The sequence below is a fragment of the Periophthalmus magnuspinnatus genome, chromosome 6 (genome assembly GCF_009829125.3).
Source record: "Periophthalmus magnuspinnatus isolate fPerMag1 chromosome 6, fPerMag1.2.pri, whole genome shotgun sequence".
Taxonomy (NCBI): domain Eukaryota; kingdom Metazoa; phylum Chordata; class Actinopteri; order Gobiiformes; family Gobiidae; genus Periophthalmus; species Periophthalmus magnuspinnatus.
The window spans coordinates 16,921,300-16,979,946 of NC_047131.1; the positions used below are offsets into that span (position 1 = coordinate 16,921,300).

At 38.4% G+C, this 58,647-nt stretch overlaps 3 protein-coding genes and 1 long non-coding RNA gene across 4 annotated transcripts in view; 3 read left to right on the forward strand and 1 right to left on the reverse strand.

The window, feature by feature from the left end:
• tdrd12 (tudor domain containing 12) overlaps positions 1–3,496 on the forward strand; it is a 22,461-nt gene extending 18,965 nt beyond the window's left edge. The window contains exons 33-35 of the mRNA XM_055222585.1: positions 2,305–2,458; positions 3,289–3,349; positions 3,423–3,496. Of these exons, the coding sequence (XP_055078560.1) occupies positions 2,305–2,458; positions 3,289–3,349; positions 3,423–3,496 (289 nt within the window). The remainder of the gene's footprint in view (positions 1–2,304; positions 2,459–3,288; positions 3,350–3,422) is intronic.
• A 7,600-nt stretch (positions 3,497–11,096) lies between these two features.
• On the forward strand, positions 11,097–42,404 carry ankrd27 (ankyrin repeat domain 27 (VPS9 domain)). Its single transcript, XM_033968077.2, has 28 exons — positions 11,097–11,375; positions 18,417–18,539; positions 19,744–19,854; positions 20,407–20,715; positions 21,295–21,354; positions 22,083–22,136; positions 22,936–23,001; positions 23,659–23,735; positions 24,242–24,363; positions 25,499–25,577; positions 26,027–26,159; positions 26,256–26,345; positions 26,801–26,922; positions 27,973–28,055; positions 29,680–29,795; positions 32,078–32,170; positions 32,852–33,049; positions 33,836–33,895; positions 34,387–34,503; positions 34,648–34,692; positions 34,925–35,041; positions 35,985–36,179; positions 36,959–37,078; positions 37,344–37,517; positions 37,801–37,894; positions 37,996–38,074; positions 38,158–38,221; positions 38,852–42,404. Exons 2-28 carry the CDS (start codon positions 18,438–18,440, stop codon positions 39,395–39,397), a joined length of 3,426 nt encoding a protein of 1,141 aa, XP_033823968.1. The 5' UTR covers positions 11,097–11,375; positions 18,417–18,437; the 3' UTR covers positions 39,398–42,404.
• A 569-nt stretch (positions 42,405–42,973) lies between these two features.
• Positions 42,974–45,885, forward strand: tmed6 (transmembrane p24 trafficking protein 6). Its single transcript, XM_033967503.2, has 4 exons — positions 42,974–43,190; positions 43,448–43,574; positions 44,641–44,816; positions 45,399–45,885. Exons 1-4 carry the CDS (start codon positions 42,978–42,980, stop codon positions 45,630–45,632), a joined length of 750 nt encoding a protein of 249 aa, XP_033823394.1. The 5' UTR covers positions 42,974–42,977; the 3' UTR covers positions 45,633–45,885.
• Positions 44,867–46,396, reverse strand: LOC129456312 (uncharacterized). Its single transcript, XR_008648712.1, has 3 exons — positions 46,325–46,396; positions 45,551–45,628; positions 44,867–45,010 (listed from the first exon to the last, which is right to left on the reverse strand). It is a non-coding gene; the product is annotated as an uncharacterized LOC129456312 (long non-coding RNA).
• Between the last annotated feature and the right edge of the window lie 12,251 nt (positions 46,397–58,647).

The following is a 58,647-nucleotide window of genomic DNA, read 5'->3' on the forward strand; positions in this document are numbered from 1 at the left end:
TGGTTACATGTTCAGCACTAGCAGCTTGTTCCTCAGTTGTTCTTAAGTTTGTGGTGAGCACATACACAGACTCTGCTGGTCTCTCTGTGTTTTGTGTGTGGAGAGAACTTTTAGCGTGGTATTTTAAAGGCACACTATGCAACTTGTATGTAACACCTGTTTGTCGTCATTGAGATACTACTTAAAATGTTACACAGTATGGAATTAAACTTGTCTATCTCCATATAGAAAAGCAGGTGGGCTCAAGAATGCTTTTTAAGGCAGTAAAGACCCGTTTAAGTTTAATGCCATACTGAGGATGAACATTCCAAGCAAAGCAATAACGTCTCCACGGAGAAAAGCAGGTGATCGACCTACCATCAGAATATGTACATAGTGCTTCTTTAAATCCAGTTAATTTTGAGTTTAATTAATTATTTTGTACAGTTCTTGTTCTGCAATAAGATGTTTTTTAAATATTTTTTGAGCCTTTAACCATGTTAACGTTTCTTCCATCAAACACAACCAGTTATTTTGCTTCACTCACACTTAATTCTCAGAAATCCCTTAACTGTGATTAATTGTGCGTTTTTCTTAGCATTTCTGCAAACACTTGGGATATATTAACTTGAGAGCCCATTGCTAAATGATTGTTTAAAAGCTTTGTTCACAGTACCTATTGCCTTCTGCAGAGGGAGCTCTAACACAAATATACTTAGGCCCAATCCCAATTCTATCCCTTTGGGCTTGCCCTTCTCCTTCATTTTTGCGCATTCACTATATGCGAAGGGGTATCCCAATTCTCTTTAGCAATGGGGGGTAGGGGTAAGGCGAAGGACTGTACAGCCCTTCAAACTGCAAACTCAGATGCACCCTTCAAACCAAGGGGTAGGAGGAGTTTGAAGAAACAAGGAAATGTCCTGGTGAAATAATAAACTTAAAAACGTAACCAATAAATACTTTAATGATATTTTTATCATAAGATTGTTCTTTTGTGTTTTTGTCCACTCGCATATCCAGCTGCATTCGCCACAGCGCATGTCCCAGTCCAACTGCTCTGTCTCCTTCGCTGTGGAGTTTACAAACTTTGGTAGAGGAATAATCCCAGGACATTTAAGAGTTGTGTTTTATTTCACATTCATGGATATCACCATTGTTATGAGATGATGTGCACAATTGTGTGGCAATTATATCTCACACAATCCTCCCATCCCTATTTAAAAGCTAACACATTGTGCATATGTTTACTTTAAAGACACATAAAAAATACATTAAAAAATTAAAGGCTCTAGCTGATCCAGTCCAACTCAAGTGGGATATCAATTTCAAAACAAAAACTGATAACAAACAGGAATCCAAATATTTGGTGTTTTTTGTAATACAATAGATTATGATGTTGGCAGCTGAACAACAAGGCACCTATCTGCAGAACATCGTCAATGGTTTTGCTATTAAAGACACTAATAAATTGTTCTGACATTGTCATAGTATTATCTATATATCTCTGAGAAGAAAATGTCCACAATACATTTTTTTTAAACATTAGACTTTATTGTTCCTATAGAGAATTTTGCCCTCTGCATTTGACCCATCTTTTAAGGCCATTGGGGGAATTGGTAAAATAGTTAGCTATTGCCTATTGTGCATGTTTTGGGTTGTTGGGAGAAACCAGAATGCCTGGAGGAAACCCACTTGGACATGGGGGGAACATGCAAACTCCACAAAGGCAGGCTTGATAATTGAACCAAGGAAGATTGCTAGCCACTCCACCATCGTGCCAGCAATGGCAATGTACACTGTACGATTACATAGACAGTTATCCAGCACATTTTTGGACAAGTAATATATTTAATCAAAATTTTTAGCCATTCAGACCCATTGAGCTTGAAGCTGACTTAACACCTCTTGGAGTGTTTCTTCTCACTTTCACATTGTGTTTTGAATACGGTACATATTTTTGTTACTTTTTTTACACAACACTGTCCTCTATTGTTACATACAGGGATAAATGCAATAACAAAGCTTATATGCCATTAAAGATTTTTTACAATGTTTTTAGTCATTAGGAGAAAATAGAGAGTGTAAACAGGCAGGGACACAGTCAGATTCAACAAACGAAGTTCAGGTGGTTGCTTTTACGTGGTAACTATGCTTCTTACTATAAATTTTTTCTCAAAACTAACAAACTATGAATGACCAAGCTAAGCATTTGCATGACATTTATCTTATTAGCAAAGTTCTCACATGGAATAAGTGTAGAAACCAAAACAAATTTGTAGATTTACCAGTTTGAAGACTATTTAACTTGTGTTGTTGAATTTGCAGAGGGAACGTTGATGACAAATGGTATGAAGCCAACCTGGATCTTTACAAAAACATTGCTGCTGACCGCTGCTCCTGGAAACTCAAGGCCAATGAACCAGTCCTCACACTCATCAAGCAGACTCCCATCTACTGGGAGAAATTGGTGACAGAAAAGGTACTTGCTTTATGTTAAAGTTAGGTGTGAGACCAGCACTTTTTCAAGTCTGGTAGGAAGTAGAGCTGAAAATGTTAGGGGCTGTCTTTTGATGCAGGATTGAGAATGACTACATCAGAGGGACATCTCAGGTAAAGTTTGGAAGAGAAATTTAGAAAGGGTAGTTTGGACATGTGCAGAGGAGTGATAAAGCTTGAAGCATAGAAGACGAAACATGAGACTAATGGATGTTGTGTTAAAGAGGGCATTTTTAGTTTGATTACTTCTAAGGGGAAGGGGGCAAGGATTCAAGCTGGCAACATTGTACCGCATTTACGGTCCTGCGTATTATAAATTGCACCAGCGGGAAAAAAATGCATAATATTGAAGAAAGAAAAAAAGTCCTATTTTTGGGGAAAATTTACTTTACAAAATCCAAGACCAAGAATAGACATTTTATCTTTAAAGGCAAGTTATAATAATAACAATAAAATAGAGAACGACAGGCTGAATAGCAATACAGCATGCTAATGTAAGATATTTATTTCTTTGGCTACATAAAGCATAGACAGCGAACTGAATACGTGTCTGGTATGTTAACATAAGATATTTAACAGTTAATCAGATGACTAAAGCATAAAAAACAAGCTAACATGGCTATCATACTGGTACACAAGCCTAGAGTGCCCTTGCGCAGTTGTCAAATAACAGTGTGACAATAACGAAGATGTGAAATTATATATTATAATAATTTCACATATAAGTCGCACCCCTGGCCAAATTATGAAAAAAGTGCAACTTGTAGTCCGGAAAATACAGTAATCCTATTTATTTTAAATTTCTCTCAATAGAATATATTTGTGAGTTACGACTTGGATCATTTTGAGGAAGATGAGGACCGAATATGTAATGGTAAGTGGACAAGAGTTCGCTATTGTAGATAGAAATGTGTGTTACATTATTGACATTGTGGTGTTGTGTTCAGGCTTGTCTTTTGTGGCGAACATTGGGGAGGACCACTGTTACGTGAATTCAGAGACTGATTCGGACAGTGACTAATTTTTTTTTTCCCCCAAGCCCTTCATATCAGTTCAGAAATAATTGCCTTATGAAGATATACTTTTCTAGAAAAAATATTGCTTCCTCTCAATTCTAGTAGTGCTTTAAAAAAATATGCATTTTGCATGTGTATTTAATTTTGTTTATTTAATCTTTCATCTGTGGGTGGGAGTAGTGATATCTGTTTTGCTCATCACCTGGCCTTTGTTTGTGTTCTTTCTGGCGTTTGGACTTTTGTGATGTGAGAGTTGGCACTTTGCCAGACAGCAGAAACGTAGATAGCATCTAGAGACTCAACACAATTTGGTCAGCCAATATAATTACAGCAGAGCACCGCTCTGAGTGTGTCACACCGCAACAAAACCAGTCCGACACTGCAGTTACATCTGGACCGGGTGCAGTCTGAGTGAGGTATCATACGTCCAGACTGCCCCACTTCTCTCCTCACACTCCCTTCCGAGGCAGAAGTGTTCTGTTAAAATAGCAATAACATGTATTCTGTCAAAAAATATTTACATTTTGGTGTTTAGCCCATTGGCTGCTGGCTGAAACTCAAATGATTTCAACTGTGCCATTCCATATTCATAATACAGAGCTGACCTTATTAGCACTCTTATCAGTCTGACCTTTACCAGGTTATTATCACCCAGTTGTGCTGTGATTAGTGGCTCACTTAGACATGCACATGAACGTGATCGAAGTGCAAGTCAGCTGCATATTTTACATGGGATTTCAGTCTGGTCACTCACCCCATTGTGCCTCAAGCTAGATTCAGACAATCAGATTAGTTTTTTCAATGACACATGTGAAGCAAAGGAGGTCATTTAGTGTTTAGTAGTGTGCGGTCACTTTTATGGGTAGCCAAGCAGACTGGGTGTACACCAATATTTAGTCTAAGACAATGTAATAATGCCACTTTTAAACAGAACTAATAGCAAATTAGTATATTCGTTTTTATTGAGATTAAATGCATAATATGCCATTTGGAGTAAAATTTGAGAAGCTTAGACCTACATAGTTTATTAATATTTGTATATACAGTGGTCCCTTGTTTATTGTGGGGGTTACGTTCTAAAAATAACCCACAATAGGCGAAATCCGCAAAGTAGTCAGCTTTATTTGTTGTTTGATGTTTTAAGGCTGTAAAACCCCTCACCACAAACTTTACACACTTTTCTCAGACAGACATTAACATTTTCTCACATTTCTGTCTTGTTTGATGAATTAATAGTGACTCATGCTTATTTCACAGTTCCTCTGACCGTGCCTCTTCGTCCTGGTGCTGCTCCACTGTGGTGTTGATCGAACATTTATGTAAATTTGGCTGAACGCATTCTGTACTGTACAGGAGACAAGGCATGGAGGAGATTGTAATAGTCTACAGTCTTTTAGCCAATCAGGACACAGAACACAATGTGCATTCATACACTGTAAAAAAACATGCAAAATTGGACTTAAAAAATCTGCGAGACTGCGAAAGGTGAACCACAATATAGCGAGGGACCACTGTATTGGGCTGTATTTGACACCCCATTTGTACAAACATGGGTATTTGTTTCTTCACAGATTTGTCCTCTTCCTACACCTCATTTATACCACTGAGCTGTCAGTACTTTTATTACCTATGGAATTATCATTATCTAGAACCCATGAGTGACATATGACCACTCTACAGATGTGTACTTACTACACAAAAGCTATCTTCATGAAGAGATACTGACAACAAAGCACTGGTCAGACAGGTGCACTGGTGTGTGTTAGAATAGAGTGTTTACACTCACATCACACATGCAAATCAAAGCCACGGCTTTCCTGAAGAAACGTCCTGTATTTCCCTGAAGCACAGTAGGTCCAGAATAGCCACATGTTCTGTCCACACATGTATTCCAGTTATTCTATAGACGCTGTCGCTCCTTCATAAATGCAAAATCACAGACCAGACGTCTCCTAGCTGCCCCAGCTGCTGTCACTCAACTGCTTTGTTCGGATCCTCCATTTCATACAAACTAGCACTGTATGTCCTTGTAATCCCTCAGTCGTTCAGGTCTAATCCATAGTAAAAGCCAAAGTTAAATCTGTCAACTGGACAAAACGTTGTAGGAGTGAAGATGTTTCGCTGCTCGTCCAAGCCACTTATTCAGTTCTGGTCAGATTGCTGGTGGACACTGCCCTATATTTATCTGAAGAGATGAGCTAACTATACTGAAACTGGAAACAGCTTTTGTTTACAGTTTCTGTTCTCCTTGGCCTTTTTTTCCCCTGTGAACTTGAGGCCTACATACAAACTGGCCTTCTTAGATTGTATAACCAAAATAGGCCCTACTTATTAGTCAAGCTCTAATCTTTGTGAAGTATTGGGGAAGTGTGTATTCTGGATTCCATGCAAATATCTGCCACAATCAGTTACTGATTTGTAACTTTCAACTGTCAATTAGTTCTAAATGCAAAAAAAACAAAGCAAAAACCAGCATGATTTACATAGTTTTGCAAATGAACATAAGCAGGAACATAGTTATTTTACTCATCATTTTAAATCTCAGAACATGTTGCATTCTCATTGAATGCATAATCTGAGGCCTGATTTTTTGACAGTGTGTTTAAGATGAGCAGGGCAGTGCAGGTGGCCTTGCCTTAGAACAGCCCTAAGACACAGCTACGTAGGCATCAATAATATTGCAAGATAAAGGTGGCTGCAGGCGTCTTGGGAGGCGGGTGAAAATAAGCACGGCTGACTGATAGCTGATTGGACCTGATATGTTTTGATCAGAAACGTGATTCTCTGTTGTGCAACAACATCCCTCCCTCTTCTTCATTTCATCTCTTTTATGTCAACACAAATGTGCAAGATCAAACAGAAAAGGCCCTAGGTGTTGTACAATACAGACAAAATGATTCATATTTGACGAGTTAAAAGTAATTTTCACCACAGATTAATCCTAAGCATATAAATATATTGTGAGCTCTTTTATTACTCTGGTGCAGGTGTCAGTTTGTGGTGTGTGGGGTTAAAGGAGAATGCGTTCACAGAGCTTGATGTTTTATTCAGCGCACACACTTCAAATGAACGCGAGATCTGTCTTGTCACTGGGTCTCTGCATAATCTAAGGCCACCTGGCTGTTTTTGGGCTCGTGGTGTGCTCAAGCTGGTTTCTCCTCTCGCTGACACTAGGTGTTTTTAAGATGCTGAAATTCTCTGCTAGATCGTCCGTGAGAGCAGGCGGCTACAGCCAGGGAGTGGAGAAAAAGGCTCAAATCAGCTGACACTGAGTCAAGAACAACCAGACCGCCTCAGATCACACAGAGTACTAGTGACAGGACATTTCCTTTTTTCATTTGAAGTGTTGCACTGAATAAAACTACTGTACATAAAACTTTGTGAATGCAATCTCCTGTTTTCTCCACACATCACAGCCATTTCTTGTGATGTGCTTTCAGCAAGTGCTGTTCCAGATTGATAAATGTGTAGAACTCAATTTAGAGTGCCAAACATATCAACTGGCGTTTCCAGGTTAGTTAAACCTAGCCTGACTGCAAACAGTTTGTGTGGATGGGGTCACTTCAGAAATCGATATGTTCATGTTCACCTTCAGATTTGGCAACTTTATCTAGAGATAGCTGCCTTTCTATCTGGACAGGAGAAAATTCTAATGCATATGGTAAGGTAAAGCAGATAATGGATATTTTAGATTATGTTCTGGACCAGAAGAGGAAGCAATATTTTTTTAATTAAATAAACATTTTAATTTGTTCAGTTTGATCATTTTGTTCAATCAAGGCTATTTGTTTCGTGTAAAGTGTATAAATGTGATAAACGGTTAAAGCAGTGGTTGTGTTTAAAAGTTATGACAAATGCATTTACTGAGTTTGTTGTACTATTCTGAATATCAGAGGGACTAGCCTGGCTAAACAAAAGGCCAATAGATGAGAAAGGATTACTTGGGCCGGTATGAAGTGAATTCATGTGTCTCCATCCGCTTGAAACAAGTTGACATGGAAATAAGTTTGGCAATCAGCTGATGGCCTCTCACATGGCTCAAGGTGCGTACAGTGTGTGTGAACAAGACTGACCCAAAAGTGAAGTTGGCAAAACTAAATCTCGCGTAATGGGGTTGCTCCACAGACCGCACTAATGTGTGAAAATGACCCAAGTCAAACTTCTCCAAATAAATATGGCATGCACCACCAAACTTCATACTGGCAGTGAAAAGTGGCAGTAACTGACATACTTGATCAGAGTTTTAGAGATTTTGGATTACTGTTGCTCACTGAAATGTACAAATTATTGAGGGCAGAAGAAAGCCAGAAACTTTTACTGGGTGTGCAAACCTCCATATTTTTTTATTACATTTTTTGGCATTTGAACAGGCAAGCAAATAAATCCTGAATTTATAAAGCTGATAATGAAACTCTATTGATTTTGGGGAGTTAATCACTGCTGCACAATGAATGATGTTAATTTGACCTGAGAGAACAAAAATGATCCCAAATGCTTTTCACAAAACACTGCTTATTATCTGTTTAGGAATGTTGATATATATATATATTTTTTTTATTAATAAAATCACAAACTAAATTTAAAAATTAGCTCTGACAATCCTCACCCAGAGGAATTGCCATCCAAGTTTTAAGTTAAGTCATTGAAGACTTTTTTTCTCCTATTTGGGGAATATTTTGGCAAGATGCAAATCTGGGAGTCATTTGAATAAGATGTACTGGTAGTCTGGTTACTCAGCAATACAACTTGAAGATGGGGGAAGACAAAAAAAAAATCACTCAACTCAATGACAGAAGAGTTGAGTAAAGTGAATAAGCAAAAAGACCTGTTGAAGTCAGATGATGAAGTGCAACAACTGACACAATGAAGGAAAAGGATAAGAAGACTGATGAATTACCAAAACGAGTGGATGACTGAACAATACACAAGGGTGGATGACTTGGTGATAACTAGACTGGTGACGAGACACCACACCTATGCCAGGACTTCAGCAGGTGACAAGGAGGGCAAAGATACAAGCTTAAGAAATACAGAGCTGGCGTAAATATTCTTATACTATGATGTTACTGCAATATCAAGCATGTGTCAAACACAGTGCTGTGAAAAAGTATTTGCTTCCGTCCTAATTACTAACTTTTTTGCTTGTGTGTAACACTTAAATCTTGAGATCATCAAATAAATTTAAATATTAAACGATAACCCATGTAAATGTAAAATGCAGTTTTTCTGTGATGATTTTATTTGTTGAAATTAAAGGGTTAAAAAATTTAATTCATATTTTCTAGCAATACTTAAAGCAGTAGTTGGAAAGAATGAGTCCAAAAGAAGTAAAATATAATAAAACAAAAGTTTTATGGATACTGTGCACATGTTATGCGCTTAATGATACAAATATAAACATTTCACTGTACACAGAAGAAAACAATGCAATGCCAATTTTTGACCTACCGCAGGCTACAAGAAAACAGCACAAAATGATATTCTTTGCGTTTATCATGCTAGAAAAATAACTAATTTTTGTGGTTTTGTCAGCACAAAACAGCGTTTAAAGGGTTGAAATCATAATTTTATAAATGTTTTACACCAAAATTTAGAGCCAAAATATTTGAAAAGGATGAGACTAGAAGTAAAATATAATAATTAACAATACATTTTCCTGGTTGTTCAAGAACTGCACATTTTATGCTATTAACCGTACACGTGATTTATTTTATTTTATTTTATTTATTTTTTTTCAAGCAATGCCAGTGGGTTAAATTAAATAGATATAAATATTTTGTTGGGTTGTCATGTGATGGTTGGGATGGGCATAGTTGGGTCAGCCCAATCCTATTTTTTTTATTTATTTATTTATTTATTTTTTGTTATTTTTATGTGAACAACCAAAAATTCATTCCATTCATTCACACCTTCATTTTTGTATAGTTATTACATAAAATGAGCGAACTGTCCTACTGTCTACTGTACAGCTTCATTTTAGTTACAGTACAAGATATTCTCTTTTTTTATTTATTTCAACATGAAATAATTTTATAATAAAATGTATTCTCCAAAACATCTCCAGGACCCTTTCGGTGAAATAAAAACTATTTCTGAGATTCAACCTGCAGCGTCTGGGTCCAAACACAGAGATCAGGAGAGCACGGTTGCCAGTCAATAGTATCACTTTATCCACATTTTGCATTATTTATTTATTTATTTTTAAGTCCATAGCCTGTCCCAATTCACGGCTGCAGCCTTCAAAGGGCCCTTTGAAGGACTCGGCCGAGGAAGGGTGCTCCTCCGTGTGTCCTCCGTGGACCGCAAAGGCCGTGAAATGGGACAAGTCTAGCCCACGGAGCCACTCCCGTCACCCAGCAACCGAGACACGATGCTAATGCTAATGCTAACCACATGCACCACACATTACGCACGCTGTAGTGATCAAACTGTCGGACCATGAGCCGAAGATGATATAGTAAATCTCATCCAAATCTTATGACTAAAAACACAAGCATTAAAACTAGTGTAACTTCTATAAATATGACCAATTTGTCAATGTTGTTGTAATAAAATATCCTAAATGACCTTAAAGTTTCAACTAAATTAGAATTCTGAAAGTAAGTATTTTGATATTGACAAGGCATTACATAAATGATAAAGGTGTATCTGGTCAGGTTATAAAGAAAGATTTCTCTTTGAGTAAAGATGGTTTATTATGTATGGAAGCCCGTTTCCGCCATGAAAAAAAAAATAAAAGCCCCACAGAAAGTCGAAATTACGAGTTTTAAACTCGTAATTATTAGTTTAAAACTCGTAATTATGAGTTTAAAACTCGTAATTATGAGTTTAAAACTCGTAATTATGAGTTTAAAACTCGTAATTACGAGTTTAAAACTCGTAATTTCGACTTTCTGTGGGGCTTTTATTTTTTTTTCATGGCGGAAACGGGCTTCCATAATTATGCAATCAGAACGAACTTCTGGAAATACTTTGTTAGTAATTTGAATAGTCAAACATTATACCCTTTTCACACATCAAGTTAGTACAAAAAAACCTGTTGTATGTCAGTATACTCTCAGATTGTGTTCCTTTTTACTGAATCATGTGTCCAAAACAAACTCATTATCTTTGTAAAATGAACAGGTGGATTAGTACTGGTTGAATATTTTTCAGTACATGTAACTGAATTAGTGATTGTCAAAAAAAATAAAATAAAATAAACAAAAACGGTCACATTTCACAGTGAATCCAAAGTCAATATAGGCAGGAACATCATTAAAATACATCATGGACAAGTTGTATTTCGGTCTATAAACATTTTGCTTCTTGTCACTTCAAATGTGAAGAACAAATCTATTTTCTGTAACTGAAACATTATGGTCGACTTCCTCAATGATAAAACCGTTTAGGTGTTCCTCATCTAAGACTAAAAGAAACTATCTTTACTCTACATTTAAACGATTTTTTTATATACCTCTGCAAGAAGTTAGACCTAAACTTTACGCACTGTTTTCTCATTAATATACATTTAAAATCTGGGCATACAGCTATTGTCCTGATGGTGGCGTTATCGGTCTTTTTCTCATATTGCATATTCGGGTCAAGACGGAGTTTAACCCGTAACCCAGATTTCCTCAGTGTTGCAGTCAGCAGGTCGTGCACAGAGAGTAGCCTCTTACATTATCATCTCTGCCGATAAGACAAGCTACAAGGACAAACATTTCAAACACCTCTTTTTGAGCACATTTTTGGCTAGTATCTGGCAACCCCCTGGTACTACGGAGACTGAGCACCGCCGCTCCTCCACCAGCTGATGACCGTCAACAGCTCATGACAGGCGGCTGCAGGGTTTGGGAGTGCAATGCCAAAGCGTGGATGAACGGAGATACGAGCTGAAAACAGGTAAACATCTATTTTTGCTCCCGGCTTGCTTTAAATAGCTGTACTTCCCACACGCTGTTAGCTAATGCAGTGGATCGCTTTGATGGCAACGTAATGCTAAATGCTAACAATGCTAAGATTCACTTGTTATGGGCTTGCCTGCTTTAAATCTTCCTGATCTCGTCTTTAATCTCGTATTAAAATATTCAACGTGGCTTATAATTTGTCAGTAAAATAAGCAGTCAGTCAAACATACAGCCATACTTGCAAACAGCGCTAAACTGTGGAGTAATAATACCATATGGTTTGATGAAGATAAGTTATAGTACCTCTCAAAATCATGTTGCTATATGGTGTTTATAGTATAGTACTTAGTGTAGCTCCATATTCTAAGCAGTTTTCTTGTCAAACAAAAATTACACCCTTAAACATTTAAAAGCACCATCAGAATTATATTAACAGTAGTAGTGCTAACCAATATATAGTCACACAAGTTCAAGATCTGTTCTCAGTTCATACCGTGTAAGATTTTTATTGTATTAGTGTAGGCCATTACAAACTATTTCAGATTGAAGTAATTGGTTTGTGGTAGATTCTATTTCTTCTATCGCCCAAATTATTTGCCTGTAATGACTGGTGATTTTGTGAAAGATTAATAATACTGTCCTAGATGTGGGTCAGAACAGAAAGCCAAATAATCAATACATTGTCTGACCCCTTGTTTTGATAACACTGAGGTCATGAATAAGTAACAATGTGGTTTTTGACTGAAAGAATACATACATGGAGGTAGGACTATATTTGCAAGGGTTTTCATTTGTGTGCATTTGACTTTTTCCCCATTATCTCTATTGAACATTTCTTGCTGTATACAAAAAACAAACAAAACAAAAAAAACAACGAACAATAGCACAGCATAGCATGTTACATCAGCAAATGAATAGCATAATAATTCTATGAGATGAATCATATTAAATGCAGCCGTTCCAACAAGATTGAAACAACAACCCACACTTACTGGCAGTATTACACCACTGCCCTTTTAATTTTCAGACAGTCTAGAGCATTTTCCCATTTTTATTTTTTTTAAAGATTGGATTTACCAATGAGACAGTATCTTTTGTGTAGTATATTGTACTGCATTTCTTTATGGTGATTACATAATGGCAATATCAGAATTTCCTCTCATGTTTCACTGCCAATTGTTGTTTTAAGCAGTGCATTCCATAATAATTGTAAACATTTAAGTCTGTTCTTCAGTGTTTGAAGCTCAGAGTAAAATCTTGCAATGAAATGCCCACATTTTTGTCAGCCCAGAAGAGTTTGTTCAAGATGTTTACGAAATGCCTATGCTGAAGATATTTATAAAAATCTCTAGCAGGAATATTATATTTGGCTTGTATTTCTTCAAATAACTTGAACTTTCCCATAGGTCATGTATCCTCCCAATCCCAGCCGTAATCACGCAGTTGCTGTTTCTTGTCTTTTTTTAACCACTTCAGCAGAGAAATCCTGATAACAGGTGATCTGCCTCTCACCCGCTTCCACTCTTCCTTTCCTCATTGCAGCGTAAAAGATCCTTCCCTTGTCTGTGTAGTTGTATAGCCTCACAAGAACAACTCTTGGCCGTCTTTGCCTCGTCCAGTCGGCGGTTCTGTGTGGTGGGCTCTCTCAGTCTTGATCTGTTTCTCTTGTATTTCCAAAATTTCAGGAATCCACTGCTCAAAAAAAGTCACCTGGTCCCTGCCCTCAGTTCCTTCTCCAATAATCCTTATATTTTGACGACGACTTTGATTCTCTGTCAAGTTGTCAAGTTGTTCCAGTGCTCATTTAAGATTTCTCCATAACGTCCAGTCTCGGTGCAGTAGCCACAGATGCATCCTCCAGATTGGACACACGTTTTTCTACATCATCCAACCTTTGGGTCACTGTGTCAAATTTGCCAGAAAGTTTGTTGACTGGCTTAAGTATATTAGCGAGTTTTTTCCCAAGCATTCAATGTTCTTGATCACTTGTTTGCGCTATCGCACCTTCTCTTAAAGACTCGATATTTTCCACCTCGCACGGAGTAGCCACCGGTACAGCCTCCTTATCGACGTCATTCTCAGTGCCATCTTGGGTAGCATGAGCAATGCTAGTGTTAGCATTATCCTTGCATCCCCCTGTTTTCATTTCCTTCTTTTTATTCAACACAGGATTTACAAAAAAGTTGTCCAGGGACATGTTGGAGCTATTAACTTCTACTATGGCAATTTACATGGCAAATTATTGGTCTCAGAAAAAGTTTGCACCAGTCCAGTGAGCAGACTATTCACTTCTAGGGTTGTCAAAGTATCAAAAGTCAGATACAAATTGATACTAAAACTAGTATCAAAACTAGATAGACCACATAGACTAGTATACGCCCATGGACGACTATGGCACCCACTGAGGGATTACACAGATAAAAGGCCATGTGGGAATATAAAAGAATGTACAACCATTTAATGTTGAAAATCACATTCTATTGTCTGAGGGGAGAGTGTTTTTTTTTGTTTTTTTTTTAATCAGAGTGGTATCAGAATCAGTTTTGAGTATCGAGTCCATTCCTTAGTATCGAAATCAAGTTTGAAATTTTGGCATTGTGACAACACTAGTTGCTCCTAGATGTGTTAAAAGTGAATCTTGATCACTATAACAAAAGCTAATCAAAATTACATTACTTAATTGATAATAATGGAACAATTATATATTTTTCAGGCATAATTTGACCTACGTTTAACATGTGTGAAATGACTGTGATCTTTCTGTCTGTCGATCTCTGTTGTAATATTAGTCATAGTTGTAGTTGTTCAAACAGAGATGGTTTAAGTGGTTTGTCATGTGTGTGTGGCCCGAGGATAAACTGCATCAGTGTGACAGCCACGTTCATGCTCTGAATCCTCTTAGTTATAAATTTCACTTAGAAAATGTGCATTGACTGAGCAAAATTAGCAGTCAGGATTGTTGTCTTCTTTCACAACCAAATGTAAGGGCTGCAAAATTGCCTTTTCATCGAGTTTTTATCCATTTTTGTGGCCTGTGATTTGTTTTATTTTACATTATATTAACCATAGACTGCACACATATTTTCACAGGACTTTTGAGAGTACTTTAAAGAAAAATAAGTATTATAAATGTATTTTTCATCATCATTTTGATCAATCACAATTTAATTTAATTGTACTTTTTGTATTAATGATAGTAGGGATGGTATATTGATTTTTCGAGGATGGTTTTCTTTTTTTGAGCCAATACTGATAATTGTGTTATTGTTGTGGCTGTTATCTGAAAATTGCCGATGCTGATATTATGGTTTTGAAACCCATTGGAAACACCAAACAATAAAGTTCACAAATTAACTTTTCACTTTTGAAATAGTTGATGTAAGCCACTCTTTTAGAGCCAGTGTCATTTCTTGTGGTCTTTTGTTTGATGAGTGCTGGTGGACCATAAAATCACATAATACAATCTGTACACACATAAATATTTATGTCAAAGAAAATGAGCAGCTGAGATTAGTTCATGAATGCATATTAGAGTGTTGTTCCATTGTAAAAACCTCTGGAAATCTGAAGTGTGATTGGCCCAAAGGACATTCCTCTGAGCTGTCGATCTTTGGGTCATAGGACAGAGAGCCCACATGACTGTTTCAGCTGAGAGTGAGAGAAGAGAGGGGAAGAGAGACATAGAAGGAGGGGAGGAGAGAGCAAGAGAGATTGAGTGTGTCATGCTTCAGTCTGAGAGTTGAGCTAAAGGAGCAGTACAGGGAACATGAAGCTCAATGAAGAGGTTGGTACTTTTTACACAGATTTTTTAAATAATACGAACTCTTATGTGTAGTTGTATGTTGCAGGGTTGCAGGTTTTTAATCAAGAATTTAAAGCTTGATTGATTATAGCAGACAGGACATGGGGTGGGTTTGCTATAGTTTTTACCTACAAAAATGCAGTTCACCAGCACTTCTTTGAATACATATTTGTTTTTACATGGAATCCAGTGAGTTTGGGATCTTGTGAATGCACTTTAGGTCAGGTTATGGAGATATTAAAAAGTTTTGAGCAGTTGTCAACTTAGAATTTACAGAATTATTATAAAATGTAAATATCCACCAATGAATACATTTTATTTTTAAGTGAAAAGTAATCATTAATTAAATACTATAATTTATTGGCCTTTCTATAGATTGTAAAACATTGATTAACAGATATTTCAGACAATAAATAGGTATTGGGCACAAATGTGTAGTCAATATGGGTATATGGGCTTATAAAAAGGCACTATCGAACTATCTCTACATGTAGATCAGTTTGGTCTAAAAAATGTCAGCCTATCATGGATATTTAAAGCCGATAGTTGATACAGTAAAAAGGCAAATATCGTGTCTATCTCTAGTTTTAACTGTAGGATTTTTTTCACAGTTTACATTTTAAACAAGCCTCGGAATGGTAACATTTGAGAGAAGATATACATATGAGCTCCCAAACTAATAAAGGATGAACATGTATGTAAAGGTCTAAACTACAATGTTAGCAGGGTTTTGACAGACCTATCCAGGATATTCTGTTGTTTACAAAATGATGTCACTTAAATGCAAAGAAACTTTTTCAAACTGTCTTTTTGAATCTTAGTTTGGACATATGCAGAGGAGGGTTAGTGAGCATTGGCTTGATAGATATTCTGTCGACTAAAAAAGTGTGGAAGAAGACCCAAGATTAGATTTCTGTCTGTAGCACATGGATGATTTTTACCCATTTCATTAAAAAAAAGTTTAAAAAAAAGTAATCTTAAGTGTTTTGGACTTTATATCACTATTTACTACACCATTTATTCACTTCCACAAGGTAACCAGTTCAATATGTAAGCGTAGTGTAGGTGCAAGGTGAAACCAACTATCAACCTTTCTGTTAATGGGTGATTGTCTCTACCAAATGACTTCTGCCAGCCCCAGTGTGACTAAACGCTAAAAGAATGAATTCATGGCTCTCACATGTTTGGAAAAAGTCTAATCCAATTTAAAGTGTTTTTATCATGGATTAGCTGTTGTTGTTTTCGGTGTTGGTTGAATTCAGAAAAAGGAAAAATCTGAAATCAGAATAATCAGACATTTTTCATCTCTCACTTGAGGTAGATACATAAAACATTTAATTCATTTCATCAAGGGTTTTACGTGGATAGTGATGTACTAAGATAACCATTCATACCTGTTGCACTGTTACAGATATTTTAGAGTTATTGTCTGTCAAAGGACAGCATTTCATATCTGCTATTTTGCTGTTGATGAAGACCAAAACAGATGGTCTGTAATCCTACATTTCAGGGAATAATTCCTCATGTAAACCTCAGCAATTAAAGTAAAGTGCTTCATTGTGTACAGATTGTATACTATTATAATAAGGTGCATTTACCCAGAAATATCATGAAAAATAAGCATTCTCCTTACTGTGAGCAACAGGGCTGTAGGCCTTTAGTTGTTAAGCTGAAAAATGTGTATTAGTCAACTATTTTATTTAGATGATCAGGATTTATAGGGGCAGTGGCAGAAAGGAGAAGTTAGAGAGTGAGCTAACGGAAATAATTAGATTTCTTTTGTATTTTATCTAAAATGGCAGATTAAAGTCATGTTTCAACTTTGATCTGTCTTTATATAATTACATTGTCGTTGTGCTTTTTTCTGCATAATTAGTTGTTTTGCATGAACTCCCCCTGCAGGTATAGTCTTGTGAGTGTAGTTTGGGTCAGATACATAGATATGTAATAGTTTTGAGAGGTTTTGCCACACCCCTTTTTTAGTCGACTTAGTCGATCGGCAGGACATGGCTTTAGCCACCTGTAGCCCTAATAGCCATACATGTACAATGATATAATTAAGTCCACTTTGTAACTTTTCTAATGGACATTCCATATTCTTACCGTGAGCAGGACGCCTCTCCACAGATTTAACGTATAAAACATAAATTTAGTGCTGCATTGTGGCAGCCTGTAAAAATATTGGCTCAAGTAGGGCCATTGCAATATATAAATAAATATACATGCGTATTGTAAAACTTTAGATTTTCAATACTTTTGACGACCCTGGCGCTGATATATATTGTCCATCCATATAAAAGACTTCATCAAAGATCCTCCTAAACTCACAAGCATGAAATACAAATCAGACTGAGTTTAACTTAAACTTTACCTAGACACAAAGGTCTGTATCAGGCTTCTCCCATAGTGTTTTGCTGTGTGATTACTGGTTGTATGGAAATCATTGAAATATCTGTAAGACTATTTTTCAGTCCATGTCATTGTTGAAAGTATGTGGCCATGTGTTGATTCAAACCAATCATGAACGGATGTGGACCGTCTCCAGATCCATTAACGTGGAGGGCAGCATTATGAGGAATCATGAGATCTTTGCTTTGAAAAGAAGTCCAACAACAATTAGATTCACATGATTTTGAGTGGATAAATGTTTGAATTGTTTTATGAAATAACTATGATCTTCTAGTCCTTTTGATTCACTGGGGAAATTACCAGACAAAAGTTAACACTCCAACTATTTTTCACATTTTCTTATTTTTAGAAGAACTATATCCACTAACCTCTACAAACATGTTCAGAAAAGCAAGTGATTCTTGTATTAGTTTTAGCAGTTCATATTACATAAATTCAAATGTGCCCTGGATATGATTAAAATAGAAACTATGAACTGCATAGACATGCTTTCTTTTCGGGAGTATTAAACTATTGCATTCGTCGATCATTATTTTACATTTTGTTGATTGTAAAACGCAGTATTGATCTAAAACAACTTAGAAATAGAAACAGGTCCATTGACTTCATGTTCAAAAATACATTTCACAGTAGCAAACAGATTTTCATTTATGGTATATGAACATTCTGAACCCTTTTTTTTCTCTCAAGCCACAAATACAGAACCATGTATGATTACTCAAACATTAATGAGTCAATCAAAATATAACTTTGCACAAAATTGTAATGCTAAAAGTAAATTTCACATAATATGCATGTTGTCCTCCTCTGTCCTGTATCATCCAGGATCCAGACCTCCAGCTCCTTATGGCTGTTTATGATGAGAATATCCTGAAGAATCCCTTTTATTTGTCCTTGGAGAAGCAGAGGGCCGACCTTTGCAGTCGTGTGGCCCAGCTACATGGCATTGTGAGTAAGGTTGACATTGGTTAGTTTTGACAAAGCGTGCAAGCTACAAGATACAGCAACATTTGAGATTAAAATAAATGTCTTAACTTTTTGTTAAGTATTGAAAAAAAATTAAATCAGATGAGAGGAATGAACTCAGACTGCTTAATCAATTACAACACTATCATGCATTTGAGAGCAGACTACTGCAAAATAAGTTACAAGTCAGACTTCTGCACTAAGCCATTGTTTATGAAGTGTATGTAGGCTGCTTCCACAAGGCTTGTAAGCAGCCTACATTCACTGATCAGCCATAACAATATGACAGCCTAATATGTAGCACATACACAGTAAAATGCACTTCGTATTCTAACAAGGGCAGGGTACTGTCTTTGTTTTTGCCACCAGTACTTAGTGATGGCTGGTTTGTGATAAGGCTACTTTGTTTTGATATCTGCTGCATAAGTCATTATCAAGATTCCAAATATTTACAATATTCATAAATTCCATATAATAATAAAGACTGAACAGCCACACACCACAAGAACAGCTTTTGGTCCTTACCCAGAGCTCATGACCATAGGTGAGGGTAGGACCGTAGATTGACCGGTAAATCGAGAGCTTCGCCTTTCGACTTCTTCACCACAACGGTCCATACTCGCTCCAGACTCCATACTCCCGGAGCACCCCCCAAAGAACATCACGAGGGACACGGTTGAATGCCTTCTCCAGATCTGCAAAGCACATGTGGACTGGTTGAGGAAACTCCCATGAACCCTCGAGCACCTGATGGGAGGGTGTAGAGCTGGTCCAATGTTCAGTCAATCAGTACCATTTGACACAAATATAGTAACTTTTATTTTTGTGGTCTGTGTTTGAATTTAGCTCCAAACCACAAGCTTTTGCTGACCAAGGATTGGCTGTAGACCTCTCCATTAAAAAGAGTACATAACTGACAGTTAGAAATGACTGAATCGCAATTGAACTTCAATTAACTGCACAGCCCTAATTAATTCATTTCCTCCACTAAGGTATAAATAAATAAACAGTGAAAGACAACTCTAGTTAATAATAATAATAATAATAATAATAATAAACTCCTTAGCATCCTAATTCTTCATGACTTCCATGAGGCCTCAGCACACCTATTCTACTAATCTGCGTAAAGATTCTAGTATGGATGTAGACCTTTTGTCAATGTGTAATGTTGTGCCTCCTCTTGTAGGTGTTGGTTCCTTGTTGTGGAAGTTTGACGGGCAGCAGTTTCTCAGACTCCCAGTTTGAGAGCTACATTCTTCAGCCGACAGAGGATGGATACCACACTGTTGATGGAAAGGTTTGGATTTCAAAAACAATATTTAACTGTGGCTTGTTTCTTAGATTACCCATATTTGGTTCACTCTACTTGAGGCATCTATCCTGTCACTGTGTTCTCACATTTGAGAGCCACATTGCAATAACTTCTCTTGACATGTAATCTTATTATAAGCTTTTGAAAATATGAAAATTTGATTCAAACTAATGTATTTAGTAGAGGAATAGCCTGTATCTATGGTAACTGAATAACATATTGACAAAATGTGACAGATTAGGCTTGGACCTGGGAATTTGTTGTGGCTTGGTTGTTGTGTTACAGCATTGCATTGATTTATAATGGCTTTCACTTATACTAAACTAAAGGTCTGGTAACATCTATTATGTTTGTTATTTATATAGTACCTTTAAAAAACAGAGTTTACAAAGTGTTTCACAAAAAAGAAAATACACAATACGCACCCAACAGATAAAATACTTTTTTGTTTTTTGATCACATCATTATTGTAATTGATTGGTAGTTTAAGTCTATTTATAGCATGTTCAAAATATCAAAATCTCTTGTCTTTTGTAGGAGGTGCTTATTCAGAACCGGCAGGTGGTGTTGGGCTCTGGTTTCCCCTCTCCAGCTTCCATCCCTATTCTGTTTGAGGAGACCTTTTATAACGATCAGGAGCAGAGCTACAGCATCCTGTGCATCTCTCGCCCTGTCGAGGAGGAGCCTAACCCCTCTGACCCCTGCCCCCCACCCCCTTACTGCCTGAAGAGTGTGGAGGAGGTCCGGGACTTCCTGGGACGCCATGCGCTCAGACTGGACAAGTTCATCCAGAGCTTCTGCCAATCATTCAAAGAGCAGGAGAGGAAGGGACTGCGCCATCACATAGTACGACATCAGTGCTCTTTTGCAATATGTTGTAAAATTATTGTTCCTATGATTTTCTCTAGAGATTTTCTTTTTTTTCCAGAAATATTAAAAAGCCTAATTTGTGCTCGCTTTTGGTTTAGTGATATAAGACGTACGCTGGCCTTGTCTACGCTGTTGATTCACCTTCTGGCATGATAGTTTACCTAATGTCTGTACTCTCTCCCCCATTTCAGACTACAGCTGTCCTGTCCCATATTGGTTTTGGCCATAAAATATTTTTATAGGAATGCAATTGTTTTAGTCTCTGTTTAATGTCATTTTGACACAGTTGATCAGTAATGTCTTTAACAAGTGTTTGACAAACCAATAACAGACATTTATCGGTAGCTACTGTTCGAAACTTGATTTCGATACTAAGGAAGAGACTTGATACTTGATACATATCTCAAATGTGAAAGAATTTTCCTCTTGCATATCTTTGTAACGTTCAGAAGGAAATCTATAACTTCTCAATAAATGTACTATTGTGGTAATTACTGCTTTTTCATGTACACCGTGAGTCTAATGAGTACATATTTTCATGTCTGCTTCTAACAGGACTCTGTGAATGGCCTCTACACTAAATGTCTTCAGTGTCTGCTGAGGGACTCTCGTCTGGTGAGTTAACCCTATTTGATCCTGATTTAATATCCAGTCACTTTTTCAGGGCATATTTCCTCTCCTAGTTGATAGGATATATTGGTGTTCCCAAATATTTAAATGAGTGCAACAACGCCGCTTAAACAGATCAATACTTGGATAAAGGCCACATTAAGCAGTTTTTTTCAGTGAAGTGAAAGTCTCAAATTTTCTTAAACTAAAGAATTAAAACAAAAACAAGGTTTGATAAGCTTTAATTTGGATATTTTTCCACTATTGGAAAAACACTGCCACACCTATTGTTGTTTTCTGTAAAATACTTTTTCCGGAAAATACACACCCAACTGTGCATTGTTTAATTAAAAATATACTAGAACTAGAATAACACGTTAAACCAAATACAATCATCTAAGTAAGATATTTTTTAAAACTAAAAATATAAACTGTATGTAGGGGAAAAAGGGATTTGTTATGTTTAATTTCTTGTTTTGTTAAATTACCTTATCAATATGTGTTCCTTTTACTTTGCAATGGCCATTAGTTCATCTCAAATACTGTATCTTAATCCGTTACATTCCCAAGAGTCCAACAGTTTACAGCAACACTGGCCTTCCCGCACGCATGTCTTTCTCTTCTCTGGTTGACTTTGCAGCAATTTACAGGAGGACTATATGACAGCAGTGGTTGCATCAGGTCCTGCACAGTGACTAATGCATTTGTCTCACTCTGATCTGGTTATTCCACAGAAGCTCTTGGCCAAACAGGAGGTTCAGATGACTCTTTTGAAGCAGGCCGTGGAGGTAGCACACATTTTACATTATTCAAAGCATGTTACCTCCTGCAATATTTACTACTACAAAACTGAGTTTCTCAAAATATTCAGAACAATTATTTATGATGGCGTAGTAGGTTAAGGGGAGATACTGAAAAAAAGGCAAAACAAATCTTTTAGTTTTTTGGTCAGTTTACTCTCTCATCACACTTTCATGTGGAAACAACAAAACTGCCCAATCTGAGTCTAAATATATAAAGATATTTTATTATTTAATTTAATCAACTTATCAAATGCCATGTTCTCAAAATACATTTAAAGATAATTGTACTTACATACACCAAACTTTCCAACCTTGTACTTTTTACTTTTGCTGTATCTTACACAAAGTTTTGTTCGTATCTAATTAAGTTATAACTCAAAAAGGCCAACTTTCAGTGTATACGTCTCAAATATGTGCAGTTTTAGCAGTTTTTACACCTAAAATGTGTTGTTATACAATAATAATCAGTAAACTACAGAAGAGGTTTCAAATTGATATCGGTCCTTTTCCTATTCGCCTACACTGACCCCACTAACGAAAACACTAGCTGTTCAATTCCTACCCTTTTGTATACTTTCATTTGAAGAAAATTCAACCACATTGACCCACTTCTATTGTGCCACAAAGCCGGGAATACAGCCACTCGTCAGATGATTTTTAAAACATGAATCAGAAAACATTACTAAGAAATGACTAATAAGTGGCCTATTTTCTCTCTGCAGGTTAGCTTTTGCCAAACTATAGTTTTATGTGTGTTTGACCAGGTTTTGTTTTTCTGCTACAGATTTATGTTCATCATGGTATCCATGATCTTATCTTTAACTTTGTGGGAACGTTGGAGGCCAGCCAGGTGAGGCTTATTCTCCTGTGACCTGAACTTTTAAGAACGTTACATAAAAGCAGTAACCTACTTTATATGAGAAAAACAGATAATTCATTGATTGGTCCAACACTAGTTTTAAGTAGGAGTGGACAGAACCTAATCTCTAAGAAAATGGATAGAGGTTTCTAGGCACCACTTTACTTTAACTATACCTTAATTAGCCTTAGTAACGCATAAACAAAGACTTCATTCATAATGAACAAATAGTTAATCATGAAGTATTCCAGCTAAGTAACTACTCAGTTTAGAGGTTGGGGTTAGGTGTTAGGGTATTATTTACATAGTAACCAAGCCTGAATTATCATAAAAAACATTTTTAAAAACTGTGTTCATTGTGAAGTCTTTGATCATGCTTTATTAAGGCTATTTAAAGTGTAGTTATAATTAAGTGTTACCAGAATCTGTAGCCTTATCGCCCTCCTTTTGTTTAAAGCCAGTATGTACAATGTACAAACAGTTATACTCCATGGCAATAAATAATTCTGACATAAATCACAAGTAAATTTTGGTAAACAACCCCTGAGATTTTCCCCAAAGCTTCAGTGAAATATTGATTTTGGCATAGGTCCCAGTGTATAGTAAAGCTGTAGTTAAGTGAACTCATTCTAATCCATCTGTACACAGGACGCTGCCTTCAACAAAATCGCCCGGAGTCTGGGGGAGCTGCAACAGAAGGACCTGGGGGTCAAACCCGACTTCAGGTTAGCTCAGGCGGTTTAAATCAGTGGTTCACAAATTGTGGTATGCGAGGGCCTATCATTATTTTTACAATTTGAGACAATTATATTCACTTTGTTTTAGTTAGTATATATTAGTCATTAATTGGACAAAAGTAGTTCTAATTTTTTTTTAACCTTGTTTAGCCCCATTTAAGACCTGTTTATAGACTTGGTAGTACAGTACTCAGAAAGACATTAAAATATATGGTACTTTGAACATTTTGAGAACCACTGGCAGTTATATTGCCAAAAAGCTAAGCACAGTAAAGCCAAAATATTCATATTCTTGACAGTAAATAGATTTTAGTCTTTGGTTGTAGGGTATAATGCAGATGTCCCTACAGGAACAATAAAGTCTACAAATACAAAACAATCACATTACTATTCCATTAATATTTTTTTTCTTTCCATGTTCCTAAATTGCTTTTTGCTGCTTATTTGCTGTGGGACTTAAGCTCATTTTGATTTTTTGTTGCAACGGTTTGCAGTATAAACTTATCCCGGGCCAAGAGGGAGCTGAGTCGGTTAAACCAGCAGACGTCACCCCTCCTCAAACTCATGTGTTTAAGAATAGTGGCTCTGACGGCAACTCAAACGACCAAGCGCACAGGTGAGCACTCAAACACATCATTATCTGTCACACACACTATATTCCATCATGTCCTTTTTCACTGCATCCATCTCCTCTTTGGTCTAGACTTTGACTTAAAGAAAAACCCAAGTTATATGTATTATGACCTTTTGACTGTAATTGTTTCCCTTCTCATTTTCCCACTCAAACATGCATGACTCACTCTAAATACAACTTTGAGTAATCTTTGTACTCAAGATGTCATTGCTCTGATCAACCCCCGTTTTCCCAGCTACCGGTTCACGGCCACTGCCGTTCTCCAATTCTTATTTTCTTAATCGCATTGACCTCTGCAATTTTCTAACACAGAAATCAGTGGGCTTACTTCTTTTATTAAGTCATTTTAGATTTGTAAAACATAATATAATGATCCGCGTGTGTCAGAATAATAACTATATAGCAGACAAGGCACAGTATGTCTTCTTTAAATTTACTAAAAGCCACTTCAATCCCAAAGTATTGCCTAATTTCAACACACTTCAACATTAACTTTTTGAAATGAAATCTAATAAAAACATAATCCTTTATAATTGAATTGACATAAGATTGATCACATGTCCAGCTAATATCAGGTGATACAATGAATAAAATCAATTAATACATTCCTATTTTATTTCTCTTCTTACCAAAAAACAATAATTTACCTACTTCGATCTCTAAACTACTTCTATATGACCAGGAGTGAACTCTGGCTGATCTTGACCCTTAATCACATCTGACACGTACAACCCCTGCTCTGTTGGCCCTTAATGCGTTTGTCCAGTTTGCTTTTGGAAATGGGACTTTATTGGTGGACAACAACCCCTCTATCTGAGCGCAGAGTGGTATGATCTGCCCTAACTTAATGTTTGCAAAGGAAGCAATTTAGTCGTTAGTGTCCCAGAGCGAGAGGGGAACACCAGCTACAAGAAATCTGTTGTACTGAGCCCTGCATTGTCTTAAAACAGCATGCCTCCATAGCCCACATTTTAGCAAGGCTTGTTAGCACTGGACTAAATAAAACAATACAATTTTATAATATTTAGGACATATCATCAACAGTTTGAATGTTTAAATATTTAAATTGTAAAAAGTAAAATTATAAATATGTTCATTTTAATTTTTATGTTTGCAGTGAGTATAGAGGCGGTGAGTGCAGACGACCTTCTGTCCGTCATCCTCTATCTCCTCGTCAAGACAGAAATCCCAAACTGGTGAGATTGACTTTGCCTGGAGATGTTTGTGCAGTGTTTGCTGAAAGTATGAATAAGCGTGAGGGAAATCTCTTATTACACTATAAAATGAATATACTGGAAATGCTCAACTGGATCACAGCAAATTTGATATCTAAAAAACTGTTGCTCATCAAGGTCCCAGAAGGCAAATAATTATTAAATGACAAAAATTGTAAATGTCTTTTAAAAATGTAATTTGCTTATTAATTATTAATTAACAAAATAATTTGTCATGAAGCATGTTAGAATATGCATTTTTAAGATTTTTTCTTATTTTTATTTTGAATCTTTATTTAATATTTCTGGCAGTAAGTAGACTTGACTCATTTTGCCCCGTTGTTGTACTTGCTGGTGGTAATATATTGATCACTTTTTATTTCATATCAATATATTAAATACTAATAATATATTTTGCCCTTTATCTCCAGGATGGCTAACCTGAGCTACATACGGAACTTCTGCTTCAGCCACTCAACCAAAGACGAGCTGAGCTACTGTCTGAGCACCTTTGAGGCCGCGGTGGAATACATCAATCTGGGGAAGCTGCAGGATGCGCGATCGGTACGTCCCTTTTGCTGACTTGAATGCCATAATGTTGAATGCCATTTTAGGGTAAGAGAGTTAAAGGAGTGTGTGTGTGTGTGTGTGTCTCCTCAGGGCTGTGAGCTGAATGACAAGGCTCTGTTTAAGGAGAGGATGAGTCTGCTGGCTCAGACTGCTGCCTCCCCCATACACTGCCTGTTTGAGGTGAGATTGGCCTTTGGTTAATTCTTTTTCTTTGAGAGTTTCTTTGACCCATTTTATGGAACTGGACACAGTGAGCAGCGTAAAATAGATAAAATACAGGTATAGAGCGTTTAGACATGCAGCAAACTTCAGGTAACTTATTTCATAAAACAAATGTGACAAAATTAAGGTTTCCGTATAGGGGCAACCACCACTACCGCATAATCAAACTCACACAAGCAAGATTATGGAACCGTCTTGCTCCAGGACAGAATAACAGTTTGAATGGATAAGGATATGATTTGAACCATCAGATTTCTGGTAATGGATTGACTATTTGACTTCCTCAGCCAATGTATTAGTATAAATGTATTAGGGGGAGAATTCCTCTCAAACTGACACAAGTAAAAGCAAGGATGTCTCATTGTTTTGATCTGGTTTTCAAATTAGATTATCTGTTTCTTCTACATTTTCAGCACATAGCAAATGGAAACGAGGCAGAGATTGAGCGTCTTTTGAGTGAAGGAGAATCAGATGAGGACATTCGGATGTGTCACCCGCTCTGCTCTTGTGACCTCTGCGACCTGCAGCTCTCCGGGTCAGCAGTTACTTATGCACTATTTTAAAGTTGTCATAAGCATTGCATCAGAAATGTCTGAGTGTTAAAATATCTAATGTTAAGTTATCTTTGCAAAGCAGCTGTGCTGTAGTACCATTTCTATATTTCTTTAGAAGCTAACAAAAAAACAAGTTTTTTTCACCTTATTTGTAGATGCACTATAGATTTCCTGCTAAGCCTCCTGTTATTTTACTTTTGGCCAGATTGGCCATATTTTATCACATTCATTGGGAAAGGAATGAAAATAGGACTGTTTTTGCTTTTCAAATATAAAAAAATATGAATAAGGAATGCAAAAGATTTAGTTTTTACATAGAAGCAGTGCTATTAATTCAACAGTTAATATAACTGATGCGTTATTACAGCTTAATCCTGGAGAATTTGAGTCTCACCACAAATGTACAGAATTGTTCAATTGGGGAATTTTTGTTAAATGACCAAACTGAAGATACACCAAGATTACGACTAAATTTACACTGCTGTGGATCTGGCTGAATCACTTCCTTAAACATGCATCTCATTGGAACTGAACTCTTTATTTTTACTTTTTTCACTTTCATTCATACTGAAACATTTCCTCTTTCTCTATTCTTTCTGTTACATTAGAATATTCATGATAAAACAGAAGTGTACTTTTCTTTCACACAGTTTAATACAATATACATGTGTGATCAAATGCTTCATAACACGTGTGATTATTCTAGTATTTTATTTTTGTCATTACTAGTCCCTTTGCATATGAAATATTTGTGCCAAAATCCGGTTTGAGATTTGACATAGTGACATTTTAAATTGTAATGACACCAAATTTGAACTGTAATTAGTTTTAATCTGTTTCTTTTCATTCAATGTTTTTACAGTTCTTTAATTTTTTCAATTCAATTCATTTATTTTTGTAACGCCCAAAATCACAACAACAGTTGTCTTGAAAGGCGTTCATGTTTTGGTTAATGAAATATTACTAAATGTTGTCCATATGTGATGATTGTGAAGTAGTAAGCTGTATTTTTTTGTGACTTGTGGTTACAGGAAGCTAAACGACCCCACCATTATCACACCTTTCTCCAGAGACGACCGTGGTTATACTCCTCTGCACGTCACTGCTATATGTGGTTAGCAACATTTCATTATTTTTTATTATAACAGTAACACAAAGAAATACTGAAACAGGATGTGAAATTTCAATATATATGGTTATAATTAACAAGTTTTTGAGGATCAGATGTTTTGTACACTTGTAGTTTAATTTAGTTGATATTACGATTTCTGTCTTACATCAAGGTACTATTCACTCATTCACACAGGTGTACATGCTTTTTAAGGGACACCAATGTAGTTTAGTGTATTGCTCAAGAACATAATCACAGTATGCACTGGTGGAAGTGAGGATAAATCCATTGCTGCCCATTTTGGATGCAATCTGCTAAAGTAGCTACAGTGGTCAAAAAAGTATTTAGTCAGACACCAATTGTGGAAGTTCTCCCACTTAAAAAGATATGATATAATTAGGTTCACTTCAACTATGAGAGACAGAATGAAAAAAAAAATCCAGAAAATCACATTTCCTGAGTTTATTTGCAAATTATGTTGGAAAATAAGTAATTGGTCAATAACAAAAGTTTATCTCAATACTTTGTTATATACCCTTTGTTGGCAATAACAGAAGTAAAATGTTTTCCGGAAGTCTCCACAAGCTTTTCACACACTGTTGCTGGTAGTTTGGCCCATTCCTCCTGCTGATCTCCTCTAGAGCAGTGATGTTTTGGGGCTGTTGCTGGGCAACACGGACTTTCAACTCCCTCCAAAGATTTTCTATTGGGTTGAGATTTGGAGACTGGCTAGGCCACTCTAGGATCGTGAAATGCTTCTAACGAAGCCACTCCTTCTTTGGAATCATTGTCATGATGAAAGACCCAGACACATTTCATCCTCAATGCCCTTGCTGATGGAAGGAGGTTTTCACTCAAAATCTCACGATACATGGTCCCATTCATTCTTTCCTTTACACAGATTAGTCGTTCTGGTCCCTTTGCAGAAAAACAGCCCCAAAGCATGATTTTCCACCCCCATGCTTCACAGTAGGTATCGTGTTCTTTGGATGCAACTTGGCATTCTTTCTCCCCCAAACACGACAAGTTGAGTTTTTACCATAAAGTTCTATTTTGGTTTCATCTGACATTCTCCTAATCCTCTTCTGGATCATCCAAATGCTCTCTAGCAAAGCCTGGACATGTACTGGTTTAAGCAGGGGGCACATCTGGCACTGCAGGATTTGAGTTCCTGGTCGTATAGTATGTTGCTGATGGTAGCCTTTGTTACTTTGGTCCCAGCTCTTGGCAGGTCATTCACTAGGTCCCCCTGTGTGGTTCTGGGATTTTTGATCACTGTTCTTGTGATCATTTTCACCCCACAGAGTGAGATCTTGCGTGGAACCCCAGATCACGGGAGATTATCAATGGTCTTGCATGTATTCCATTTTCTAATAATTGCTCCCACAGGATTCTTTCCCCCCATTCTGTATGATGAAAATTACAGGCCTCTCTCATCTTTTTAAGTGGGAGAATTTGCATAATTGGTGGCTGACTAAATACTTTTTGCCCCACTGTTCTCTGCTCTTTATTGGTTTAGCAGTTCAAATTTCAGTGGTTTCTAAAATCTTATTGCTCTTGGACATGTTTCAAAATGTGTAAAATATTTGTTGAACAATAATAATCACTATTGTTTGTGTATATATAGGCCAGGCCCAGCTGATTGATTTACTGGTTCATAAAGGAGCTCCAGTGAATGCTACGGACTACCACGCCCTCACTCCCCTGCATCTCGCCTGTCAGAGGGGATACCAGGGGGTCACTGTAAGACTAAGCATATTTACTTACTGTTTGTTTCAATCTAATTAAAATAACATACAGTTAAGGTTCTAGTTCAAGGGCTTTAAAGGCAATTCTTTATTTAACAATTGTCAAAAAATACACTTAGGGACAGTACCTGATTTTATTCACGTAATAACGTAAAATTAGATTTGCCACTGTACTTATGTATTTTAAAAACTTAAAATGAGTTTTGTGCTGCCTGCATCTAATTATAAACTGTTTGCTAACAGGTGGGGCTGTTAGCATTATTGTGATTATCATATCGCCAAACCAAACTCCCTTCTGGCCTCTGAAAGTTGTGAAAGCTGCTTATAAACTCATTGCTGTTGTCATAATGCAGGCAAATGGGACTAAGAGATGCAAGACTCGGGGAAAGTTTACAGAGTTTATTTACAGGTTGTGAATAAATGTACAATAAAGTGGGTAGATCTGGCGGGGAACAGGGGACGAGGTGCAGGCCAGGATCCAGGGGCAGAGCGGGCGGCGTAGCAGAGACGCCAGTGCGGGTAGCAGAGTGCGAACCGGGGTCCGGGAACGTGGAGTGCAGGGACGGAGACAGGGCGACCAGAGCCAGAACAAAGAGCAGGGTGCGGAGCGGGGTCCAGAGACGTAGAGTGCGGGGAACAAGACGAGATGGTCCAGAGGACAGGATCTGAATGGTAGCATGAAAAATTCCAATGAGCAGGATGCAAGGAGCAAAAATGCAAAATACAAAGACAAGCTGGATATTCACGTGGACACGCGGACAATCTGGCCCTGAGTGTCTGGTCCTGGCTCTTCTTATCCACGGCAGGTGGTGATGATTGCGCTGATGAGCTGCAGGTGCGCACGGGAGGAGCCAGGAGCTCAGCCCAGCTTCGGGAGGTAGGGGAGGGAAGGAACAGGACAGGAGACAAAACATGGAGCAGGAATAGTGCGAATCGTGACAGCTGTGAATAAATAGAATGCAGGAATGTGTTTGGAGAGTGAGGAATAAGTTTGGACCACTGCAAAATGCTTGAAATGAACTACCGTATTTTCCGGACTATATGTCGCACTAGCGAAAAAATGCATAATAATGAAGAAAAAAAATCATATATAAGTCGCACTGGACTATAAGTAGCATTTTTGGGGAAATTTATTTTACAAAATCCGAGTCCAAGAACAGATATTTTATCTTTAAAGGTAAGTTATAATAATAATAATAAAATAGACAAGAACAGGCTGAATAGCAGCACAGCACGCTAATGTAACACATAGACAACGATTTTGTCTTATGTAAGACATTAACAGTTGATCAAATACGCTACGCTAACGTAACATATGCTTGCCCATAAACACGAGAGACACAAGAGTTCTTTTCACTGATGTTTACTGTGGTCTTCTTCATCACAGTTCTCACCATGGAACTAGCAAACACAAAAAAATATAACATAAGCTCTGGCTCATATTACATATACACACAAAACTGCATATGAACTCATGGAAAATATACATACCACATTGGCCTGCTAGTAAAAAGCCAGTAAATCAAAAACTTTATATTTTACTTTCTTAAATAGTGCTCAGTTGTTTCTTAAATAGTGCTCAGTTGTTTCTTAAATAGTGCTCAATTGTTTCTTAAATAGTGCTCAATTGTTTCTTAAATAGTGCTCTGTTGGTTAAGATTCACATTAGCCTAAAAGGCTCAACCAGAAAACAGGAAGTTGTTTTTGTGACCTTTAACTAGACCTATGATAAACTAAACATTTACAATACTGTTCCAAATGAAAAATGATCACCTTTATGATCATATAAATGAAGGTTAAATTAAATATGAAATGTATAAAAGAAAAAGAGTCAAGTAAATTTTCTTACAGGCATTAGAAACACACCATCTAGGGGTCAAAGAAGTGAACTGTTAACATGTATAATCAACCGTTACCTAACACATACATAAACAGTACACGAAGCATAGACAGATAACTAAAGCATAAAAAATAAGCTAACAAGTTTACTCTCGATCTCACTCTGACAATCACTAAATCCATTGAATTCCAGAGGTAGATGACTGTCATACTAGTACACAAGCCTAGAGTGCCCTTGCGCAGCTGTCAGTGTGACCAATAACAAAGATGTGAAATTATGTATTTTAATAATTTCACATATAAGTCGCATTTGAGTATAAGTCACACCACCGGCCAAAACCATGAAAAAAGTGCGACTTATAGTCCGTTCTTTTTTTCATGTTTTCAAGATGGCAAAACTCAGGTACAGCACCTTAAATGGTCATGTTTATGTTACAGTTGCTGCTTCTTCATTATAAAGCCAACACAAACGCTCAGGACAACAATGGGAACACGCCCCTGCACCTCGCCTGCATGTACGGCCACGAAGATGTAAGTTACACAGAGGTAGTTTTTTTACTTAACAGTAACTTTGGGTCATTACTAAATTGAAGTAGTGTCAGACAGACAAATAGTGCCATCTAGTGGAAAATGCTAAAAAATATATATTGGAAAATCATGAAGTATACATTTTAAAACACATTTTAAGTGCATGAGATTCACTATAATCAATATTTTCTGTGCTGTTAAAAAACACATATTATGCAACATTGGCATTGATGTTATAATATTATCCCCTTGTCAAAAACATACCTGGAGTTGAATTTAGTTATACTTGTTTTATTAATCTACTAAAGTAGTTTCTGAGCACTCAAAAATGCTCTTTTCACATTTTGCCTGTTCAGTCACAGACAGCACTGACTTCTCCTGCTCAGTTTTTAATCCCATAAACCATCACCGGACACATTATGTGGTCAAATCAAACGAACACATGGCTCTATTGACATAGCATTCACAGAGGAAAAGGACTTCAACAGTTTACTTTCAAAATTTTAATTCCCAGAATAGTTTATCAGATACATTTTCCATATGCCGGCATTATTTTGAGTTCTAAAATGTGAAATATTTATCCCAAGGTGACCAAAAGGATGTTTAAAAGGGAATTAAAGCCATAAGAATGCATATGTGTGTTCTTTAAAAGTAATAACAATTCATGCTGTATATCTTCCTCAGTGCGTGAAGGCCCTGGTGTACTTTGACTGCCACACATGCCACTTGGACATCCAGAACGACAAAGGGGACACGCCTCTGCACATGGCGTCTCGATGGGGCTACGAGGGCATCATCCAAGTCCTGCTGGAGAATGGAGCTAGCATCAGCATCCTCAACAAAAACAAGGACACACCACTGCAGTGTGCACTCAACTCTAAGGTCAGACACAACAGTAAAGTAAATCATATAATGCCTTTTAAGTCTTAGCTACTTAACTACCTTTATTAACTAAGTGATCATATGACAAGGCTGAATGATTTGGGAAAAATATTGTGATTTTTTGGACAAGCATTGTGATTGCGAGTTTTAATAATAGTTCAAAGTTCCATTCATAAGAACTGACAAGACTGATGAAGTGACAAATTAATACAAGAATTATGTTTTGCATGTTTATACAGATCTAAACTATAGGCTTTGCAATTTTGCCAATTTTGTCCATTCAAATTTCGATCGGATTGTGATTAATCTTGCAGGCCTTCCATATGATTTTACACAATTATACATTATTTTAAAAGTGTATTAATTTTTAAATGTATAACATAATCATAGACAAATGCAAACCAAAACTATGCCACTGCTTGACCACAGCCTCCTCCTCACCATTCAATCTTCATGATGAACTATCATAATAATCCATTAGTTTTAACCACTGAGCTGTTTTCCAACCTCTGATTTTTAAATTTGGTTGTTTAATTATTCTTTTTAACAAATGACCTATTCCCTTTTTATTCACAGTTCATTAAAAATGTAATCCATATCTAAGCTCACATTTTCTCCTTGTTTCTAACTTAAGCTGCTTAGAATATTTGAACCATTCAGGAACAGAGTCGAGTGATCTTCTTAATCCAAGAATGAATTTGGTTCAGTAATTACAGAAATTACAAAAGAGTGTGTAAAATATGTAATATTAAAACACTGCTGTTATGTTTTTTTGTCCTTGTTCAGATCCTGATGCTGTTGCAGTCGACTCAAAATGGACGTCATCGCAGCAGCAGTGGGGTGGATGTGAGTACAGTATTTACTGATCTGCAGACACAGAGGAGGAGAAATGGTTAAGTATCACATAGTAGAGTGTAGTTGAAGTCTACAATAGGATCATAGAACAAAAAGACAATAGCCAACATTTCAAAGGAGTATTTAAACACCTGTCATTTTGGTTTATACTTCTGCTTGTCTGTAACTTAACTGATTAAGAAAGACATTTCCTTGAGTTGCACAGTTTTGTATTTAAAATGTGAAATGTAATCAGCTTGTAAACTCATTAGGGCTTTAGTATTATATGAATAGTTTTGGGGGGTTTTCTTGGGTATAATATTGCCACCTGCTAGTTTGTATTGTCCCACAAATATTTTTTCGCATATGGCTACATTAAACTAACAAAGTCATAAAAGCTTATCTTATCTGCTTACCTGTAGATTATATATTTTTTTACATACCAAACTTCACATAGAAAATTGGACACTGTGTATAATTCTGACTTGTGTTCTTTGTATCAGTCTCCCAGCTGCTCTCCTTTGGCCTCAGACTGCAGTAGCAGACGCTCCTCTGTGTCCAGCACCTCTTCACTGGGGTCAGAGGTCAAAACCGAGATGGAGCGGGTCCGACACAGAGAGGTGAGAGGGGGCTATTATTATGTAACAGCTTCAGACTCCAATAAAAAACACAATTCCTTTTTTCTCAATCTGCCATAATAATTGTGTAATATTATATGACTAACAAAGCTTTATTCTAATCCAAAGTGGCCTCTTCTTTGACAGGTGGAGAAGCTTCTGCGGGCTGTTGCTGATGGAGATATAGAGATGGTGAGTTTGTTGGGTTACTGAAGAGGAAACTATAATAAGATTGTGTTATTATCCAAATGGTAATATAGTGGCACAGTGTTGCTGTGTCCTTGGGCAAAACACTTCTCCAACCATGCCATTGAATGAATAGTTGTGTGTACACGAGTGTTTGGCAGTGGTTGTCCTAGTACAGCTGACTAACTTAGAGTCACTATACATGTCTGATACATTATTCTTCTTATGGTCTGTCCAGGTGCGTTACCTGCTGGAGTGGATGGATGAGGCAGAGGAGGAGGACACAGATCTGCGATCAGTGGGTCCTTTGTGCCATCCTCTCTGTCAGTGTCCCACCTGCGCTCCAACTCAGAAGGTACTCATTTCTTACTTCTGTAATAATAGGGAGGTGGGCTTTAAGTTGTTTCTGATAGGAAAATTCATTTCTGTCAACTAGATAAAATTCAGAACTGAAGAACCCTCTTGATGAGTGCTAAAACATATTCACGACAAAAATTGTGTCCACTTGACAGAATTTAATTTTCTTTTGCGATAGAACCTATGGAAGATTCCCAAAGATTTTTACTTTTCACAATATAATAAGAACATCATTTTAACAATACAGATAAACTGTGTACAATAATAACCGCAGATACCTCAATTTATTTGGGGTTTTGATCTAAAAAGACTTTTGGTATCAAGTCCCCTCACTATAAGGTATGTTATTTTATATAGCACTAGTCACAGAATAACTCCAAGTAGGTTTGTCAAAAGTATTGAAAATCAGATAATAATCAATACTAAAATTTATATCGAAACTGGATACTCATTTGCTGAAGTATCTATACTAAAAAAGTCACATTCACAGGACAATTAATCTTTCCTGAATAGCTTTAGAATGATCTTGAGCTGTATCAGAACAATCATAAGATCACATAGACTAGTATACACCCATGGACCACTATGGAACCTGCCTGGACGACTGAAGAATTACACAGGTCACGTGGTAATACCACATGGAAAGTACTACAGTTTAAGAAAATTGTGTTTATTGTTGTCATTGTGGTATCAGAATCTGTATTGAGTATCGAGTCTCTCCCTTAGTATCAAAATCAATTTTTCAAATTTTGTATTATGACAACACTGACTCCCAGTGCTTTTTTAAAAAAAGTATCCCGTAAGCCAAATGACACCAATACTAAATTCTAAAATAATAACAATAAAAAAATGTGGTTGTTTGAATGATCTGAAGTGTGTTAGTGTTACTTTAAGACAAGTAAAACTGGTTATACTGACCCCTCACCCTTTGTCCTGTGCAGCTCTCAGTGGCGCCCCCTGGCTCTCTCGGTGTGAACAGTAGTAACGTGGATGGCTTCACTCCTCTTCATGTGGCAGCGCTGCACGGACACTCGGCTCTGGTCTCTCTGTTGATCCGACACGGAGCAAATGTAAACACCCGGACCAACCAGAGCGCCACCCCTCTGCACCTGGCCAGCCAAAACAGCCACATAGAGGTGACCGGGCTCGGATTATACACAGAGATTATCATTTGTCAAAAACACTGTTAAGGGTATTTGGAAGTATTACATACCATGGTAAACATATAGTAAATGCTGCTGCAGGATGGTATAGGCTTTAGGAGTTAGGTCTCAGCACCCTATAGAGTTGTTAAGTGATGATGGCACTTCCGGGTTCAACCAGAAACTTCAAGGCTGATTTCTAGCTTTGTTTTTTTTTCCTTATTCATCAAACAAAAGGAAATGACCTTTTAAAAGTGTTTTACTCACATATTGTATGAAATATGCAAATAATGTAGTAATGATCTATCATAATATAGGATTACCAGTGTGTATATCTTGGTAACGGCAGCTCACCGCAAATGCAAATTAAGCCTAGCCTAACTTCTTACCTCAGCCTCTTGCTCACACTTTTTGCCAGTTGTAACCATACATCCATGCTTATAACCTTGTTAGCTTTAAATGACTGCAGTCTCTTTTTAACATGAGATGTGTTGCCAGAAAAAATTGAGGAAATTCTAAACATATTTTGTTTTCTATCAGCTGATGGACCTGGACACACTTAAAAACTCTCTAGACAATTTGAAGAGTATCTCTCTGCTCGCTCATGTTTCCTGTTGCCTACTGTCCTATACAATAGAAAATACAGAAATTGACAAGAAGGGCAATAAAATAATAAAAAATATCCATAAATGACTGTTCCTTACCTGTCTGCTATACTGATTATGTACGCAACAAAGAGGTTCATTAGAAAAATTATTATTTTCCATGTGTAGGTGGTGAGGTTTCTTCTGGAGTGTAATGCTAAACTGAACAAAAAGGACCACTTTGGAAACACTCCTCTGATTCAGGCCTGTCTACGCGGAAACCTGGAGACTGCCACCATTCTCATAGAGGTAAGCACATGTCCTAAATGCATCTCACCTCTAGGGAGGGGCAACAATACTACTATTACCTCTTCTTTTTTACCTCTTTATTTTATTGTTACTACTAGTATTCAAATATGTATAGATTGTCCCCTCAGAGAAAAGATTAAGTTATTTTGATAGATTTTTTTTGTGCCAACATAAACAGAGGTTAATTGCTGCTTATACCTCTATATTTTACAATATATAATCTCATTCATCAAACTGACACTAAAATGTGTTGTGTGCTGTGCAGAGTAATGCATTGATGAATGTGGCCAATAACCAGGGGAACACAGCTCTCCACGAGGCGGTGAGGGGAGGGCATCAGGCTTTGGTGGAGCTCCTGCTGCGGAGTGGAGCCTCCCCAGGCCTGAGGAACAAGAGGCAGAGGACAGCCCTAGACTGTGCTTATGAGCTCGGAGGGAAGGTATGCTTACATGTTTATTCTAACTCTTTTCATGAAACAGTTTCACTTTTTCAGCTTTGAAGTAGAAGCATGTGAATTTTACTGGCATTTTCTACCATACAGTTTCTAGCTGCTTAGCACTTTATGGGTTGTTTACAATAAAATGTAACGTGAACCCAATCTATAATTAATGAATTAATTCATATTTAATGTAATTTAGATAAACCCTCTTAGCCATCACCTATATGCAAAGTTATTATGTGTTTGAAACTGTAGCTCTAATATGAAGTGTGTGTTTTAACAGAACACTGAGATCCTGAGAGCTTTACAGAAAGCCTCTGGATTGTCTCCTGACGCTGAACCCATCAAACTGCTGTCTGTGCCCAAAGGAGCTCTGGGTAAGGCTCACCAACATGCAGACTAATAATAATAATAATAATAATATTCTTTTTTAATTTTTATTATAATTCCACCTTTTTATCCATGTATTTCTCTGCAGCTCACTCGTTTGTGCAGCGTCTAAGACTCCACGACAACTCCAACGGGAGGAGACAAAAACTAGCTCAGTCTATCACCAGGTCTCAATATTTCACTTTCAAAATGTGTGGGTGATTTATTTATTTATTTTATTTTTTTTACCCTTGTTTTTTATTTGGTCTAGGATCCAAAAAATGAAGAGAGCATCCTCTGGTCATTCACCAAACCGGTCTCCAAATCTCAACCAGGTTTGACCTTTAATCTTGATATCAACAAATTGTCAATTATGTCACTGTCTCTGGTGTAGAAGTATAATAGTTGTAATGTTTATTGTTATTTCTGTCATACAAGATTATAGAATGACGATTTACTTTATTTATTGACTGGAAATATAACCTATATCTGCTGAGCAGTAATTTAACTGTAACGGTTAAAGGTAGGGTATGTAGAAGTTTTTGTTAATATTTCATAAACACTGTGTCCTTAAATATGTGGTAAACAAGTTGATTATACAGATAATAAGTTTGACAGTGAATTATTCACAATTGCAAAATATTTTACATGATGTTAAAGTTATTTACATTTACAATTCGTGTTTTAAGTTTTGTTCCGATGATCCAGTTAAAAAGCAGAATCACCCTCTGGTAGGTAGCTCTCTAATGATGTGACAGTATGTAACAGACATTCCAAGTATATTTTTTAGTGGCTTGGAGGCTAGCATAAAGAGTTAATGGTCTTTCAAATAAAAATTACACAATTTCACACAATTGCTGCTGAGTCTTTATATATGAGACCCATATGGGAATTGTTTTTTTTTAGATATTTATACATATACATAAAATTGTCTGGCTTAACTTTCTTTTATTTTGTTAACATAGGTGAACACAGACCGAAGGAGGCTGCGTCGTGGGGAGACAGTGGATGTGAGTACCCCAGCAGAGAGCCTTAATTCTGGGGCTCGTCTGAGAGAGCGCCCCCTGTGTCGCTGGCACACGCTGGACTCTGGAGAAAACCCGTCATCAGAGCAAGAAGAGGAAGCCAAAAACTCCCCGAAAAGCATTAGAAAAAGCCAAGACTCACTAGGAATCAATGAAGAATTGGACAAAACACAGTCAGACACAAGCCAAGCACAGTCGTTTGTACTGCCCAGTACTTTTAGCTCGGACTCGCCCTCCTCACAAGCCACGGAGAGCCCATGTTCTCATGACTTCTCTCTCAACGGGATGTCTGATACCAGCAGCATGCAGCTACAGCCAATGAACGGAGAGGAGCTGGAGGGGTCAATAGAAAGTGGGCCTGACAATACAGAAGAGCCAAGTCCGCCCCGCCCCACAGAACTCAACATCCCTAATCTCTCCAATGAGGAGGAAGAGGTTGGAACACAGCCAGAAATGTGCCCAAAAGAGATCAGTATTCAAAACTAGAAACAAGCAACAAAAGGGATGGAGAGACCAGATTATAAATATACAGTTAATGTCATGGACCTTACTATGGAAAAAATATTAGTGACCTATATAAGAAGACAAATTATATTCCTTGATTAGTTGACAGCTTTGAGACAGATTGCTGGTTCAGTCCCCCACTTACTGACATTGTTTCCCTGGCCAAGACACATTATCACATTGCCTTATGCTAATGTAACATGCAAAATGGCAGGGTTTGTGGCCGTGGTTTAAATTAATGAACACACCAAATTGCTGAAGTACATATGTGAAGTTTACTTCTTGGTTTGACATGGGCAGCAGGTATGACATATGTAGAGGTAATTCCTTAACTGTTACCTCACAACCATGACATTAACAAGGGCCAGATCGTGTCTAAATTGCACATTAATTATGATTAGACAAATAAAAACAAACAACAACATCTTTATTTTGCAAAATTAATGTTTAGTCTTTTAGAAAAAAATGTGTTCTTTATTTGTAAATTGTCCCTGCATTTTGAATGGAATTTTGGTGGGGATTGCATTTTAGAAATCAGCACAACTTCCTGTATTATTATTATTACTTTTCTTCCCAAATTTTTGGCCACAAACTGCCACATAATTGATGTAAAACTATGATAAATATTTTTTATAAATACTATCCTACCAAATCAGTTAATTATTATTATCATGCATATGATTTTTACATAGTTTTTTACATTAATTACCTTTTTCTGGGTGTGGCAAAAAAACCCAAAACATATTAACTTTCTATCCAATTGATAACTATATATTTTTCCCATAGTTTTAAGGTCACTATGACATTATTAACAACATTATAACTAATCTCTCTATTACATTTTGATGTCATTAAACTGCTCTTAAACCCAAACTAAAAATAGCTAAAAGTGGTGGTAGTAGTAGTATTGTCAGTAGTACAGTATACGTAGTAGTACCAATTGTTTACAGTAGTAGCATGAAACAACACAAATAGGTGTGGTAAAATTTAAATGATGGATGCACTCACGTATAGATGTCTCAGGCACAATTACTCAATAGAGACTTTGACTGTTCAGTTTTTGAGATGAGGAAAATAATGCAAATCTAAGCCAAGGTAAATATGAGCAACAAATCAAAATGGCAACATCAGCCTAAATGAATTACACCTACTTTTTGCCAAGGAGCTTCAGTGTGTAATGTTATGTCACTTTCAGTTTGGTGTTGCCTTTATAATTATCTCTATAACATTTCTTGCTTAATTTTTAATACTTTGTTAAAAAATATTGATTGATAGACATAAAAAATCATACATGATGGAGTGAAATCACACATATCACAAAGTAGCTGGTCAACACCCTAAATACTACCACAATTATTATGTCCATTTATCACTTTTCAATTACAATAATTATAAGATGCAAACAAATTATTGCATTTATCAACATATACATAAACTATTGGGTACCACTTTATAATAACTACATCTTAGCTTTAATGAATCATGGACAATGATGATTTAAGTCAAAATTATTATTAGTAGTAGGAGTTACTGAGACTACGTAACTACTATGGAAGATTATAGCTAAAGGGACAACATTTCCATGACACAACCATAATGAAAAAACATTTTTGTTTTAGTGTATTTTTATTTTTATTTTTCGCTAAAAAGTGATATATTGTAGCTTTAAGGCTATTAAAAGTGTAGTTGTAATAAGTGTAACAAGTAATACCTTTGAACTCTTTGAGGCCCTAGCTCAGTCATTCTTAATCATAGGTCCAGGTCCCAAAGTTTGAGGGCAGCACAATCAGAAGTAAATAATACATTTCACATGAGATTTGGTCTCAGGTTACTCTGTACAGAAAAAAGTCAGGCCCCGAGGTCAAAAAGGTTAATAACCCTGGCTAATCATCTTAATGTGTTGCCAGATTGGTAAAAAATATGCATGCATTTTTTACACTCCTATGTTTTCATTGAAGCACTTTTTCCACAAAAATGTAAAGGGATGGAAGCTGTCTTAGCATTTCTAGATCAAATGATTGTCGTCTAGTAGAGTTTGACTGTAGCCCATTTGACCACTAGAGCTTGTTCTAAAATCACTTTTTTTTTTACTTGAATGTTAGAGACAGTTGCAGATTTAAATGAATGGATTTTTGCAATGTTTTGATTTGCCTTTTGAGTGAGTTGATATAAACAATATATAACAGTAAAGTTGTTGGTGCACCAGAGAGGTTTAGCTTCTCCTGTATGTACCCAAAAAGTTAAAGTCTAAATGGGTAGCTTTGTATCATTACAAATTTTGATTTAAAAAACTAAATTATTTTTACCAAGTAGAAATTATGTCAACCAAATTGTATTACATTAGGCAGGGCAAATGCTGTGTAATTAATAATAGGATGCATTTTGTTGCTTTTGTCCTCTGCCAGAGTGGGATTGTTGAGCAAAAAAAAAGGTTGTGGGTTTAATTCCCAGCATGGTGTTGCCCAAGAAATCTGAACGTGAATTGCTCTGAATTTGCATATTTCGTTTAACCCTGCAAGGGACGTGTGTATAGTTGTTAGCACTATTACCTCACAACTAAAAGGTTCTGGGTTCGATTCTAAGAGTTGGTAAGGATGTATATGTGAGGTTGTGATTTTGGATATGTTGGCTTAAAGAAACAAAGCTACACATTTGGTCTTTTAATTTAAAAAATGTTACTGTAATTTACACAAACTGAAGGCTTAAGAAATGTGTACTGTACTGTATCTTCCCTGTGTCTGTGGTGTCTGTGTGTCTATACAAAATGATACACACAAGTCCATGGTCCTCTCCAGTCCTACCATCCATCCCTGATTTAGGATTATAGTTTTACACTGTTTCGGATGTGGTAGTCTAGAAAAAAAATCAAGTCACTTTTAATTATTTTTGTACCACTTTTATTTTCTGAGTTGGATGTTTTCAAATGATGTGAATGTGCCTTATTTAATTGACACGAGTTAACCAACAATAAACATTTGATTTCAGCTAATATTTGTACAGGCGTCTTGTTTAACCCTTAGGAGCAATGAACTAAACTATTCTTGGAGTAAACTAGGTCTACACTTGGACTATTTCAGAACATATATTACATTTACATATTGCATTTAATGATTTGTTTTTTTGTCAGCGCTAGTTTTTCTAAAGGCTTTAAAGGCTTTTTACATTGATTTTAAAATTGTTCTCATATTGCATCTCTGACATAATTAAAAACACATTTTTTGGTTACTCATAATTTAATTTGTATTGTAAAATTCTATCAATTTTATGTATTTATTTTTCATTCATTTTGATTATGCTGTTACATTCAAGAAAGGTAGAAAGTGCTCTCAAGTTGCCCATTATAATTTTACTCTTTATATATAGAATTAGCCATGATTTTTGTATTTGGGTTTTTTTGTATTTATTTTTTTGTATTCATTCTGTCTTCTTCCTAAACATTTTTCTCTCTCTCTCTCCATCTGTCACAGCCTGCCAGTTTTCCCATTGAGTTCTGTTAATCATTCTTGATCTGCTGCCCCTCACAGTACACTTTCATTTGTCTCTCTCTTTCCAAACCTGCAGCATGTTTCTGAAGACAGGCTTCTTGTTTCTTCTTGCTGTGTTTTGGCCCCTGGTGAGGTGCGGGCCCCAGACTCATCTCCACGAGAACATCACGGATCAGGAGCTGTTTTGGGGGGCTGACCAGTACGATTTCTCAGTGGTCCTCCCCGCGTCAGGGCTCGAGTGCTTTTGGCATTTTGCTCATGTGGGAGAAATCTTCTACCTCAACTTCATGGTAAGACAATAACCAGTTGTATTTTACATTTTATATATAAAAGCTAGTGAACTAATTAGTCAACAGTTGCACTTAAAAATATATCTGACAGACTACATGTAGCAAATTTAAAAGTGAAAAAAGAAAAGATCTGGTACTGTTTACATAGATAATATTAAAGGAGTACTACATAACTATTTTGTGGATGGTCTGCTGTTTTCCCCCTCCTATAATAACACATGTGTGTTGTGCTGTTGTGTGTCCATGTGTTGGTGCAGGTGCAGTGGGTGACAGGGGTGGGCCATGACAGGCACCTGTCAGTCACAGTGAACGCTCCTGGAGGTCTGCTGCTCAACACTGTGGATGACGCTACAGGACAGATCCGCTTTGAGGCAAAGGAGACTGGTTTGTGCTCACATACACGTACTATTATAATTGTACTTGACCACAACATTTTATACATAAACACACTAATGGGACACTTAAATGATGGTTTTATGCAATATCACATTTTATTTGGCTTTCTGCATGTTATAACTCTGTTCCCTCATCAAAAACATGCCTGAAGAGGTTTTAGATGTCATCCGTGTGCATTTCAGTAATTTAGTGATCTCTCCCAGGCCCTATTCAAACCCTCCTGTAAGATTCTGTTCAGTGTTCAGCCAACAGGCCTATGTTGCCCATAGCACCACACAACAATTCTTCATAAATATACAAAAGCATGATACAGCTTCACAAACCTGATGCAATGTGCAGTAGTTTCATTAGTGGGATGCATGCTGATTGTGTTGTGATAGCGCTCTGAAGGCTGAATGACTTGGAGAGCAAAGAGAGGGGAGACTCACAGTGTCAAAAACCAAAGTGACACTTATTAAAGATGTTAATATATTGTTTTCTGCAAATATAGCATTTTCAACATAATAAAATGTAACATGGTAAATATGTAATGTGTCAGCAGTTCCCACAGAGGTAAAATACCCCCTCTTTAAGTGCGACATCATCACAGTTTGGGTCCAAACATCCACACTTTCATTGACATAAACAAATGTAGAGACTTTCTCTTTCACAGTGCAGTTATCAATTTGCTTACTCTGATAATTCATCAGAGTAAGCAAATTGATAACTGCACTGTATATGTGAATTATACATAATGTTAGTGTTTCAACAATCACAAAATAACATTAAACACAATCATTCAGAATAATAGTTCAGTTTGTACGTTAGAAATGCTCTCTTCTTGCAAACTTAAGTGATCACATTTCAATCTTGCAAGAGAACAAAGATTGCTAAAATATATTGGAACACAGCTTTTGTGTCTTTAGTCATTAATGTAAGACAAGAAATATCATAATGTAAGATAATGTCATAAATCTCATTCTTGTGTTTTGTCTTGTCTTGTGTCTTGCACATATTTCATCATGTGCTTTATTCTTCTTGTACAATAATCATTTCCTTATTGTGATGTGTGAAGGTTTCTACCAGATGTGCTTCAGTAACTTCCACAACCGTTTCGGGATGATGCAGGTCTTCTTGAGTTTCGGGGTGCACTATGATGGCTACGAGGACTCCGCCCAAAAGAAGGAAGAGGAGAAGAAGAAGAAAGAGGAAGTCAGCAAGGACCTCAACAACACTCTTAGCATCATTGAGGTACAATGTTTTCTATGGATATTTTGGAATAATTATTAATGGCAAGGAAATCAATAGGCAACACTGAGTTCATGTGTCAGTGTACGTAGATGAAGCAGACTGGGTGAAGTCTCTTGCCCAAGGACACAGTGTGCACGAGTGGGAGCGGGAATCAAATCCTTCATCTTCATGAGCAAATACTTCTTTACTTTTTCCTGTTAAAACAAGTGAGGACTATTGACTTGTACTTGAGTAATAAGATCATGAAAATCATTTAAAATACTTGAACCCTACTGCTGTGAAGTGAGTGTGGTAGACGTCGCAGTTAGATAGAACAATTCACACGCTCTTTAATACATTTCTATCTTAATCATTGATCAGAATCACACAGCTTAATGCTGATGAAAACATAACAAACAAAACAGTTACAGGTTGTGACCACCCCTAAAGGTGCACTATGTAACTTTTTTGGTGGAGGGTATTTTTAGCAGTAAAAACACACAGTTGAAAGAAGCAGGTGGCGGACCCTCCATCATACAAGTTACATATTGCACCTTTAACTACACATAGTATTCCACTTATTGTGTAATATGTTTTTTGCAGGACGCCACACACAAAGTGGAGACCTATGTTTTCCACATGTTTCGCTACTACACGTACACCCGCATGAAGAAGAGTGCAGACTACTACCTGCTGCTGTCTAACTCTGACTATGTGTCGTGGATGTCCCTGGCCCTCAGCCTCCTCATCCTCACCTCGGGATACCTGCAGCTGCTCTTCCTCAAACGCCTCTTCATCACCAAGGAAACGCAGCTGGAGGAGAAGCCGCGCTGCTGAGAAATACATATACGTATATATTCAAATCTGCATGGGGTCTAGATTTGAATATATAATGATATTTTGTGCTATTCCTTGTTCTCTAAATAATGTTTGAAAAAACACTGATTTGAAAGTTGAAACGTAGAAGAAAACAGAAAAGGGTTCAAAGGTCATCTGGGCACTGTTTTGAGTCCGCCCTTGATAAATAAGATGTTCATCTGTTACAAACCACAGACTGTGTAACTGTTGGATTTGTTTAACTTCCTGTTGGTTAAATCAACAGTTTTGTGAAGCCCTGCGAGGCGACTGCTGTTGTGATTTTGGGCTCTAAAAAATAAATTGAATTGTACAAAATCACTAAGAAAATTGAGTTCCAGTGAAAAAAATAACTTTACAAACTGGTTTGATTTGAAACCCTCGGGACACAGAAAACTACAGTACAGTTTCAGAATAATATATAATAATAAAAAATTAAAAGGAAAAAAGACACACATTTTTCCTTAACTCATATAATACATATAATAAGTAACAACATTTTTACTGTTTTTGGTAATATGATAATTTAAAATTAAATGAAAATATGTTAAGTTAATAAAACAATAGAGGCTTCTCTATGTGATACAAACAAAATGCAACTTATTCTTCTTATTATATTATGATAATATATTTAAATGTAAAGTCTGTGTAAAAGAAATATCTCCATGTTTTACCTGTCAGATGAACTGGACTGAAGAAAGTAAATACACTTGCAGACAGCCTCAATCACATCCTTATCAGATGATGTGGCCTGTGGGCGGGCTCTGCTACTTAACACTGTATTTAAATGTTTAATCAATTTCAGTTTTGTTTTTGAGACTCGCTCCCCTTGCGCTCTTCGCTAAGTCACTCCCCCTTCAGAGCGCCATCACAACAATCAGCATGAATCCTGCTAATGAAATTACTGCACATCGTATTAGGTTTATGAAGTTGTAGTGTATTATTTTGTATCATGCTTTTGTATATTTATGGAGAATATGGAGAAGGGTGACGTAGGCTTCAGGGCTGAGCTTTGGACAGGATCGTACAGCAAACAGTAAGAAGGGTTTGAATAGTGCCCAGGAGAAATCTCTAGTTCACTAAAACATGCATGAACATCTAAAACCTCTTCAATCATATTTTTGATGAGGGCACAAGCTCCAAATTGCTGAATCCACTTTTGAAGATTTTTTTTGTCATTAAATGAAATCGTAGACATGAAATCGTAGGTTTGGAGATTGATGCCGGGATTGGTAAGGTTAACAACAGCAATCAATTGTGAGTTCTTGTAGCCCTTCATGAAGATAACACTCACTCATATAAAAGCTGGAAACACAACAATCACAGAGCTCTCATCCCTTGTCTTTCTACAGAGCTCGCAGCTACGTGGTTCATTTTGCCTGTGTGGGACTCATTAAATCCTTCCAACTTTACATTTTTGAATAGTTGCCCTTTTAGACACTTACATCCTCGAGGGGCAATTTAAGGACAAGCTAAGCCATGCTAACCTTGGCTACACAGTGGAAGAGGTGGATGACTTTAGAATGTTGATGCCATGTGCTCTATGTGCTGCTGTAAAATCTCTTTATTAGCCCCCTGTCCAGTCTCGATTCTGTACTCTTTTTATGTAGCAGTTTATATGCAACAATAATAGTGACTAATATGCAAAACGCAGCTGACCTTAATAGCAATAATTTATTAAAAATAGAAAGTGAAACTATGTTAGTCCCGCACAGAGGTTGAAGCTGTTTGGGCACATTTTTTTCAGCAGATATGAATCATGGCCTGGGTAACATATACTAATCTACTTGCTCATTTTTTTTAAAATAGAAAACAAATGGTCCAAATGTATTAAAGTGTACCTCAGATGAAATCAAAATTTGAATCAAATTTAAGTGGCTTATGTTCATGTAAATCTCAACAAGTGTAATATTCCTGACATTCTGACAAAATGCTCTGTTCCCCCGTGTGATGTCATGAAGCGGGAGTTAACAGCCACCTTTTACCTTTAGTTCAGTTGAAATCGGCATTTTCAGAGGTGAAATCCTCAATATGATTTTAGTGAAGGTTTAAAAACACAGTGGAGCACTTCCTGTATTACCACATGACATCACAAGGTGGAACGAAACACAATTCCAGGTATGTTTTTATAAGGAAACAACATTATAACATAGATCAGAAAATTTTAGACTGGTCTTTATTTATTAGAAGGGACAATGTACAGAGACATTATGCTCATAAAACAGAGATGATCTGCACCAGATTATAGCTAAACAGCTAGTTTTCATCTGCAGTCCCTGACAAAAAAAAAAAAGGAAAAAAATAGGGTAATATGGGTCCTTTAAACCACTATTAGTTAATTTGGCAGTTCAGAGATTGAATCATTTTTTGTAAGGGGGCCAAAGCTCTACCCCTGAGCCACTGCTAACCTCCCACAAGTCCCACAAGTCTCTGCTCATTTCTGTATTCGTTTATAGATGCTCTCTGTTCCCCCATAGTCAATGTGCATTGACTTAATAACACTCTCTCAGTCACTCATCCCTCTCTCTCACCTTTCAAAGAACACAAAGGCTGTCTTCCTGTACATCACATATTTCATATGCCTAAAGAATAGCGTAGCTGTCTGAGTGAAAACCTGTTGGACTAGTGAAGTGCTCTGGATCAGTCTCATGTATATTCAACTAAGCCTGGACTGAAATGAGACGAGACCCCAAGAAGATTCACATTTTTTACTTATAAAGAGATCAGCATACAGGTAATTGTGTTTTTATTTTACATTACATAACTGATATATGTTGAGTGAGCAACATGTCTGAAATTGAGCTGAGTGTAGTATTAAGTTTTGCTTTTTATAAAAAGTTTAAGAATGCAGTTTTCTTATCTCTGTTTACGAGAAATTAAGTTTTACTTCTGGGAAAAAATAATTTGACATTAGTTTGAGATTTTTGTATACTGATGTTGCTATTTATTAATTAAGGGTGTATGTAAAATGCCATTGTAATTTTGGCAAAACATCCAAATTGTGATCATTGGCTAAGACTCCACGATCTACATATTTGCTTGTTTTGTTCCTGTGTTTTCTACATTCCAATTATTTTAGCCTATTGAAAACTCCTCACAACTTGGATCATTGTGTTATAAGTGATAGTGGTTGGGTCACTCCCCGAACCGCCACCTTAACGTGGTGGAGGGGTTTGAGCACCCGAATGATCCTGGGAGCTATGTTGTCGGGGGCTTCATGCCCCTGGTAGGGTCACCCATGGCAAACAGGTCCTGGGAGACGGGTCTGACTAAGAGCGGTTCAGAAGCCTCACATGAAGAAGAAAAGAACAAGGCTAGTTACGTCGCCCGGACTGGCGTTACCGGGGCCCCACCCTGGAGCCAGGCCTGGGGTGGGTGCTCGGCAGCGAGCGCCTGGTGGCCGGGCCTTTCCCCACGGGGCCCGGTCGGGCCCAGCCCGAAGAAACGACGTGGGGCCGTCCTCCCGTGGACCCACCACCTGCGGGAGGAGCCATGAGGGGCGGGTGCGGAGAGATCCGGGTAGCAGTCGAAGGCGGGGACCTCGACGACCGGATCTCCGGACATGGAGACTAGCTCTGGGGACATGGAATGTCACCTCGCTGGGGGGGAAGGAGCCTGAGCTTGTGCGGGAGGTTGAGCGTTACCGGCTAGATATAGTCGGCCTCACCTCCACGCACAGCTTGGGCTCTGGAACCCAACTTCTTGAGAGGGGTTGGACTCTCCATTTCTCTGGCGTTGCCCGCGGGGAGCGGCGGCGAGCTGGTGTGGGCTTGCTCATTGCCCCACAGCTCAGCCGCTGCGTGTTGGGGTTCACTCCGGTGAACGAGAGGGTCGCGTCCCTGCGCCTTCGGGTCGGGGACAGGTCTCTCACTGTTGTGTCGGCCTACGGGCCAAACAGCAGTGCAGAGTACCCGGCCTTCTTGGAGTCCCTGGGAGGGGTACTAGACAGTGCACCAACCGGGGACTCCGTTGTTCTCCTGGGGGACTTCAACGCCCATGTGGGTAACGACAGTGACACTTGGAGGGGCGTGATTGGGAGGAACGACCTCCCCGATCTGAACCCAAGCGGTGTTTTGTTATTGGACTTCTGTGCTAGTCACAGCTTGTCCATAACAAACACCATGTTCGAGCACAAGGGTGTCCATCGGTGCACATGGCACCAGGACACTCTAGGTCGGAGGTCGATGATCGACTTTGTTGTCGTGTCATCTGACCTCCGACCGCGTGTCTTGGACACTCGGGTGAAGAGAGGGGCTGAGCTGTCAACTGATCACCACCTGGTGGTGAGTTGGATCCGCTGGCAGAGGATGAAGCCGGACAGACCTGGCAGGCCCAAGCGTATTGTGAGGGTCTGCTGGGAACGTCTGGCGGAGCCCTCTGTCAGGGGGGTCTTCAACTCCCACCTCCGGGAGAGCTTCTCCCTGATCCCGGGGGAGGTTGGAGACATGGACTCCGAGTGGGCCATGTTCTCCACCTCTATTGTTGATGCGGCTGCTCGTAGCTGTGGTCGTAAGGTCTGTGGTGCTTGTCGCGGCGGCAATCCCCGAACCCGGTGGTGGACACCGGAAGTAAGGGATGCCGTCAAGCTGAAGAAGGAGTCCTATCGAGCCTTGTTGGCTCGTGGGACTCCTGAGGCAGCTGATGAGTACCGGCAGGCCAAGCGTGCCGCGGCTCGGGCAGTCACAGAGGCAAAAACTCGGGGTTGGGAGGAGTTCGGGGAGGCCATGGAGGAGGACTATCGGACGGCCTCAAAGAGATTCTGGCAAACCGTCCGACGCCTCAGGAGGGGAAAGCAGTGCTTCACCAACACTGTTTACAGTGCGGGTGGAGAGCTGCTGACCTCGACTGGGGATGTTGTCGGGCGGTGGAAGGAATACTTTGAGGATCTCCTCAATCCCACTGTCACGTCTTCCGAGGAGGAAGCAGAAACTGGGGACCCAGGGGCGGACTCGTCCATCACCCTGGCTGAAGTCACTGAGGTGGTTGGCAAGCTCCTCGGTGGCAAGGCTCCGGGGGTGGATGAGATCCGTCCTGAGTACCTCAAGTCTCTGGATGTTGTGGGACTGTCTTGGCTGACACGTCTCTGCAACATCGCGTGGCGGTCGGGGACAGTACCTGTGGAATGGCAGACCGGGGTGGTGGTCCCTCTGTATAAGAAGGGGGACCGGAGGGTGTGTTCCAATTACAGGGGAATCACACTCCTCAGCCTTCCCGGTAAGGTCTATTCCAGGGTGCTGGAGAGGAGAATCCGACCGATAGTCGAACCTCGGATTCAGGAGGAGCAGTGTGGTTTTCGTCCTGGTCGTGGAACACTGGACCAGCTCTATACTCTCCATCGGGTCCTCGAGGGCTCATGGGAGTATGCCCAACCAGTCCACATGTGTTTTGTGGATCTGGAGAAGGCATTCGACCGTGTCCCTCGTGGTGTCCTTTGGGGGGTGCTCTGGGAGTATGGGGTCCGGGGCTCTTTGCTAAGGGCTGTCCGGTCCCTGTATGACCGGAGCAGGAGCTGTGTTCGCATTGCCGGCAGTAAGTCAGACCTGTTCCCAGTGCATGTTGGACTCCGCCAGGGCTGCCCTTTGTCACCGGTTCTGTTCATTATATTTATGGACAGAATTTCTAGGCGCAGCCAGGGGCCGGAGGGGGCCTGGTTTGGGAACCACAGGATTTCATCTCTGCTGTTTGCAGATGATGTTGTCCTGATGGCTTCTTCGAGCCAGGACCTGCAGCAGGCACTGGGGCGGTTTGCAGCCGAGTGTGAAGCGGCTGGGATGAGAATCAGCTCCTCCAAATCCGAGGCCATGGTTCTCGACCGGAAAAAGGTGGTTTGCTCTCTCCGGGTGGGTGGTGAGTCTCTGCCCCAAGTGGAGGAGTTCAAGTATCTCGGGGTCTTGTTCACGAGTGAGGGAAGGATGGAGCGTGAGATTGACAGGCGGATCGGTGCAGCGTCTGCAGTGATGCGGTCGCTGTATCGGTCCGTTGTGGTAAAGAAGGAGCTGAGCCGGAAGGCGAAGCTCTCGATTTACCGGTCAATCTACGTTCCTACCCTCACCTATGGTCATGAGCTTTGGGTAATGACCGAAAGGACAAGATCGCGGATACAAGCGGCTGAAATGGGCTTCCTCCGCAGAGTGGCCGGGCGCACCCTTAGGGATAGGGTGAGGAGCTCGGTCACACGGGAGGAGCTCGGAGTAGAGCCGCTGCTCCTACACGTTGAGAGGAACCAGCTGAGGTGGCTCGGGCATCTGCTCAGGATGCCTCCTGGACGCCTCCCTAGGGAGGTGTTCTGGGCATGTCCCACCGGGAGGAGGCCCCGGGGAAGACCCAGGACACGCTGGAGGGACTATGTCTCTCGGCTGGCCTGGGAACGCCTTGGGGTCCCACCGGAGGAGCTGGAGGACGTGTCCGGGGTGAGGGAAGTCTGGGAGTCCCTGCTTAGACTGCTGCCCCCGCGACCCGGCCCCGGATAAGCGGAAGAAAATGGATGGATGGGTTGGGTTAAGGTCAAACTTCTCTCGCCCCAGACACTTCCTCTGGTTGTATTTTTTCTGAGATATTTGAGACACTTCAGCCAAACTTTCCACAGAAAGTTTTTGATCTGCCTGACTGTTTTCCACACTACTAGATCCAATACACTGGGAAATCGCTTGATCGTTCAGAACTAGTAAGGCACTCTAGAAAAAACAGAGTATTTTTGTTCAAACCATAAAGCCAGGATGTAAAAAACAGGAGAGCTGTACACTAAACAACTCAAAGCACTCAACACCTGGTGGCAGTAAGGTATTTCTGCCCTGGGGTACACTAATAGAAGTAAGTTTGTTAATCTGTGGTATTGGCCCTTCTAATCACCTACACACACATTCAGTTATAGACAAGGTGGGTGAGATGTCTTGCCCAGGGACCAAGCAACAGGCTCACATTATTAACTTCTGGTTGAATGAACTCTGCCGCGTATTGGCTGCCACTACTCTCCATTTTTTAAACATAGTTAGGCCCACTGTCTAAGCCTAATTCTAGTTATTTCTGATCTATTTTAACATTCGAGATAAGCAAGCGCTTTGACTCTGTGGGTTACTGGGGTTGACACTCCTTGCCTGTTTGCTAAAATGGATAGCTTACCAAATATAATTTTAACAGGGGATTTCAACATGTTGACAATCCTAAGGACCCATTCTTCACAGACTTTCTCTCTATTCTGGACAGTTCTGGGTTGGCCCAGTATGTCTCATTTCCAACACATTCTAAGGGCCATATACTTGACCCGGTCTGCTACTCTGGTGTCACTCCTTTCAGTTCAATGTTTCTGGTGTTGAGCTTCCACTGTTTGATCATAAATGTATAAATCTGATCATAACTGTACATTTTTTATGTTAACTAGACACCGGGAGGTGTCTAAAACCAAACTCTCTTTCTGTAATGTTAAGAATATCAATTCTGATTTGAACAGTCACATCCTTGATTCAATCTCATTCTCAGCTCTCCTCACCAGACACATTAATTGAATGTTTTATAAATTCCTCAAGTAGTAAAAAACGTTCTCCCACATTTCATCACCGCGACTATGACAGCAAACTTGGACTTTATATACTACAAAGTGGAAGCAGAACCAATTGACTGCACTCTCTCTGAACAATATGCCCTTCATTGCCATTTCCCCAATCACCTGTACACTATCTGTTTATCATCTTCACTCAACACATCAAATATCCCAGCTAATCATGTCATCAAAGTCCTCCACCTGTCCACTTGTTCCTCTTCCTACTCTGCTAGGCTTGTCTCCCTACTCTCTCATTTCTTATTATGGACATCATTCACTCATCCTTTTCATCCAGCATTGTCCGCACTTCACTTAAAACTGCAGCTGTCACACCAATCCTAAAGAAGCCTGATCTGGAGTCCAACAAGCTCAATAACTATCGTCTCATTTCCAATCTTCCATTCATCTCCAAAATTATTGACTCTTTTTCTCTCTTCTGTGCAGATCAGGCCAAAATGTGTGATGTCCCAATAGATCTGATTGTCTCACTGGCCACGACAGTGATAAAGATGGCCATGAACGTGAAGGCCAACAAGGAACGTTGTCAGCGGGTGGCCAAGCGGGTGATGTCCTTGCAGGAGCTGGTGCTGAAGCTGAAGGAGAGGGACCCCCAGACGATCTCTGTGCTGGTCCGAAATGCTCTCAATGAACTGTCTGCCATTCTGGTCAATGCTCGCGACACCATGAGAAAATATCAACAGACTAACATGGTCAAGAGCTTTGTTCTCAACAGCGCTCACGAAGACAAGTTTCTCAAAATAAATGAACGGCTAGATGATACATTCCAAGTCCTGAGTGGGGCTTTGCAAATCGAACAGGGAGACACGTTGATCAAAGTGTTGAATGCAGTAACTGAGAAAAATAATGAAATAACCCAACCCAGACAACCTTGTCCTATAGGATTCTCCAACATGTGTATGTCTTCACATCAGCCTGGCCCTACAGTACAAATGCCAACTCAGAATATTACACCAACAGTTCCGAGTGTTATCCCAGCTAGCCCAATCCCAAGTGCTACATCTCCAACTTCCACCCCAAATCTAGCTACAAACATCCCGGCTATCACAGTCACCCGTGCCCCAAACCCCCCTTACCCTCCTGCCCAAAAACCCGCTTATAACCCTAATACTCTTTCAGTTCCAACAATACGCCCCTTTGTCTCGTGCTCGATGCCACCCCGAATGGTCACTGTACCCCCTCCTCCCTCTGTGTGTCCTATCATTAACATGCATGGTGTTTATGGACCATTACCCCCCAGGGCAATAGTCAGTAATACCATTGTGAGAGCAGCGCCCCCTATGGTTTACGGCCAAGCAATGCCCCCCCAGCAGGTGATTGTGACAGTCTCGCCGCCTCAACCGGTGCTGACCAATCCTGGAGTGGTGACAGTAGTTATGACCAGGCCTTTATAAAGGAGACATGTTTGAATCACAGTTAAAGATGCAATATGTAACATTTCAGCTAGAGAGTCTGCCACCATGGGGATTTTTTTTTTGTATATGTGTGGCTGAAACGTTCATGTTATTGAAGCCACTATGCCTGAACAGAATTTTAAACTGTGATCCAAAGTTAATTCTCACTCCTGCAGTTTTACCATTACAATAAAGATAACAACAATGGTAAAACTAACAAAAACTTGCATGCTAACAGTGCACTTCCTGATTCTCTGATTACACCAAAAAAAAAAATCTATAATTAGATGCAGACAGTACACAGCTGACTCCTGCTTATACAATATATTTGTACTGGGGCTAAGCAAATATTGATTAAAAAAAAAAAAAAAAAAATAGATACAGGCTCTTTAATGTATTGAATTCCAGTTATTCAGTAGGAGGCGTTTTATTTCTCCAAATTATCTTGAAAAACATGTATTTTTATAAAACTGTAACCTGTACCTTGGACTGGTAGCACCACTGACTTGCCACCATGGAGATAGATAAATGCCATAATATGGAATATTCTAGGCAACACTATAACATTTTCATGACAACAATCAGATGACAGGCCCTCCACCAGAAAAGTTACATTGTGCACCTTTAAAACACAGATAAGTGATGAGCGATGAATGATATAGTATTATGTAGTACTGCATTTTATATGATCTTTCTTAAATACATTACTGCTCTTTGTAGGTTATATAATGTGTCTTGACCATAGACTGTATATATAAATGGACATAGTTGACCTGCTAACCGCCTCATTCTAAATAGGAAGTGAGTCTGGACAAGCTTCTGACTCCACGACTCTGGCTCCGATTCACTTTCTATTGAAAAACTGTTGCCCCTCTCTCTGTTACTGCATGTAATGTTTTGGTCTTAAAAAATGTTCGTATGATCCTGTTGTGCATGATCCTGGTATTTTTATTTCGCTCTTGTGCTAAGTGCCTGCTCCTGGCTAAACCAGCGATGCAGGCAGGAAGGGGCATTACTTTCAACAGCCCTGCTCCGGATTGGCACTTTGGTTGCTACGATATTCGAACTGCGAGCCTCGATCAGCTTCATTTGACTGGAGCTGAAAGCTAAGGGTCACGTTACGCTTTCTTAGTCCACTTCTTTATACAGTCTCTGGCCTTGACTGTGTCTTGGGATCACCACAGAAAACAAAAATTTACCCAATGTTATTTGAATAATTACTCCAAAATGAAAACACATAGTTTATCAAAGGTGGAGTGAATATGCCCCCCCCCCCCCAAAAAAAAAAGTTACTTTTGTAATTTATTGGTCCATGGCCGTGGATTTGTCCTTCACTGTGGTTCTTCTCGAGGTTTCTCTTTTTTCCATTGAGTTTTTGGGAATTTTTCCTGTAGAAGGAAGGTCTTAGGACAGGGGTCGCTCTGAGAAAGTTAGCTTGTTTCCTGTGAATGTTGGTTAATCTGCTTGTATGTTTTTGTCTGTTATTGATCAATTTCTGTTTCATTGTTTGATTTTCTGCCTTGTGAGGCCACTGCTGTTGTATTAGCCTGTAAAGTGTACTTTTTAAAGTGTGTTTACACTGTACTTATTTCTTTCAACTGGAAGCAACATCTTTGATGGGCTTGGAGTAAGAATTGTATGGTGAACTCTATTTAATATATAAAATTTAATTTATATATGTCAATTCATTCTGGAATTTTTTTCCTCTTGCTTTCTGTTTCATTTTAGTGGCACTAACCAAACAGGCTTCACTGTAAACACAAGGGAAAAAGGGTAACAGGAACAACAGGTACTTTTAATATGACACATTTGACTGACTGCTGATGGTGAAAAGAAGGAAGCAAGGAAAGGATTCCTGTAAACCAAGCCCACAGAATAGGGAAAAGCCTGGCTCTGTCCTCAGTCACACATAATTGATTGCCAATGCCTTGGCAACTTGAATCTTTGCTTAAAAATATTAGCTGCAAAATTCAGCAACTGAAATTCAAAATAAAACCTTCAGGGTAAGAAATCCGCCAACATCCAAAATCTGACAGATGATCTTCTTTGGTTTAGATGTGAATGTGGACTCAGTCTTTAACATCTAAACTCCAACCACAAGCACATTTCAAATAGAGCCGCTAAACTGGGCAGTACCTGAAGGACTAAAGAAAACAGTGAGGTGGAAGAGGGACATATGAGGAGCAGTGTGATTGGTCTAACAGGTATCCATGATTCAAACTCTGCCCTTGCAGCCAGGTGTTTGTAATCACACATACTTGGTTACAATCAGGAAAGTCTTTCATAATGTCACCAACTACCACTACTACTACTGAGAATTGCAGAGGGACAGTAGATAATGCTATTAAAACACCATATACACATTTTAGTAGTGAAAAAACATGGTGTTTGGTTTTAATTTAAACTGAACATTTTGTCCAGGCTCTCTAAATGGCTTGCAGGAGGCCACAACAAGAAGATTCCCTGAACACAACATGCATTTCATGTAGACAAGAGAGACGTTCAGGTCAGTTCACATTATACAATCAAAGTACATGGTAAAAATATCTCTTGTAACACTTTACATTCTTCCACAGAGGCATCACCATGTCCATGTACTATGTGGAGACAATCTGGTCATTAATTCAGCAGAGTAAGCGGTGTTTGGATGTGAAGCAATGCAACGATGAACAATGCAAGCATCTCTACAGAAGAGTGGAACAACTTGAATATCTTATACAGTGTTTAAGAGAGCAAAGAGAGGACACATTCTCAGAAGCCACCAAGAATGTGATCAGAGAACTCTGTGAGATTTTAACACATGCGCAAAACCTCCTGGCCAAATACTCAAGCAGGAGTGGGTTAGAAAGATACCTATTTGCCAGAAGTTATGAAGATAAGTTCAAAACAACCAATGAAAGATTAAATGAGGCATATCTATCCCTGACTGTGTGTCTGCAGATTGATGCACAGGCACAAATCAAGCCCACTAATATTTTTGGGGCTGCTGGCTTATTGGTGTTATTGTCTATCACAGCAAGTCTGTTTTTTTGTAGGAAAATTATGAAGTAGGGGGGATTTTACTTGTTTGCCACATACTAACCAAATGGAGGACATGAGGATTGGAACACAACTTGGCCTTACAGACCTTGCATCTGAGAAACGGCGCATGTATAGTGTGTGACGTGCAGTACAGTAGAGTAGCCTGCTGGTTTAAAAAGGTAGGACAACAACTGAGCTCGGTTTGCCAGTGCCTTCACCTGCATATTGACCTTATTCCACCCTGCCCACTTTTACCGTAAATGCTGCTAAACTGTGCTTTTCTTTGTGGTGACACTTCTGGATAATTAATACTTCCAATAATTATTTTGAGAACCGAAACACCAAATTGTAGCATAACTTGACCATCTGTCCAATGTTTTTTGTAATTAAGAATAAATCAGCATTAATAAAAGCTATATTTAACATGTTTACCTAATTATACATGATTTTTAGAGTAAAAAAAAGAAAAAAAAGATGTAAAGATGTGCAATACTTAACCACTGTTATAAACATATAATAAATAATTTAGCTGCAATAGTGTAATATATTTAAATATCAAATACTGTTCTGTGTTATCTTATACCATGGATATTGGATAAGCTAATATTTTCTTTTCTATAACTCTTTAATTAATATATCAGAATCCATAAATCAAATATATAATTTACAGTTTTAGCGACCAGCCTTACACTAGTGCACTATCTCAACCTATGTGTTTAGGTGACATTTATTGTAAGTGGATTATTAATGGAAAATACAGACATGTAATTAAAGGCTATGAAGATCTAGCATTTCCATTATGCTACAATTAATACATTGAAATTAATTATATATATTACAGTCCATAACACCTCTAGAAAAAGAGATTTGGTTGCATCTGGTTACATTGGTTGTGTCTGTTATCAGGTACCATGGGGTGGTAGTAGCTCGTACTCATTCTTTTTTATTACTCCTCCAAAGCCACTCCTGTTCAACAGCCACATCCTGCATTCCAATGAGCCGCTGACCTGTAATCTATGGCCAGCAC

Coding starts and splice junctions, on each gene's coding strand:
- ankrd27 (XM_033968077.2), top strand. CDS start 18,438: ATGGCTGTTTATGATGAGAATATCCTGAAGAATCCCTTTTATTTGTCC. Junction 23,002..23,658: donor GAACGTTGGAGGCCAGCCAG/GTGAGGCTTATT, acceptor ATCTGTACACAG/GACGCTGCCTTCAACAAAAT. Junction 34,693..34,924: donor CTGATGGAGATATAGAGATG/GTGAGTTTGTTG, acceptor TGGTCTGTCCAG/GTGCGTTACCTGCTGGAGTG.
- tmed6 (XM_033967503.2), top strand. CDS start 42,978: ATGTTTCTGAAGACAGGCTTCTTGTTTCTTCTTGCTGTGTTTTGGCCC. Junction 43,191..43,447: donor TCTTCTACCTCAACTTCATG/GTAAGACAATAA, acceptor GTGTTGGTGCAG/GTGCAGTGGGTGACAGGGGT. Junction 43,575..44,640: donor CTTTGAGGCAAAGGAGACTG/GTTTGTGCTCAC, acceptor TGATGTGTGAAG/GTTTCTACCAGATGTGCTTC.